The following is a 60,948-nucleotide window of genomic DNA, read 5'->3' on the forward strand; positions in this document are numbered from 1 at the left end:
CACTTTAAACATTTTTTTTTTGTAATTGTGTGTCATTTAAGTCATGTTTGTCTCTTAATCTGTGAAAGTTTCAGTGTTTTATGTTTGTGTGTGTAATTTGAAGTTGTTAGTAAAAATCAATAACTCTTGTGCATAAATTGGCAAAGAAAATAGCAAGTTAGTCATGTTCTTAATTTTGCTGAAATTCTGTGAAGTTTTTGCTGCAGCAAACAGGTTAGTGGCTGATGTTTTTTATTTTCTTAGAAAAAGGGTAAGTTGGAATTTCATTAAAAGAGGTGGCATTTGTGGAGATGACGTGGCAATATAAGAGTGGTGGCTGGAGCTATTACATGGAGAGGCTATCAACATGCCATGTGTAGGGTTTATTTGGGGCAAAAAGGTACTAAACCTAAGGAGATTGGAAGAAAAAGGAACCCTCCATTTAGAGAAAAGAAAGGAGGCTGGAACGAAAAGAGAAGCTTTGGCTGCCATTTTTCTACAGAAAAAAAGAAGATTGAAAGAAGAGGAAGAAGAAGGAGGAAAGAGGAGAAGCACAACAAGAGTCAACATCCATCCTTTTGGAAAACTCCTCTATTATTGTTTGCTATTTCTTTCTTCTCTCTTTTATTTTCTTTAACTTAACATTCAAACTCCATGTCTAAATTATCTTGTAATGGTGGTTCTCAAGTTAGCTATGAGCTAAACTTTTTAATGGTTTGAATTGTTGAAGAACCCTATGTTTAGTTGAGTCATTTTCTTATGCAAATATTTAGTAAAAATTCTCATGTTCATTCAAGTGTGTGTATTGCTAGTTTCTTGATATTGTTTGGCCACCAATAGCTTAATTATTGAGTTATATTTAATTCTAGAAAGGTTAAATGTAATGGACTTAGCTTGAATGACACAAGTTCTTAATCTTCTTTTTTTTTAGATTATATTTGAAATAACATAAGAATATGTTATATCCTTGTGTAACAATTGAGAACTATGCTTGAAATGGTATTCTTGAGCTTGCTTGACATAGGAATATGTTTGAACAGGTCCAATGATTGATTGCATAAAATTTGGAAGAGTTTTGTGCACTTTAATGGAGTTCTTATTAACCTGGGATTTTTGCTAAAGATTTGCTAACTTTTTGCTGCAGCAAAACGCACAGTTTTTGCTAAACATAGGGGGATTCAATAATTCGAACCTTTCACACTTCAAAAGCTTACAACTCATTTTTATTTCCATCTTGCATCTACTTTTGAGTTAATTTACTTATTTTCTTGCTCATTTAGTTGATTCATTAATCATTTCATTTTGGGTTTTAGGCATTTTGCTTGGTAATTAACTTTTGCAATAGAAATTTTAGTTTTACAGTCCTTGTGGAGACGATACTCATTACTTATCACTGTATTACTTGTTTGTGACTGCGTACACTTGCGTATCTAATTTTTACACAACAGCCCATTTGCCTGATTTGAATAACTGTACTAGGTTAATTAAACTAGTTTAACCTAATAAAATTGATTAGCAACATAATTAATTTCATTTATTTTGAAATTAATTTAAGAAAATCATAATTTAAAGAATTTTGAGTTCTAGATTTTTTCTAATACAACTTAAATTAGATATTTTTTCAAATTTTGAGGAAAAGATACTTAGTCAAATAAGATATTTTCTAGATTGTTATTTCTAGACTACTTATTATTTCTAATATTAAATAGGAAAATATTATACATTGTGAAATTAATTATTTAAATAATTAATTTTGGTACAATTTATTTTAAGTATATTTTTTCCTAGTATTAAACTAGAGATTAATAATTAAGCCTTCTCTACACTTAATTATTTATTTCTTGAATTTAATACATTTAATTAAATTGAAAATTAAATATCTAAGTTGATTTTCATCATAATACTTAAATATTTCTTTTTCATGACACTGTTACGAATTTTTATGTTTATTACGCAAGTGTACGCAATCAAGTAGTATCTCACGCAAGTGAGGTCGAACCACAGGGAATTGGATTAAGTACTACTAAACTGTACTTATGATTCTATTTGGTAAAATAATAAGTTTACAATTTGAAAGTAAATAACTCAGAAAATTAAAGAGAAAATAAACGAAGATTAATCAAGATGAGAGATTAGGGAGGTGAATCCTGTTGATAAGCTACCAATGTTAATACCTAATTGCTATCTTTATCTCTATGTGAATGACAGATTATGAATTAACCTAACTCTTTTCAGATCTTTTAGGTTCTAAATAATATGTTCTCTAATTAACTTCTTAATTAAATCAACACAAAATCAGCATTAAGCAATAATCTTTTCGTCACTGAGGCTATGTAAATACTTTCGTTTCACATCAAAACCTAGACTATCCAAATTTTAGCATTCTCAATTCTCACTTTTCAGATTTCGAATTGAGATCATTAAACATGTAAAAGGTGATCAAGCTTGCACATGGAATTAAACACAAATATAGATAATATTCACACATAAGATGAATGAATGGCAATTATTTATTAACTAGGCATAAACTTAAACAATATTCATCATCCTCCCTTATTGGGAAATTTAGTTCATAATAACTCTAAAAACATCCATGATTAATTCAGAAACAAAAACAAACATAAAGAAGAATTTAAGGGTAAAAGAAAGAAACTAGAAGGTGATATCGCTCCGGGTCTTCAAGATAGCTTCCTCTCCACTTGCATCCACTATTTAGGTCTATTTCTGCTTGCCTTGACCTTCAGTGTCATATTCCTTATATAGGGATGAGAAGTGTGCCTCCAATTTGAGAAAACCAAAATTAGGTCAAATCTGCGATTTTCCGTACCAAGTCGCGACTAGCATTAAAGCTGGTCGCGACTACAGGCAAAACTCGAAAATCCGAGTTTCTGCCAATTCTCGAAGTCGCGACCAGGGTCGCGACCTGGCTCTCTGGAGGTCGCGACTACTGATGCGTCTGGAGCCGAATTTTCCAATTTTTTCCAAGTTTGTCCCAGTTTTTCGCCATTTGACTGAATTCGAACTTTAACACCCCGAGAACCTGAAATAATGAAAATCAAGCGTAAAACTGCTCTAAAAGACACCAATAGACGAGATAGTGCTAACTTTAAAGACCCGAAACATAGGCTAATTATAACCTAACAGACACTTAATTAAAAGAAAATTATTTTTAGTAGAAATTTATTTTTTCAACTAAATTTAAATAATTTTCAAAATATATTTTTTCTTTATTTTATTAATCAATTTTTGAAATTGCATTTCATAATGCAAGATGATTTTGAATTTATCTTGAAAAATAGATTAAGTTGTAAATTAATTATTTATTTTAATTAATTCTTGGACCAACTTAAATCAATGATTTTTTCATTTATTGATTAATTTAAAATAAATGAATTAAAGTATATTATTAGAAATTGAATTAATTAGTCCATGAAAATCTAGATAGATATTATCTGTTTTTACTTGAAGTATTTTTTTAGTGCATTTAATTAGATAGAAATTAATATTTAAGTTGATTTTCATCATCATACTTAAATATTTGAAATTTTTCTTATATATTTAATTAAATAGGAAAATTATATTTTTTGTTGTAAATTAATTTTATTAATTAATTTTGGGCCAACATTAAATTAGAATAATTTTTTCAGGATTTATTTTTATTTTAACAAGCGATTTCGAAAATTGTATTATTAAATACTTCAATTTTTCGAAATACAATATATATTTATAGAAAATTAAATTTGAGGTGTAAATTAATTTAAATTAATTTTGTAACAACTTAAATTGAATATTTTTCTAAATATTTATTGGAAATTATTACTAAGATGGAAATAATTTATGTTATTTTCATATCCATCTAAGTAAAATTTATAAATATTAAATTAAAATTTATATTTAGAATTTTTCATTCTAAATTGGAAATTTTAATTAAATAAATATATATTTAAAATAAATAGATTAAAATAAGTATCAAAGAAAGTACAACTCTCCTTAAATAATGAGCTTTATTATTATTAGGACATTCGATCTCCATTGTTGGTCTTACAATAGTTAAATATTTTCAATATAACCTCGAGACGCTAGATTTCGTCCCCCTATGGATGGTTATTCGTTGAACGCATTTAACACCATAAGATCTCATTTGATAAGTGTTTTGTAAGTTTTCGTCTCTATTAGACTCTCCCCCACAGTGACTACTTAGAGATAAACTTATAAAACATGAAACAATGGTGGAAGCTCATAAAATGAGAATAACCTTGACTCTCGCCTACCGAGACAATGTTGGATTCTTATTTTGATCGAATAAAAGGTTGCTAGAATGGTTTGCATTTTAGATGAGCTGACAACTCTATTCAATGAATGATACTTTGACTCTCGCCTACCGGGACACTGTATCAGTTTGTTGGAAACCTTGAAAATTATTTAGGATTGTATGTTTTAGTATTTTCACTGGTCATTCCTACTTGCTATATGTTTAATAATTTTTAAATTGTGTATGAATTTATATTGAACCATGTTATTTTCTGTTATTAAATTGTAGTTTAATTTCGAATCTTCATTGTTGGTCTAACTTGGTTTATTTATCTAATGAGATAAATCCCTAATGGATTTTCACCATTAGACATACATAATAGTGTTAGATCTCGAAAGATAAATATTGTATATGCAACATCTAGCTGTTCATCAATTGATGACACCTTAGACTAGTATTTTTACAATATGAAACAAGAAGATTATATAAATAAGATTACTTTGACTCTCGCTAATCGAAGCATTGTTGGATTCTTATTTATAAACGAAATTATCCTAATTCCTCTTAGCTTATTCATTGCGAATTAGCTCAATAACATATCATTGGATGAATGGTCTATAAATCATTTAATGTCATTCTATTTTCTCTCTTCAGAAATTAATTGACACATATGATTATAATCCTGAAATTCTATTCCACAATGATATAAGTCCTCAATCTTAAAAATCTCCTACTTGTATGGGCAAATCTGACTTAGAGTTTAAATTAGTAGTGGTGGTCCAAGAAAGAATTACTCATTATATTTGGTATAAATTTAAGTCTTTGACTTTAATTTTAGATTCCAAACAGAAATTTTCTTATATTTCTAATTCCAGAATACTATACAGTTACACTTTCACAAGTGTTTAATACCATTTTCTATCATTAGTTTCAAACTGTATGGAATATGAGTTTAATATTCTGTGACCAGGATCCACTTGCACTATTCTATGAACTCATTGAAGTAACTAAACCTAAGTCATCAAAAAGACACAACCACATTTTTATTAATCTATGGCATTTGTATCTTGTTCATAGTGGTTTTGACAAGATCAATCTCTGCAAAGAGTTAATATGCCTATATTCACTGAAAGTTGTTCATCTCATTCGTAGATGGATGTACATTCAGGGGTGGATATGAGTTTTTCGTTGTATTCTTAAAACGATAACTCTAGATTATACCTTATGCAATGAAATTTGAAATGTTTGAAAAATTTCTTATTTCTAGCAATGGTGGAAAACCATTAAGGTAAGTGGTTAAAGATCTTGCGAACTGATAAGGGTGGAGAAATAGTTAGTAGATATGCAGTTCAAAGATCATTAAATTGATTTTTGAATTATATCCAAACTTACCTCCCCAAAAATTTCGATTTACATATTGATGATTAGTTACAAGTCGTTGCCTAAATCCTTCTATGGTAATACAATTTCAGAATGATGTAATGGTTGTATACTTAATGTAAATCATTACTAGATTCATGGATGACCTAATCAAAATCTTAAGAAAAGCTAGAACTGTTAACCATGGTTTATTAGCTATTCTCAGTGATTAGGGGCGGACCATCCCATAGTCAATAGATACGAAAGTGTTTGTTTAAACAAATACTACTTTTCTAAGAAAATGACTAAGTCTGAAAATAAAGTAGCAAATAAAGGAGATATTTTTCTTCATTCCAAAAGTGTTCTATCATCTTATATGACATATGATGATTCCACTGGCTCTGTTGTCTTGTCACAATCGAAGAGGTCAATACCATTTAGTTTTCATAGACATAATTCACGGTACCTTGTGGTAGTGGGAGAGTTTCTAGGAACCCACCTTCTTATGACTTGAAAGACACTAGTGATTAAAATCCATTGTGAGTTTAAACAAGTAATGGATTGTCAAGATAAGAAACTAAGAAGAAAAGCCAATAGAACTATGGTTTAATCCATTCACATGGAATAACTTAAAATTTTCTATTACAAGGACATAAAAGGAAATTTTCGTTCATAAGTCTATTCAATGGACTTAACAAAACTTCCTGTTCCTAGTATTATAGGTTTGAGTTTATCTAAACCTATGGCTTGTGGTATACCTGGTAATTACTTACTCTAATGCAAGCAACTTACTTTAGTAAGATGCTGAAGCATTTTCTTTCTAATGGCAATCTATAGAAGCTTCACAACTTCTTAGGCATAGATTTTATTTATCTAAGGAAAAGTCTCAACTGTTCCAGAAAAGATAAAGCCATGAAAGAATTTTTTAAATCAACAGTGAGAGGTCTTAGATATGCTTTTGTATGCCTTAGACCAGACACCTGCTGTTGAGTGGGAGTAATGAGTAGGTATCAGATTAATCCAGGAGAAGAACATTGGAAGACAATCAAGTAAATCTTAAGATTAAGAAGAAGAACTATATGTTAGTCAATAAGGGTGTATTTAAAACTCTTAGACTACACCACATCAGATTTCGAAATTTGCCTTTGTGCTAGAAAATCTTTCTGATAAGATGGTGATTACTCTGGGGGTGGAATAGTGATTTTGGAGAAGTGTAAAAACCCATCTGAAGTCTCTAGGTCTACCAGAAACGGACTGAATGTTAAAGTTGCAGGAAAGGTACTTATTTAGTCTAAGGAAAGTTCTATACATTTTTGGCACCATTCCAAATTGCCTAAACTACTAGTGTTAATTTTCTGATTAACCAAAAGTAGTTGCCAAAGGTATAGAATCCAGTATCCCAAAAGAGTAGACATACAGAGAGGAATTTCGCATTATCAATGATTTTGTGATTAAGGAAGAGTAATGGTGGAGAAAAGGTTGTGTTTAATTCAACCTTTCAGATCCTATTACGAGGAGTTTACTACTACTACACTTGATTTGTATATCAAGGTGTTGAGATTATTTGAAATGCACATTTTGTTTTATATTAGTGAAAGTGGGAGTTTGTTGGGTTTTATGCCCTAAATAAAACTCATTTCAATATAATCAGATTTACTTATTAATATAGATCAGAAATAACATTTAATGTTGCATGGCTCACATGATTTATTTCATGATTATATGTACATAATGTATGAATTCATCTGAAACCCTTTTCACATACTTGATCCAGTTTATTGTGTTGTCAACATATTGGAAAGTAAACATGACTATGTGAATAAAGTTTCCTAGATTTATCAGACACAGGGTTTTACTGATATGATAATCTACAACATAGTTTACTTGCATTTGGAGAAATGTTATGTTCTTTCCAGAGCATTGGTTAAAGTAAAGCTCAGGGTGGATGCATGGAGTATGCATCGGAAGGGACCGATATTGAACTTTGACTTAGATTTATTAAACTTACCGTAATATCTATTCAAGTCAATATCGCCTAATTGATCCTAGATCAAATGATCTTAATCCTGTTATGATTAGGCTCACTCTCAAGAGGCTATTCATGTTCTTTGATTTGTTAGTTAAGCCTACTTTTGGGTCAGGGTGATACGTACATTTTGGGAACACGGTAGTGCAATTGAGTGGGAGCGCTAACATAAACATGGAATCTATAGCTTCTATCTGGCGAATAGTAAGTAAAGGATGATCTCCTTCAAGCTTGACGAAACGAAAATAAATGGTGGAGATCTCATTTCACATAAGCTGAAATATCATTTATACGGGGTTAAGTGTTTTAAGGATAAAATACATTGTAGGGTGTAACGGTAATCTAATCCCTTTACAGTGTAGATCATTCATATAAAGGATCATTGATCAAATTAGGATTATAACAATGGATAACTAATGATGTGTCTATATGGTGGAACATATAGAGCATTCTATATACTGAGAGTGCAATTCTAAGTTCTATGCGTGGATTCAACGAAGAATTAATAAGTCAGTGAATTTAGGTTATCAATTCTTAATCTGCTTATTGGAAGCTCGGTTATATAGACCCATGGTCCCCCCACTAGTTGAGATAATATTGCTTGTAAGACTCATATAATTGGTTTTGATTAATCAATTATAATTCTCAAATTAGACTATGTCTATTTGTGAATTTTTCACTAAGTAAGGGCGAAATTGTAAAGAAAGAGTTTTAGAGGCATATTTGTTAATTATGATACTTTGTATGGTTCAATTAATAAATATGATAAATGACAATATTATTTATAGTTATTAAATAATTAGAATTGGCATTTAAATGGTTGAATTTGAAAAATTGGCGTTTCTGAGAAAATAGAAGTAAAATTTGTGAAAACTGCAAAATCCAAGTAAGGCCCATTACATATCATGGCCGGCCACTTGGGATGTTTTTTCAAACTGATATTTTCATTATTTTAATGCCAAATAATTCAAACCTAACCCTAGTGGAATGCTATAAATAGATAGTGAAGGCTTCAGGAAAATTACACTTCTCATTCAGAAAAACCTGAGCCTTCTCTCTCTACCTTGGCCGCCCACTCTCTCTCTCTCTCTCTCTCTCTCTCTCTCTCTCTCTCTCTCTCTCTCTCTCTCTCTCTCTCTCTCTCTCTCTCTCTCTTCTTCCTTAAGATTTCGAAATACATTGTGAGGAAGATCGTGAAGAAAGACTTTCAGCAAGAAGGAGTTTCAGCACTAAAGAAGGAGAGAAAGAGATCCAGGTTCAGATATTGATAATGCTCTGCTACAGAATGGAATCAAGGGCTAGATATCTGAACGGAAGGAGTCATTATATTCCGCTGCACCCAATGTAAGGTTTACTAAACTTTATATGTGCTTATTTCATCGTTTTAGAAGTTCATATTTAGGGTGTTAATCAACATACTTGTGAGTAGATCTAAGATCCTGGTAAAATAATTTCCAATAAATATTAGAAAAATATAAAATATTCTAGGAATATTCCATCTAGAGTGATTTTGACCATAGATTGAGATTCAATGGCATAGATGCTTAATCATGACTTCAGATTATGATTGTCAATTTTCAAAGATTGGATTGTAGTCATTGGATCGTTTTTTAGATTATTTGCGAAAAAAATTTCACTTTGTCTTGGGGGCAATTTTTTGACTTGAAAACTTTGGAATTGAGATATGAGTGTAAGATAGGCATTGAAAGAGCTTGAAAATAAATTTCCAATGCACTAGGAATTTTGTCAATCAAAGTAATATTAAGCGAGTTATTTTACTACAGGCTATTCAACACCCTATAGCCAGGTTGACAATCATGCGATTAAGAAGTTGTCTGATGTCACCTAGGTGCTAGTTACTTTAAAAAAATGTCAAAATCATATTTTATGAAGTCTAAGTGATATAATTACATCACTTACCTAATTTCTTTGCTCTGCTAAAGTCGTTCACAAGTTCTCATAGGTTTTGCTCTTTCCCAGAATTGGGTGATTCGTTACTGCCAGATTTGTAAGTAAATTTTCAATATTTTACTTTACCAAAAATGTGAAACATCAAAGTGTGAATTTGACTTGACACATGTTGTAGATCTCATTTATTATGAGAAAATAGCCAGATGCTCAAAACGAAACTTGTATCGGATAAGCAGAAGCTAGCATACCAGGCCATATGTTAACCAAGGTGTTGGGGCCCTATTCTCGAGCCTTTTCAATGTCCTTTTGGTACTTCCATGATATTTGAATATGAAAATGAGGCCTCCTCCCCCATTTTGGATCAAGATAAGAAGAATTCTCAAAATGGATTTTTCATCTGAGTAACAGAACCATGCGCACCAGGTTGATTGTCAACCTGGGTGCTAAGACCAATGCCTAGGTCAACATGGGCGCTGGTCAGGTATTTCGGTCGCCAAGTGGCCTTGTTTGTTTCCTAAGAACACTTTATTTTATTGTTATTGAAAACAGAGAAAATACAGAAGAATTCCTGGGAAAATTCCTTTGAAGTGGCCTAGGTTAACAAAGTGTTTACCTGGGCGCTGATGCCTAGTCCTAATGCCAACCTGGGCCTAGGTAGGCTTTTTGGTCATCAGAAGGCTCTTTTTGTTTCCCGAAATCACTTGTAGCTTCATTTTGGATTAGATGGAGAAATTTCTCATAAAACATCTCCAAAAATAAAGTTGGAGGTGCCCTAGTCGACTTCATGTCAACCTGGGTGCTAGGGACAACACTAGGTCGACCTGGGCATCGAGTGCCTAAGTGCTCTAAACATGTTATGTTTTGATGTTGATTCTAATACCTATAACATGCTTGTGGCAGGTCTGATTCATGTCTAAGTAAAAATTTTGAGTAGTTTGCACTAATACAGGACCAGAAATAAAATCTTGGGCCAGGTGTCAACTTGGGCGCTGGATGAAACATTAGGCACCCGAGTTGGCTTTCCACATGTTAAATCATCTTCTTTCAGCTTCCATGCTTATGACTCAGAGTCTTCTTGACTTGTTAGCTTGGAACATTAAAGGATGGTGATTTAGAAATGATTTTGCAGGATCCAAATACCCATTTGGAGCCCCCAACGTCAACCTCAGTGCAAGGGTAAGGACCCTTCCTAAGTTTGACTATTATGACTAGGGATACCTTACTCCAAGAATATTTTTCTTCTGGCCACATGTAGGATGTCCAAGTCTTCAGGGCCAATCTCTTGGTAAACACTTACCCCCCAAGTGAGCTTTCCACTTATGTGAGGATGACTTCATGACGCGAATTAAGCCCATTCCATATGAAATTACAAGTTGTGCATCAATTTTTGACTTCAAGAAATTGTTCTGGCCTTCTTGAGTGATTTCCATTACTCCATGAGATTCTGAAAAATTTCAAAGAATCAAGAAAATGATTGATTTTTGATCATTTTTTGAATTTAAATGAAGTCCTAGTGGGCTTCGAAGTATGGGAGATTTTTGATCATTTTTTGAATTTAAATGAAGTCCTAAATGGATTGGAAGTAAGGGAGACTATCTTATAAATAGAGTTATATTCTCACTCTCCCTTCACTTATTCCACACACCCAGAGATAGAGATAGAGATAGAGAGTATGTGTGTGTATAACACCATAACCCTTAGGGACACCACATGTATGCCATTATAAACTAGTTTATGCTAATAAACTAGCAGTTTAAATAAAATATAATTTGATAAAAAATTTCCCAACTAATTGAAATTATAAAATCATGGCATAGTCGCTTTTTATGATTGAGTATCCACTATTTAAAAGATTACAAGATATGCTATTATAGTATTATTATAAAATACATTTAAAAGTGTAGAACATTTGAAATACAGTTCTTGACAACTTAGCACCACTTACTGGATAAGCTAATCTGTACATTTGCTAGATAAGATTGCTAACTCATGGCTATCTAAACGTCTCTACGTATTACCTGCACTACATAGCACCTGTGAGTCACAAGGACTCAACAAGAAAAGTAATAACAACAATCATATAATTTATTATTCAAATATTATCGTTTATAGTCAGACAATTAGGATCAAATGATTACACATTACTCATAAGATGAAATCTAATTCACTACTAATATCAGTCGCAAATAAAAGTTAGTATAAAGATATTTGGTAATACAAAATCATTACGCTAATAATATAAGTTATCTTCATTTCCTGATACAGTGTTTATAATCAATGTTCGTACATTACTTGCATGCACAAGCCAAGTCAATACAGACTTTCATTCAAAATCAACATCAATATATATATTTAATGATATACCAATACTTCTAATAATATCAATTATGTTTGTTACCTCATAAAGTAACCATTTTATGTGGTTGGCTAATCAGACAACCCTGATGCTCTTACCCTGCATCCACATGTCTCATTGCCTAATCAGGCAACCCCGATGCCCTAACTTGATATCTATATATCTTTGTCATTGTCTAATCAGACAATCAACATGTACGAAACCTAACATTAGTTCCTGTTTATAGTCATGACTTTTGATACCTAACTCTTTAGTATCAAAATATCGTTGCCTAATCAGATAACATTTTCATCATTACCTAATCAAAAAATCTTTACATCATTTCCTAATAAGACAATTTTTTTTATCATTGCTTAATCATACAATCTTCACAACATTGCCTAATAAGACAATCTTTTCATCATTTCCTAATCAAACAATCTTTTCATTACATAACGGTAATAACTGTATTTTAATCTCAATATCAATCAATCCTAAATAATAATAATTATATTATAACATAACGTACTATGTAGTACAATGCACTTTTCTTACCTTTAATCTGAATTCATGCATATCAGCCAACCTAAGTGGAGAAATATTTCCAATGATCTCGACCCTATGTCGCAACAACGGTAAACCGATAAGTATTTATTCCAAAACACTGTTTAATATTCACATTAGACAACTTGGGTTTTCTACCAAACTTTGTGGTATATACATCCTAAGATAAAACTTATATTTTGGCTCTAAATAATATACCATATTGTAGAGCTCCTCCGCAACTTTCAAAATGGTATATACAATGCCTGAAATGGACATCTGAGTGAAAATTTATGATCAAAATACAATTTTCGATCTCCTCAAAAATACTGAAAATGGCAGACCTTTTTATTCTGCTCCAAAAATAGCCTATCATTTTTCACAAGAACAAAATAACTTAATTTTATACTTCTCAAAACCCCACAAAAACCTAACCAATTAATTCTAAACTTCACAAAACAATTATACAACATCCATACAACATTCTCTACGTAACAGAAATCAAAATAATGCCCTAACAAGAAAAGTACCATGAGAGCTCAAGCTTTGAGCTTAAAGCTCAAACTTGAATCTCACCCTAAAAAAGTAGCACAAATGAGCATCAAAATGTACTTCTAATCCAGCACAAAAACAAAACTAAAGCTTACATAAACCTCAGCAACTACAAAACCAAAAATCCATCTTTCAAAACCTAAGCTTTCCAAGAAATAAAAGTGACTAAACTCTTCCCTCAAGCTTGGGAACCCCTAGCTACTACCACCAATGGATTGAAGAGCTAATTTTGGACAAAAAAAATATCAAAGAAAATGGTATGGTGCTGGTGGTTCTTGGCTTACTCGAGAGAGAAGGAAAAGAGGAGAGAGTTTTGCTTCTTTGTTTTCATGTTCATTAACTTATAAAAATCTATATATATACAATAAACATTCAGTTTAATAATAATAATAATAATAATAATAATAATAATAATAATAATAATAATAATAAAAACGAATTATTTTATCATTTCTTAGCTATTAAAAAATTTCTAAACCTCAAGTATTTGGTCAACCCCGAGTACCCCAAAATATCTCAGTAATTCTATATCTGTCTTATCTCAATAATCTCATTAACATTACTAACTAAATTCGTTGTGATATTTTTGGCCCCCGATCGAGTCTTTAGGGTCGCCGAACCTGAAAAATATTTTTATTTCACAAATAACTCACATTAATCCCACATAATCTAAATAGATCTCCGTAATTGATAAATTATGTATATTTATCCACTTATAGCAAAATTTATAATTTATTTAACTTAGATAAAGCTTTGAGTTTTATGGAGATAGACTGATCTAGGCAACAAATAGATGAAGCATATAATTGTTAGGTTTTATGCCCTAAATAAAACTCCGTTTCAATGTAATCTATTTTATTCAACATCAATAAAGAAACAGAAGTATTTTTCATTCATTTGTGTATGTTTTGGCTCACTTTATCAATTGCTTGTCTAATTGATTTATAAATTCATCTTAAACCCTTTTCACATACTTGATCATGTTTATTGTGCTGTCATCACATTGGAAAGTAAACATGACTATGTGAATAAAGTTTCCTAGATTTATCAGACACAGGGTTTTACTGATATGATAATCTACAACAAGAGTTTACTTGTATTTGGAGAAATACTATGTTCTTTCCAGAACATTGGTTAAAGTAAAGTTTCGAGGTTGGATGCATGGAGTATGCATCGGAAGGGACCGATATTGAACTTTGAATTAGATTTAATTAAAGTTACCGTAAAATCTATTCAAGTCAATATCGCCAAGTTGATCCTAGATCAAATGATCTTAATCCTGTTATGATTAGGCTCAATCTTGAAAGGCTATTCGTGTTCTTTGATTTGTTAGTTAAGCCTACTTTTAGGTCAGGGTGATACGTACATTTTGGGAACACGGTAGTGCAATTGAGTGGGAGCGCTAGCATAAACATGGAATCTATAGCTTCTATCTGGCAAATAGTAAGCAAAGGATGATTTCCTTCGAGCTTGGCCAAACGAAAATAAATGGTGGAGATCTCATTTCACATAAGCTGAAATATCATTTATACGGGGTCAAGTGTTTTAAGGATAAAATACATGGTAGGGTGTTACGGTAATTTAATCCCTTTACTATGTAGATCATTCATATAGAGGATCATTGGTCAAATTAGGATTATAACAATGGATAACTAATGATGTGTCTATATGGTGGAACATATAGAGCATTCTATATGCGAGTGCAATTCTAAGTTCTATGCGTGGATTCAACGAAGAATTAATAAGTTAGTGAATTTTAGTGCTAAATTCTTGATCTACTTATTGGAAGCTCGGTTATATAGACCCATGGTCCCCCCACTAGTTGAGATAATATTGCTTGTAAGACTCATGTAATTGGTTTTGATTAATCAATTATAATTCACAAATTAGACTATGTCTATTTGTGAAATTTTCACTAAGTAAGGGCGAAATTGTAAAGAAAGAGTTAACAGGGGCATATTTGTTAATTGTGATACTTTGTATGGTGCAATTAATAAATATGATAAATGACAATATTATTTAATAATTATTTATAGTTATTAAATAGTTAGAATTGGCATTTAAATGATTGAATTAGGAAATTGGCATTTTTGAGAAAATCGATACAAAAGTGGTAAAATTGCAAAATTGCAAAAATCAAGGCCCACCACCTAGCCTAGGGCCGGCCACTTATGTTATCTTTTTAAATGATTTTTTCATTATTTTAATGCCATATAATTCAAGTCAAACCCTAGAAGGAATGCTATAAATAGATAGTGAAGGCTTCAGGAAAATTACACTTTCTGAATCAGAAAAACCTGAGCCTCCACTCTCTTCTCTAGCCGCCACTCTCTCTCTCTTTTCTTCCTCAAAATTTCGAACCTCTCTTAGTGATTAGAGTAGTGCCCACACACATCAAGCCATACCTCAATCATAGTGAGGAAGATTGTGAAGAAAGATCGAAATAGAAAGGAGATTCAAAGATCGAAATTCGAGAGAAGAAGATCCGGGTTCGCATCTTGATAATACTCGCTACGAAAGGAATCAAGGGTTAGAGATCTGAACGGAAGGAGTCATTATAATTCCGCTGCACCCAATGTAAGGTTTCTTAAACTTTATATGTGTTTAATTTATCGTTTTAGAAAGTTCATATTTAGGATGTTAATAAACATACTTGTGAGTAGATCTAAGATCCCCGGTAAAATAATATCCAAATAACCGGCCTCGCAGCCATGGTAATTGATTTACTTACATGAAATTTGGACTTTAAAACGATTGTTTGTATGTTCTTTGGATGGTATCATGTTGTATTGAGTGTTATTTGATGAATGATTGATGTTTGTTAAATTTTCGTGATAAATAATTCTGATTTCGATTCTGTAATTATTTTTATTGGATAGTATGGAAAAATTAAGCAAGTTAGCCTTTATGAACTCAATTTGGATTTTATTTGAATTAGTTATGATTTTTTGAAGATTTGACAAAATCGAAATTTGTCTTTGAAATTTTCTCATGATCGCAGAACTGTCCGTACAGTTTCGGTTTTTTTCCCTTTTTCTTCAATTTTTCATACCTTTTCATGGAATTAACTTCCAAATTTTTGTATGGTTTTGTATATATACTAATACTATTCCTAATTCAATTCTAATTATCATTTTGAATTAATTTTATTTTTTTTAAATTAATTCAAGATATTAGTGTAATTTGAATTCGAATAGGATTAGTATTTATCTTTTGCTTAAAAACCTATCTTATTTTTAAATTTGATTATATTTTATTTTTTTTAATTTAAGGTCAGTTTTTTATAAATATTTTAAAAGATATTTTGACCTTATTTAAAATAAGATAATTATAATCATGTAATTTTAAATAGATATAAGATAAAAAGTAGGTTTAATTTTTTTTAATTTTTTTAAATTTTCGAAATTTATTTTTTAATTAGAAATTTTTTTTTAATATTAAATTTTTATTTAATTATTTATTTATTCGAAATTTATTAAAAAAAAAAAAAAAAAAAAAAAAAAAAAAAAAAAAAAAAAAACCTACTTCCAACTATCCAAATAACCCTTGCGGGAGTATGTGTTTTAACTTATGTGTAAGTTTTCAAAACCTATTATTACTTGATTGCAAATAGCCATGGTTACCTTTTGCCAGATCTAATGATCTGATGGCTCCCTTGGTCAAGATAATAATTTGTAACAGGTATAATTTACAATCTTCTTTCATCTGTGTATGACCTAGCAACATGATAGGACCCATCCAAAGTGTGCCTGTGTGAGCCTATGTGTTTAATTTTATTATAGATGCATATAGGTTAATGTTGCTAAAATAAATTATCATAATTATTGATAGGATTTATTTAGGCCCATTTAGTTTTTGGGCTATTCAATTAATAACGTTGTTCTTATTGTGTTAAATTCCTCTCTTTTGGGCCTTGTGTGAGAGTTGGGAGCCATAGAAGTGGGTACGACATACCGAACACCCCCCTCACACAAACTACCCCAATTGTGAAGGCCCATTTGCCTGATTTGAATGACTGTACTAGGGTTAATTACACTAGTTTAACCTAATTAAAATTGAATTAGCAACATAATTAATTTCATTTATTTTGAAATTAATTTAGAAAATCATAGTTTAAAGAATTTAATATTCTAAGCTAAACTATATGTATTTTCTTGTATTTAATTAAATATAGAATTATAACCATCTAGATTCTTTCTGGAACTTATTTTAAATTTTTTATTAAATATTCCTATTTAAGTTGATATTTAGTTATACATAACTAACCAACTTAAATCTGAATATCTTTTGAATTCAAAATTTTAAATTAAGTTGAGGAATTTTAGGAATTGGTTATTAAGATTCTTTAGATATTTTTTAAGTTGATATTTTTCAAATATTAACTTAAAATGGAATATCTTAGATATTTTTAAGTTAATATCTTTTTTGAATATTTAACTTAAAATATCTACAAAATTAAGTGGTTACAACTTAATTTTGAATTTAATTAAATCTGATTTGAAAGATATTTAAGTTGATTTTTAGATTCTTTCTAAAACAACTTAAACAAGATATTTTCAAATTTGTTCCATTTAAAATTCAAATTTTTGAATTTAATTAATAATTGAAAATTAATTAAAGTTGATTTTTTATTTAAATCAATTTTGATTTTTAATTTTTCATTATTATATTATGGAACTTATTCGATATTTATTTGAATTTATTTTTCAAATTTAAATAATAATTGAAAATTAATTAAAGTTGATTTTAATTAAACCAACTTTAATTTGTAATTTTTCATTATTATAATATCGAATATTATGATTATACAAAATACATATATATATTTTTTTTAAATAATGAGCTTTTAATCAAGAGACATTCGATCTCCATTGTGGGTTTTACACGGGTGTTTGTTTTAGTGAGTAATCCTCCTAATGGAGGAACGTTCATTAGCAATTTCGCACCGTTTAACCTCGCATGATAAGTAGTTTGTAAGTGTTTTGTATGGTATAGATCACCCTAATGGTGGCGACCATACTTGACTTGCAAGTTATGAAACAATGGTGGAAGCTCATAAGATAGAATTGCCTTGACTCTCGCCTAAACGGGACAACGCTGAATTCAAATCTTGATCGAATAAAAGGTTGCTAGAATGTTTATCATTTTAGATGAGCTGACAACTCTATTCAATGAATGATGCTTTGACTCTCGCCTAAACGAGACACTGTGTCAGTTTGTTGAAATACCTTGGAAAATAAACTATGTTAGATTTAGTATTTCTATAACATATGTAATTACTTGTTATTTTCTAAATTGTGTATGAATTTATGAGCCAAAACCTTACTTCTGTTTTATTGATGTGTTGTAGTGTCATTATGAATAACCCACACCCCGATCCTCTCTTAGTTACTATCTTAGCAAAAGAACTCTATAGTGTGAAAATGCATCCTGGTAGTTGCATTAACTCGCACTCGTTGATGATGAACTGGAAATTCCAAAAGGCAAATCTCCATCGGGAATTGATTTATCAAGAGAACAATGGGTCCAACTTATCCTTAATAGTCTTCCTCCGAGTATAATGAATTTGTTATCTCTTATATGATCAACAATTCTAACTCCTCCGAGGCATGGACAAGCTCGAAAACGTAATTACGAGCCCATGAATCCCGGAACTTGATTGCAATGGGTCCCCCCGGGTTTGCAATCAACAATCAAAGGAAAAGGACTAGGTATGAAGGATCTAGCAACCGGCTTCTTCAAGTACAATTATCGGACATAATCTTCTATGTTCGAATTGTAATGGAAAGGGTCATCATGAAGAACGATGTCCCAGTTTCTAAACAATTCAAACGAAGGTAATGCTTTTGTCTTTGAATCATGTGTTTTAGAGAACGACAAATCCATCTCGGATTGTTGATTCCGGGTCTACTTGACCATGTATGTTCTTCATCGGAGTTGCTTGAAACCTGGGAAAATCTACTTCCAGGAGAGTTACAGCTTAAAGTTGGCAATGGTGAATTAGTATCGGTCAAAGCTAGAGGAAAAGCCCGCATCAAGTTTCAACAAAGATTTTTAATTTTAGAAAATGTTTTATTTATTCCAAACTTTAGTAGAAACCTGATTAGTGTCTCATGTTTGCAAACACAATCTTATATATTGAATTTTTCGAGTACAAATTGTTCAATTTCTCGTAATGGATTTCAAATATGTGTTGCTATAATGGAACAAGGGCTTTATGTTTTAAGACCGAGTACTCAAATCTCACTAAATAGTGAACTTTTCAAAGGTGTAGCTAGACCCTAGAAACCTAAAAAGAAAAGAGATTGATAATGATGATCAAACTTATCTATGGCATTTACGTTTAGGTCATATAGGCTTTGATAGACTCAATAGGCTCACCAAAGACGGTCCATTAAAAAATGTCGTCCTAGGTGAACTCGCATGCGAGTCCCGCCTAGAAGGAAAAATGACTAAACGTTCTTTCTCCGCAAAGGGAGAGCGTGCCAAAATCCCTACTAGGGTTAGTGCATTCGATGTCCGGACCTTTGAATGTCAAAGCCCGAGGTGGTTATGAGTATTTTGTCACTTTCATTGACGATTTCTCTAGATATAGTTTTCTTTACCTAATGCAAAAGAAATCTGAAACGTTTGAAAAGTTTCAAGAATTTCATGCTTTGGCCCAAAACCAATTAGGTAAATCATTAAAGATCTTGCGAACTGATAGGGGTGGAGAATATATGGATATGCAAATTCAAAGATCATTTAATTGAACTTGGAATTGAATCCCAATACATCGCCCGGTTTACTCCACAACAAAATGGAGTTGCGAAAGAAGAAATCGCACTCTTTTGGAAATGGTTAGGTCTATGCCGAGTTATTCAACTCCGTCTACGTCCTTCCTAGGGATATGCTATACGGATGGCAAATGACATTTTAAATGTTGTTCCATCTAAAGCGATCCCTAAGACACCGTCGAACTTTGGAATGGTCGAACACCTAGTTTGCGCCATTACGAATTTGGGGGGTGCCCCGCTCATGTCTTAAGAAAGAAAGAAGGCAAACTTGAATCACGTACCGAAGTATGCATGTTTGTTGGAAATTCTAAAGAGACTAGGGGTGGACTATTTTATAGTCACAAGGATAATAAAGTGTTTGTTTCTACAAATGCTACTTTCCTTGAAGAGAACTATATTAAAGACTACAAACCGAAAAGTAAAGTTGTTCTAGAGGAATTGCTATCAGATATAAGTCCTTCCAATGTTCCGTCCTCTTCCACTCGTGAAGAAGACGATCCCACTCCCTCGGTTGAACAACCGAGAGATCTACTACTAAAGTTTACGTTCGAGAAGACAACCATACCTCGTCGTAGTGGGAGAGTTTCAACAAAACTGCTCGTTATGGCTTGGATGGTGAAATCAATATGGTCGTTGGTGACGGTATTGAAGACGATCCATTAACCTATAAACGACAATGGCTAGTCCGCAACGGAAACGATGGTCGGCGGAATGGATTCGAAATGGATTCCATGAAAAAGAACAAAGTCTCGGGAATATGTAGACGCACTCGACGACTATCATCCGATAGGATGCAAGTGGGTTTACAAGAAGAAAAGAGGAGCCGGAGGCGAAGTCGAAACTTTCAAAGCTAGACTTGTAGCCAAGGGTTATACCCAAAGAGAAGGCGTGGACTATGAGGAAACTTTTAGTCCCGTTGCCATGCTCAAATCCATCCGAATTCTTCTCTCCATAGCTGCTGCTTTCGATTATGAAATCTGGCAAATGGATGTCAAGACCTTCCTTAATGGGGTACTTGAAGAAACCATCTATATGGAGCAACCAAGGTTATGTTCTTCCCGGGCAAGAAAAGAAAGTTTGCAAGTTAAACGAGGTCTATCTATGGACTTAAGCAAGCTTCGCTCATGGAACAAGAGGTTTGATGAAATCATCAAAACCTACGGCTTTCTTCGGGAATGAAGATGAACCTTGTGTTTACCAACTCAAGGAAGACCAAATAGTAGTATTCCCGATCCTTTATGTTGATGACATTTTGATCATTGGAAACAATGTCAAGAAAATGACTCACATTAAGGAATGGCTCAACACTCAATTCGATATGAAAGATTTGGAGTGAACGACTATGTTCTTGGTATTCGCATTATAAGAAACCGGAAGAACGATCTCTTGCTCTCTCTCAAACGACCTACATAGACAAAGTCTTAGAGAGATTCTCCATGAGCAACACCAATGGGGCAAACATGCCTTCTAGATATGGTATTCGTCTATCTAAGGAACAAATACCGATCGATCCTCGAGATAGAGGACATGGCGAAAATTCCCTATGCCTCTCAGCTTGGAAGTCTAATGTATGCAATGTTATGCACTAGACTCCGACATCCGTTATGCCGTTGGAATCGTGAGCGGTATCGATCTAATCCAGACAAGAACATTGGAATGCGGTTAAGTATATTCGAAATACTTAAAGAGTACAAGGAATCTTGTGTTAGTCTACAAGGGTGGTGCTTTAAATCCCATAGGCTGCACCGATTCGATTTCCGGGCAAGTCTTGAAGACGGGAAATCAACATCAGGATGGTGTTTACTCTTGGGGGTGGAGCAAGTGGTTTGGAGAAGTGCTAAACAAACCACAATATCGGACTCAACTATGGAAGTGAATACATAGCGACGTGAAGCCGCAAAAGAACTTGTCTGCTAAGAAAGTTCTTCACGGCAAGATAGGAGTTGTTCCCTGGAATGGAAAAGCCTGCGAGTACTACTCCGTGATAACAATGGAGCAATAGAACAACGGTAAAGAACCTCGAAGCCACAAGAGAAGCAAACACATTGAAAGGAAGTATCACATTATCGAGAATACGTGGCAAGAGGGGACGTACTAGTTGAGAAAGTTGACACAGAGGACAACCTAGCCGATCCATTTACCAAAGTTCTTGGCCGTGACGGCCTTTGAAAAGCACCGGGATTTAGGATTAATTGATATGTACTAATTAGTTTTATATTAGTGCAAGTGGGAGTTTGTTAGGTTTTATGCCACTAAATAAAACTCCGTTTCAATGTAATCTATTTTATTCAACATCAATAAAGAAACAGAAGTATTTTTCATTCATTTGTGTATGTTTTGGCTCACTTTATCAATAGCTTGTCTAATTGATTTATAAATTCATCTTAAACCCTTTTCACATACTTGATCATGTTTATTGTCTTGTCATCACATTGGAAAGTAAACATGACTATGTGAATAAAGTTTCCTAGATTTATCGGACACGGGGTTTTTGCGATATGATAATCTACAACAAGAGTTTACTTGTATTTGGAGAAATACTATGTTCTTTCCGAACATTGGTTAAAGTAAAGCTTTCGGAGTTGGATGCATGGAGATATGCATCGGAAGGGACCGATATTGAACTTTGAATTAGATTTAATTAAAGTTACGTAAAATCTATTCAAGTCAATATCGCCAAGTTGATCCTAGATCAAATGATCTTAATCCCGTTATGATTAGGCTCAATCTTGAAAGGCTATTCGTGTTCTTTGATTTGTTAGTTAAGCCTACTTTTAGGTCAGGGTGATACGTACATTTTGGGAACACGGTAGTGCGATTGAGTGGGAGCGCTAGCATAAACATGGAATCTATAGCTTCTATCTGGCGAATAGTAAGCAAAGGATGATTTCCTTCGAGCTTGGCCAAACGAAAATAAATGGTGTAGATCTCATTTCACATAATAAATATCATTTATACGGGGTCAAGTGTTTTAAGGATAAAATACATGGTAGGGTGTTACGTAATTTAATCCCTTTACTATGTAGATCATTCATATAGAGGATCATTGGTCAAATTAGGATTATAACAATGGATAACTAATGATGTGTCTATATGGTGGAACATATAGAGCATTCTATATACTGAGAGTGCAATTCTAAGTTCTATGCGTGGATTCAACGAAGAATTAATAAGTTAGTGAATTTTAGTGCTAAATTCTTGATCTACTTATTGGAAGCTCGGTTATATAGACCCATGGTCCCCCCACTAGTTGAGATAATATTGCTTGTAAGACTCATGTAATTGGTTTTGATTAATCAATTATAATTCACAAATTAGACTATGTCTATTTGTGAAATTTTCACTAAGTAAGGGCGAAATTGTAAAGAAAGAGTTAACAGGGGCATATTTGTTAATTGTGATACTTTGTATGGTGCAATTAATAAATATGATAAATGACAATATTATTTAATAATTATTTATAGTTATTAAATAGTTAGAATTGGCATTTAAATGATTGAATTAGGAAATTGGCATTTTTGAGAAAATCAGATACAAAAGTGGTAAAATTGCAAAATTGCAAAAATCAAGGCCCAGTCCACCTAGCCTAGGGCCGGCCACTTATGTTATCTTTTTTAAATGATTTTTTCATTATTTTAATGCCATATAATTCAAGTCAAACCCTAGAAGGAATGCTATAAATAGATAGTGAAGGCTTCAGGAAAATTACACTTTCTGAATCAGAAAAACCTGAGCCTCCACTCTCTTCTCTAGCCGCCACTCTCTCTCTCTTTTCTTCCTCAAAATTTCGAACCTCTCTTAGTGATTAGAGTAGTGCCCACACACATCAAGCCATACCTCAATCATAGTGAGGAAGATTGTGAAGAAAGATCAACAGCAAAGGAGATTCAGCATCAAGAATTCAGAGAAGAAGATCCAGGTTCAGATCTTGATAATACTCTGCTACAGAAAGGAATCAAGGGTTAGAGATCTGAACGGAAGGAGTCATTATAATTCCGCTGCACCCAATGTAAGGTTTCTTAAACTTTATATGTGTTTAATTTATCGTTTTAGAAAGTTCATATTTAGGATGTTAATAAACATACTTGTGAGTAGATCTAAGATCCTGGTAAAATAATATCCAACAATAATTTATTTAACCTATGTTCTATTCTTCATCATAAATAAAAATTGTAATTGGTCTTAAACATTTAGAATCCTAGACTATTAGGTGAATAGTAATCCTAAGATGGTAGATTAAAGTAAAACTTAATTTAGCGACCGTCTAAACAAGATTAAAACAATAATCATAACATTGAATATAGAGAATAGAAGCAATTTGATATAATGGAAATTAGAAATTAGCATTTAATAATGAAACTAAGAATTCATGTTTCAGGTTTTGAAATAACCTTTAACTAAAAGAAAACTACTCAGAACTAGACATCATAACCAAAATCATAATATTTAGTAAAAGTAGAAGGAGAAGAAAAGAACTAGAATGAAGCCGATCTTCGTCTCTTCCTTGCTCGCTCTCTGAGTTTCTCTCTCTAATTTGTAGTTTTAGAATGAATAAATTCGTAGCCTAAGAGGTCCTATTTATATAGTGCTTGAAAAGATAGATGAATTCCCTTAGAATTAGAATTCTATTTATAGTATTAGGAAGTATCTCACTAAAAGAAAAGATAACTCGTCTTTAAAAAAAATAAAAAAAAATCGCAACTCTACTTGAAAAACTATCTTTTTTTTTTCTTTTGTTTTTTTAGAAATTTTCTGCTATGACGACTGATAGTATTTTGGCCATAACTCTCTCGATATTGCTTGAAATTAGACGATTCAAGATGTTCTGGAAAGCTAACAACGAGATCTAAAATTTTCATGTAGAGCTCCAAATCCAATTCTGCTTCTAAGATCGTCCAAATTTATAATTAAGTTCCGCCTTGTAAAACTGAGCTCGCCGGCTTCCACTATTTTCCACCAAAATATGCTAAAATCTCTCCAAATGCAGGATTAGTCTTCAAAATATCCTAAGCAATTAAAATCACACTAATCAATAATTTAAAGAATTATTTTAAAAATATTAATACATAAATTAGCTATATTTATAAGACAAAATAACAACTTATCATGATCTTTCAACTTGGACTGAACATTCACAATTTCAAAATAAAATCTTACACTCCTTTTGATTCACCATACTTAATGGTTGTCACTTCATCTATAAAATGTCCAACTTCAGTGTTTTCACCAGTATCATATGGTTTTCTATATCATTAATTTTTTTTTTTGGCATTTGTAGTGTCTAGCAAACCACTCAATAGATGTTCATGAATTGAACTATTCAAGACAATTTTACTTTTTCCGTTGTTCATGAAAAGTTTTCTGGGCAACAGTGCTGATATTAGTAAGATCAACAGATTTTTTTCTCGCAGGCATAAGTTCAAATCTATTATGTCTAAAGTAATTTTCACATCTCGTTTTCATGCCTTAAAGTTGGACACATTCAGAATTTGGATGGAAGTATTATTGTTGTTCACAGAAAGGAGACAACAAACTCAAAAAATTAAAACTTGATCAAGATATATGAGTGTTATACCCAATTTTCGCAAAAAAATAAAAATAAAATGGCTACTCTTGCACAAAGGTCCACATGCCAACAGTACATTGAAGACACTAAAGTCAACCTTGTGACTTTGACCAAGGCTCATAAATATCAAATAAATTAAGACATCCGTCTTGAGGGTCCCATGGAACCTATAGAGGGCTTGAAAACATCAACCAACCATTTGGCGCCGGTACTCACACACCCAAGTGTGCCCAAACTAGGGTTCATGGGCCCATGCAAGCGTTTTTGCTTTACAAATCTCAATCCGCCAAGAAAACTAATAAGGACTTGACTTATTTAGGCATGAGAATGACTTGGGTTTGTGCATAAACTCAAAATGGCATTAAAACCACAAGAAAAGAGGGATACGTGACCACTGCCACAAGGAAATGGCAGTGCTCTCCAGTTTTGGTGACCACTGCCACAAGCAGATGGTAGTGGTCTCTCCCTGCAAACCATGGAAGGAAAATTGTTCAAATGGGTTCCCTCGACACCAAGGAGTTATTAATAAGTGAAAAAAAAATTATTTCTCACCTAGGAATCACCCTAGATGACTACGACATAAGGAAATAGCAGTGCTCTCCAATTTCGGGGAGTACTGCCACAAGGAGATAGTAGTGGTCAACCAAGAAGAAGGGTAGTGAGATTATTTACCAACAATACATTTTCATCAATAATAATTCAAAACCAATGAAAGAAGCCACCAAGTGATAAAAAAACCACTTGGCTAACCACTGGCATAAGGAAATGGCAGTGCTCCCCAATTGGGGAGCACTGCCACAATGGAGTGACAATGGTCAGCCCCTACACAAGAAGTTGGCCAAGTTACATTTCCAACATATATGTATCAAATAAAAATGAGAAAATTCATGACCCAAGGCTTTACAAGGTCCTTATCCGACCATAAGGAAATGGTAATGCTCCCCAAAATTGGAGACCACTGCCATAGTGGAGTGATAGTGGTCAAGTACTACACAAGGAAAATGAATTTATTGGTCAAATTGTATTTTCAAAATACATGTATTAAATACAATTGAGAAACACCACCCATGACTTCTCACAAGCCATGTCCGACCAATACCATTGTTCGACTCTAACTAGTGGCAGTGGTCTCCCGTTAGGGTTTCAGACATCGAAATGAGGTTTTTGGGTCCCAGGATCTCCAAAATATGACTCAACATCAAAAAATAAGTCAAAACACACCTCGAGGGGTCTGAGAGCATGCATGGCCGACCACTGCCATTTGCCCATGTTAGTGCTCGTAACTGGTACAAGACATCATAAACTATCTTCAGTAAAATAGTCATAACTCTCTCAATTTTTATCAAAATAACCTGATTAAATTGCATAGGAAATATAATTTGAAGACGGATCAAAGAGTCTCACACCCATGGCTCAATTCTGAAGTTATCAGGTCCAAAATCAGCTCACAAGGCCGGCTGGTATATTTTACTTGGAAATTGAGTAGTGCGGCTAAGCGAGGATTGTTGGAGGACACCACCACAGCCCATGTGGCGTTGTATGCGATCATTGACACTCCAAAATACATATTTTCAGCACTCATCACCAATGTCATGCATTTCTAGGAGAGAGGTGACATCTCATCACTCCGTTTCAAATTGGTGCATCCTAAACCGAACATAACAACTTTCCCAACATTTGTGGGATATTTGCCTAGAAACAAGGATATTTTTATAGATATTTATTTTCTTGTAATATTTTATTAATTAAACAGAGTAGTATATGGAATTTGTTAGTGAGATACCCCGACATGTGGGGGATCACTAACAAATTGTATAGCCTATATATAGATCAAGTATAGGCTGAGAAAGGGACTTCCTTTGGGATCTGACTTTTGCACTTCGAACTTTTGGATCCTCTTATCTCTTTAGACTCTCTCTTTAAAACCTTCCCCTAAAAAATCACTTGACGGCAGCCAAGAACACCACCTTGATTTCTTCATCTTTCCTTGAGTCCACCATACTCAGACGACACCAGTCCTCAAAACACCATTGATACACACCTTTCTTTACAAGTTATTAGTTTATTGTCCCAAGAACTTTATAATCTTTAATTTAGATCAAATTTATGAATATCAAGCTTCCCATGAGCCTTGTATTCATAGATCTTGATTAAGATTTTACCAAGAAATCTCATGTTGTATTTTTATCCACAAACTCTTGAAAATATAACTCTGGTGTGTCGAATCTAATCAATAAAATTAAAATTAGACGTAGCCACATTACCATCGCGACATGGGAGGTGAACTACTATAAATCTCTGGTGTCCAATTTATTTATTGCGGTTTTATTAGTCAAATTAATTCACCGTGATCCTTTTTATTTTTTACGATCTTCTTAGACCAGTTGACGAAAAACCGCATCAACAATGAGCAATGCAATAAGAAAATAATATAGAGTCAACTGGTCATTATAAACTTCCCTTTGAGGTGAGAATATAACACACATAATTTATCTTCATAAAGTTAACAATAAAGAAAAATACATATCAATTAAAAATTTATTACCTTTAGAAAAATAAATTTCTTAAAGAATATACATTAATTCAAGCCAAAAAATATTAAATAATATATATTTAAATTATTACTCTCGGGCAAATAATTAAAATATAGACATTTAATATTAACTTACTTCATGGAATGTGAACTATTATATATATAACTTATACCTTCGGGTAAGTAATTACACATATAGCCAACCAAAATAAATAATATTTTCTACAACATATAAAATTCAGTGATAAAATAATCATTGAAAATTAATAATTTTCAGTCAAATTTTTAAAAGAGATATATTAATTGCTTATAATATATCGTTAATCAAAAAATAAAGTGTACACCATAAAATATTATTTTTGCATTAAACAATCTTGTTTCGCAATTTTAGAACAACAAATAATGTAAATATGTGAAAGAAAAAATATTTGTAGAAACTACATAGTCAAAATAAGAGAGTGACTATGTCAAACAGAACGAGAAGAAATCAAAAAAAAAAAATTCTATAATTTATAGATTTCAAAAAATAATCAAAAATTAATTTCAGTAATTTTTAACTGCATAATTATCATTAAATTGATATAATTATTAATCAAGGTTAAAAAAATAGAAAAATTAAAAATTAAATTCTAATCATGTTGAAAAAAAATTGTTGAAAAATGATGTCAGACGACAGCGCACGTACCCCCACGCATCGCTGTCAAGAGTGGGCGTTGCTAGGAGAAGGTTGTCTTTAACCTTGAAGTGGGTCACGTGACCCGATCTGTGCGCAGGCACGCCGAAGCTATTTTCTGACTAAAAATGACTCAAAACGGATGAGAAAAAATGGAGTTTAGTTTTGGATGCTATTTATAAGAGATATATGGTATCAATTTAGAGTAAAAATAACTAAAGATTGGTAGATCAAATAAAAATCATCCGAAAACTAAAGAACCAAACAAAAAACTTCAATTTTGGTATATTTCTCAAGCATTTCAAATAATAAATTGTGTGAAAATACTATAAATAAGTCGTTAATGAGTTTTGTACAATAAATTTTAATCAATAGTCAATAGAATCTAAAAACTCAAAATCAATTTCATAATATAGTTATATAAACCCTAAAATTTTAATCTTATAATTCTCTCAATTTCTCAAAAATTTTAGTCATACCAGATATCAATAGAAAAATAATTTCATAATGAATAAAATGCCTAAACTTTTAAGATCGAAAAATTAAAATTTCAACATAAAATAATAATGAAATTAATATATATATATAATTGAAGAAAATTAACGTATACATTTATTATATACATATAAATGGTTGAATTAATTATAAGTCTTAAATCATATACAATACACAATCTGATACCACATGTTAGAAAAATCAAATAACCCAAGATATTAATTTGTATATAATCTGCAACACAATAAGAATAAATAACAATTAGGTATACATATCTATAACAATTATAATAATTTGATAGTGCAATACTATCAACTAAGTTTTATTTCCTAGATTTTTAAATCAAAAGCAGTTTAATTTATCTAATTATCAAAAGTATACAATTATGATGAGGCAATATGTATTCATAGAATTAGGGAGTGAATTTAGCTAAATAATTCTAGTTAGACTAGACTTGCTCATCAAATGTTTCTGCTAACTAGAAAAGCTCACAATTCTATTTTAACTAGACTTTACATAAATAGATACTAAGTCTATTAACTATTGATCACTAATAATATAGATTAACACACTAAAGAACTATTTAAGCAATTTAAATTTTAATAAAATCAATAAAAATTAATATAAGTTGAAATAAAAATTTAGCAAAAAAAAAAAAAAAGACGGGTTACATACATATAATTACACTTATGAGTATGATGCCACAATGGATACATGGCAACATTTCTTAATAAGAAATTTGTGGTGTGCTTGTTCGTACGTACTTTCACATTCAGTGGGTTTATTATTATTTTTATTAATTAACTAATAAATCTTGATTGGTGATATGTCTCTATTTATCGAAGAAAAAACTCCAACATATAGAAATAAAAGCCTTCAATTTCAAAATTAATGAGCAATTTATTAATTACAAGTTTTTTTTTAGTGAAAAGCTTTTAATTAAATTGTGGCTTCAACATGGTTTTGGTTAATACGAGTCAATTATACACTCCCAAGTCAAGATTTCCCACTTGTTTCTAAGTACTCCATTGTCCCCATTTTATATCATAGTGAGATGGTCCCATTATATACTCATATATGAGTACATACATACCATATATATGCATATAGGACCATATCATTTTTATGATAATACTATTCTGTTGACTTTTTAAACCCATTATTTGGACTTCCTTTGCTTATTAAACATTACAAAGTACGCATCTATATATATTTTCGTACTCTTTTGTTTTTTTGTTTGTTTTTCATGCTTTGGTTTTCAAATTATTTGGACATATATTTCAAATTCAAATAAAGGCATACTTTGAAGTTTGAAGTATATAGTTGCATATTTGGGATTTGATTTTGATGTATATATATATTTTGTTAATATGTGGAAGAAATGTTTATAAAAAAAAATATATGTGGAAGTGGAAGAAATTATTTGGGCTATGGAAAATTGAAAAGGATATATAGTCGATCAAGTTACCAAATTATTTATTACATATAATTTGATTATAATAATGAAGATGGGCAGTTAATTAACGCGGCTGCTTCTGCGGCCACACTACGTTACACACGAGTTTACACATCATCAATTACTTTTTTTATTTTTCTTATTTTTTATTAATGTATTATATTTAATCTAACTTGGGAAATTTTATTTACATCCCAAAAAGTTTTAAAGGCACCCCATTTTGATATTTTTTTTATTTTATATAAAATTTATATTTTTAATTGTACTAATTTCTTTTAACTTTTTTCTTTCAATTCATATTCTTAAAAAATATACCTATCCAACAAAAATAAAGTGTATTTTAAATATTATGACAAAAAAATTAAAATAAAAAATTATGTGAAATTTTTTAAGAAAAAAAAAAAAAAAATACACAGGAGTTAGAAAAAATTATAAAAATGAAATCAAAATAAGTATTGAAATTAACATAAAATAATGTGAAGAAAAAATTTTAAAAAAATATTAAAATTAATTTTAAAAAATTATTTAAGTTTATATTTTTTTTAATAATGGAGTGTATTTATAAGTTTAAGGGGTGCAAATATCAGTCCCCTCTAACTTTTTGCTGATTAATTATGCTTTCCCCATTTTATCCTTAACTAAACGTCATCCGTGACATTTTATATCATATTCTACATTTATATGTTCTTCTTATTGTTTTTCTCTTCCTACTTTAATTTTAATTTTATTGCTAGTAATTAAATTTTTTATTTTTATTTTTTCAAAACAAGCTACAAATATGTTAATTAATTTTTTTAACATAAAATTGCAATTATATTAACTCCAATCAACTAATAATATAGGAGAAGTTTGAATATTTATGTATTTATTGGACTAAAATTGGTCCACTAAACCAAAACTATCAACATTTGTAGAATAGGTCAATTTTTACTAAAACTTCATTTTACTCATCTCATTCGAGAAAGTGGCTTGCTCTCTCTCCCTTCCCTCTCTCTCTTTCTCTTGAAGTCTCTCCAACCCACCGAACCCACGACCATTGTAGGACAATTGGCTTCAAAAGTCATATCCCATTTGATTTTAACCCAGCTAAGTACTTCTTTCAAGGAAACGAATTCAACGATATGAGGATCCAACTGGTCAAACTTCTTCATAGAAAAGGCTTCAATGAAACGCCCATGACCATCTTGAGCAATCCAGCAGTACTTCTCAATTGGAAAAATAGCAATGTCACAATTAACCTTAATTTCTTCAATTCCTTGTTTCGTCTATTGCTCAATTGTGTTTTCATCTTGAACAGGTACGACCGAGACTAAAGTCTCTTTTTATTGGGCAGTCATCTAGTGATTCAGGTAAGTAATTGCAGCAAAAACCACTCCTTCTGTAGTTGTGATCTTATTATTTCATACCACATCATTCTGGGATCGCCAAACACCCCAATAAATCATAGCTAATTTAGATAATATAACCATAGAATATATATTGCAGAACCTTTCAAATCAGCAGCCAAAATTATCTCTATAAAAAAAATCCAACCCACAATCCAATTCCTTAAGCAAAATAGCAACTCACCATATTATGGAAAATCGTTTCATCTTCAACCTTATAAATTGAACAAATGTCATTTACATTGATATTTTTAGATTGTAATAAAGTAAGAGTTAGAAGCCAATTAGAAAGGACTCTCCATAAAAAAAAATTCTTCACTTTCGGAAGCATTTTCAGATTCCAAAATCTTCTCCACAAACCAAAATTACCCTCCGAATTTCACCTATCATTATAGCAAAAGTATATATGCATTCTTGATTGTATAACCACCAAAGGATTCATGAGCCTAGAATCATATATCTCTATCCATGAAAGAACCTAGCAAAATAGTTTGAATAACTTCCACATCTCACTTAGCAAAAAAAAAATCTTCTAAAATCTCTTTATCCCGCTCCATTGAATGAACTTTGAATAAATTATTCACTGTACAACCCTGAAGAGCCTCATGTGAAGAAATAACCTGAGGATTATCCTTGGAAGGCAACCAAGGTTAATTAAGAACAACTATAGTGACTCTTGATCCAACTCTTCACTGAGCTCCCATCTTAACCACATTTGGAACTTTGCATACAATTCTCCACACATAACTAGAATTCGCTCCCAACTGAGCATCAAAAAAAGAACTTTGTGGATAACATCTAACCTTAAAAATACGACCAACAAAAAAATAGACTTTGTCAATAACCTCCCCCCTTATTTTCTTAGCATGGCCAAATTAATATCTCTCAAGTGTCAAAAACCCAAGCCACCCTTATTTTTGTGCAAGCAATGTTCATCCCAACTCTTCAAATGAATCCTTTTACCATGGGAAGAATTAGTATGACACTAAAACTTTCCTATGAGTGTATCCACATCCTTACAAATTTTTAAGGAATAAAAAAAACACTCATATCATAAGAAATGAGGGATTAGATATATAATTGATTTTAATAAAACCTCTTTTCCTGTTGTAGACAACAACTTGCTATCCCAACTTTGAATTATTTTCCTCACTTTGATCTTTAAGACACCAAATGCTAATGACTTGTTCCTTCCCACAACATTCGACAAACCAAGATAAGTGCTATGATCATCAAAAATTCACATATGAAACATAGACAGAATAGTACCACAAACCCCTTCCTCTCTTTTAGAGCGAAAGAAAATTGAGAATTTATTAAAATTAACTTATTTCCTCAAAGGCGCCCTTTCAAACTTATTTCGAAATTTCAAGACTTAGTCACTATGACAAATTAAGATTTTTGAGCCAAACAAGGTAAGTGACAAAAGTTGGGGAGTTCCTCACAGAGTATTTTTCCACCCCGAAGTTAACGTTGAGTTTTCTTTTTTCCAACGGGTAGGCTCGTTCAATCGGCCCCATCACACAATTTTCATGTGGCGAAGGGCCCAAACTTTGGCCAATCTTCCTTTAGAGTTGAAGGAGCTTAAGACTTACACCACCCTTTCTATTCTCACTATGGGGGGTATTTTTGATTATATTACAGGGAGGAAATCATTGGAGTGAAAGACCAAATCCGTGACACAACAAGAAAAAACTTTTAACCCTGGTGGAAAGGATATAAGAAACTTCTAAGGCTCCACATTGGTTTTTGTACTGCATAACATGGGTGAGATTCGTATTCCTAGAGGAAACATATACCTTTCCCTCAAAGATGAAAAGCAACCCCGATAGAGGGCAATGGAAAAGGCATTACAGATGAAGGCTCTATTTCTGATAGCGACTCTTTTGATGATGGCGTGGCCCCCAAGTATCCATCGGGGGGACAAGATGAGGGTTAATACCCTTCTTTTACTTTTGTTTGCATATACTATGCAATGACATGCTTTATTTATTTATTTAAATTTTTTGCAACTCACTTTGCCTTCATGTTTTAGGGATATCTTTTGAAGTTGATAGATTTCTCATTAGGAGCATGGGTGCTTCATTGGTCCTTTATAAGAGCTCTGAAGGTTAAAAAACTACCTCATAAATCTCCACAAGAAGAAATCCTTGTACCCACCCAAGAGAAGGGTGGTCAAGGGTGCGGAGTGACACACTCTCCTCTGCCTCCACCGAAGAAGGCTAAGGTAACACCCGACACAAAGAAGATTGGTACTGGGACAACCATCAACACTATTTAGATGCCAGATGAACATGTGAATCTTAATTCTAGCCAAATTTTTGAGATTCTGAGGAAGACAATTTATAGCCATGAGGAACACATCAATTCGATGGCTTCAACTTGGCAATCGACCATAGATGCCCTAAAGAAGGAGGGGAATGAGAAATCATTGGACCAGGCTTGTCAAGATTTGTCCACAGTAAGTATCTATTTTCTTGAGTTTGTTTTTGAATTTCATTGTTCTTCTTTTGACTAATCACCACCATTTCTTGCAGGCTTCTCTTTTCGTCTCATACCATCACCAATGCACAAAGCGCATGACATCTCTGACGACGTTTGTACTTAAACAGAAGAATGTTGAGTTGAAGGTTGCAAAGAAGAATGAAGAAGATGTGAAGGCATCTTTTCTTCTCAAATAAGTAGACTCGGTTGGGCTATGTAGGGAGGCGAAAAAGCATGAGAAGTCTGCCAGGGACTCCTATGAGGAGGTTATTAAGCTTCAGGCTGAGCTGCAAGATGTCCACTACAAAAATAAGAATGGGAAAAAGAAGTCATCCTGGTATGCTTTTCAAGTCTTCCATAACTTCTGGAAATAAAACCCCAGGAAAAACTTCAACTACCTCCACCCTGATGATCATAAAGAATTCATTGCTTACTATCGTTCCATGGAGAACTTGCCAATCGATAGTTCCACTGAAGATGTGATCTGTCTTGAAAACTTGGATGACACTAATTTTGTTGAAGAGCCTACTACCCAGTTTGGCAACAAGGCTTGAGGAGTCCAAGTAGTGCACTTTGTTAGTTCTATTATTGTCTTGTTTTTTTCTTTTTCCAAGTGTCTAGCAATCCTTATAATATTTTTTTATGGTTTGTAAGGACATGGCTTATTGAGTATCTTTTGACCTTAGGGTAACTACTTGACCTTTGAATAAGGCTTTCTTCATTTTTTATTACCTTTCTACTTTGCCATTGTCCCTTTACCTTGATTTTCCTAAGTAATCACGAACACTTTATAAAATTTTAAAAATTCTATGTATTTTTATCACATGTTTGAGCATGTATATGTCTGTTTGCCCCTCAAGTAACTTAGTGAGCTTTTTCTAATCCTTAGTCACTTTTTTAATTAAACGGGCTTTCTATAATCACTCACTGGGCATATTCTTGAGGGGGCAAGGGTTTATACACACTGCAATCTGTGGGATCGATCAGTTCCATTAATTTAGCAAGTACACATATTTAATCATTCGTAAGAAGTATGAACATATGTGGACGTTTTACTTTGGGACAAAGTAGGTTTGTAGTAATAAATCTTACAAATGGGTAAAATATTCCTGTAAGTGTCACCACCAAGGTGACTTACTTTTACTAGTATTTTGGAATAATTACTTTAAAGTGGTAAAAATGTGACTTGGTAAATTTTTTGCAATCTCAAAGTGGGCATAAGCATGCCTTAAATAACATGACTATGCCTAGAGGGGAGTGTATGCTACCCAGCATAGCATGCCCTACTGAAGAGTAAGTTTTGATTATGCAACATGACAATGCCTGAGGGGTGGGTTATTCCACCTAGCATAGCATGCCCTGCTAAAGAGAAGGTATTGATTGTCCCTTGACACAATTACATTTTAAGGACAAAGTGAACTTGTGTAATTGTCATTGGACTTTTATCTTCGAACAATTAAATTGTAGGGGCAAAGTGTTCCTGTGTAATTGTTCCTTGACTTTTTATTAAGCAACATGACTATGCCTGGGGTGGGGCATGCCGCCCAGCATAGCACGCCCTTCTGAAGAGAAGGTCTTGATTGTCTTTGGATCAATTGCATTGTAGGGGCATAGCATGCCTATGTAATTGTCATTGGACTTTTTATCAAGCAACATGACAATGACATGGGTTGGGATATGTTACCCAACATATCATGCCCTATTTAAGAGCAGTTGTTGATTATCCCTTTAGATCAATTACATTGTAGGGGCAAAGCATGCCTTTGTAATTGTTCTTTGACTTTTTATTAAGCATGCGTAGGAGGTTGGGTATGTTCCACAATATAACATGCCCTGCTAAACATCAATTACATTATAGTAGCATAACGTGCCTGTGTAATTGTCCTTAGACTTTTATCTTGGAACAATTACATTGTAGGGGCAAAGCGTGTTTGTGTAATTGTTCCTTAATATTATTTGCTAGAATTGAAGAACATGCCCCCAAGTGGTACTAGTAGGCTGCCCAGGGGAAATCATGCCCCCTAGGTTATCATCTCTCTTCATTTGAGCCCTATTGGTAGTATTCTTAAGGTGTTCTTCATTCTAATATATCGGTACTAGAACCAACTGTAGGTTCTCATCAAATCTTCCAAGTTCATACATGCTAGGTTCATTGACTTTTGTAACTTGGATCCTTCCTAGTTTGGTCCTAGTACTCTGGGATCTCTAGTTGTAGGAAAGGTTCTTCTCAGAACTAAGAATCCCACATCGAACTTTATTTCCTTGACTCTTGAATTAAAGTACCTAGCCACCTTTTGTTGATATGCTTTTAATCTAATCTCATATTGTTTTCATTTCTCTTCGAATCCAAGGATTTTACCAACAAATGGTGGTTAGTCTCTTGATCGTATTAGAGTCTTCTATGAGATGGGGTAATATCCAAGGATTAGTAACTCTAATTAAAATGGATATTTATTATAATTGAGTAATTATATTATTAGATAATTAATTATATGAAATTTTTGAGAATTGTTGCATTAAGTTAGGGGCAATTTTGTAATTTTGACCCAAGAAGGGTAAAAATTATAATTAGACTATATTATTATATAGTATGTTCATATTGTCTTACTGCAAGTGAATTCTGACAAGTTGGTACTGTATAGTCACAATCGAATATTTTGGCTCGAACCCAATTCGAAATCTAGCTAAAATTATTTTATTGTGTAATTATTTTATAACATAATATATATGAGAGTATCCGAATAAATATGTGTGACAATTGAAAGGACACAAATGCCCTTATTTTCTATTATATGATTTTTATGCCATAAGAAAAAATGGTCTTTTGATCAATTATTACTAAAATGAGTTAAATCTTTTTTTTTCTTTTTGGCTAAGTGCAAAATAAGAAAATAAATCTATCTTTTTTTTTTTTTTTTACCAATTATTATCATCTATTCTTTTCTTTAATTAATTATCTTCTTAGATTAAGTTGAAGAAAAATTGCGTCAACCAATATATGTCTCTTAAGTCACATTAGTTAGTTGTTAAGCGTATTTTGAGGTATCTTGCAAGCACCTTAGATTCTGGCATTCACATCGGTAAAGCTTCTCAAATTTATATCAAAGCCTTTTGTGATATCGATTGGGCTTCCGATCTGGATGACCAAATATCCACTACAGGCTTTTGTATTTACTATGGTCCCAGCATAGTATCCTAGTAGTATAACACACAAACAAAAATTTCTCGATCATCTACTGAAGCTGAATTTCACAGTCTTGCTAGTATAGTTACTGAACTCACTTAAATTCAAACACTTCTTAACAAGCTATATTTTCATGTGCATACTCCTCCTACTGTTTGGTGTGATATTAGAGTACTGTGATGTTTGTTGCCAATCCTGTATTACATACTTGCACTAAACATATTGAGATTAACCTCTATTTCGTTTGAGATAAAGTTCTACAATGTTAACTTTGGGTTTAACAAGTCACTACAAAAAATTTTACTTTTAGTCACAATAAAATTTGTAACTAAAAGTGAAAAAGTTGTGACTAATTATAAATTAGTATTCTTATGTTGTGACTAAAAAATATGTAGCTAAAAGTATTACTCACAAAAATCACAATTTGTTGTGACTAAATACTATGTTTGGTCAAATAACTTTTTTGTTGTGACTAAAAGTCACATTTAGTAAAAAAAAAAAAAATTGTTGTGACTAATCATTAAAAGTGGTATTTTTTTATTTTTTTGTAGTGTCTTCCTGCAATTAATTAAGTGGTTGATTGCCTTACCAAACAAATTTCTCCCTTCATCTTCTCCTTTTTGAGTGACAAACTAAGTGTGACTTTTTTAAGCACTCTTAGTTTGAGGGGGCAACCCATATGTAATCATTTAGGAGTTGGTTAAGGAGTTAGTTTTCACTTTCTATTAGGACTGATTTTATTTTCTTGGTCTTTATTCAGCTCTGTATATAAACAATCACTCTAATCATTTTAGTAATAATATACTGAGCACATTTCAATCTTTCTTTCTTTCTATCTATACTGAACATATTCAATTCTTTCTTTCTTCCTATCTTAATAATAATAATTGAAGGGCATACTATATATTTATTCTAAATAAGATATCGATCACCTTGATATTGATACATATAATATTAATTTACACATACACACAGGTTATACTAGGAGAAGTTAACATGTACATATAAACTATATCAAATCTAAGTTACATATACAGATAGGCGGTGTGTACATACTATAATAGATATGTATTATAATTAAATACATACTATGATTATAATATATAACTGATGATCTCATATACAAGCAAAAGACTACTAATTTATAAATTAGATACATAAATGTTTTTTATTTTTTAGTTGAAAGATATATATAAAAGTGTTGTAGTATATGATCCTGATCTCATTCACATAAGCACTATTCTAAACTGCTTACCTAATGCATAGATGGTGCTATTTATTTTTTTAAAATTGGAGCTAGACTTATAATCTAATAATATAATACATAAATGTAGTAGAAACGTCCAAATACATGTAGATTCTCCAAAGCTTCTGGCACTGATATATTTATATAAATATATAATATTCTATTATATTATAGGAAAGTTTTGTTAGAAACTAATTTACACAAGCAATTGTGTTCGTGTGTTCTGTATTAACTCAAATATAATATAATAACTTAGCTGTATATAATATATATGTATATCTATCCAATACCGAGTTGATAAACACAGTATCATTATCAAAAGTAGAAAGGATATATATATATTTATAGTACTAATTTAGTTGATAATTCTTGTAAATTATATTGTATATAATAAGGTAGCTATATGATCAACTGGCTATATCAAGTTGTAGACCTTTTGACATTGATCCGAGCTTAGAGTAGACTACAAGTAACTCGCAAGTTAATTTGATTGATTGATCCTTATATTATATGCCTATAATATTATCATAATATATCAATAAATAAATATGCAACATGACCATGACAACATACTAAAGCTACTTATTACAGTCTCGATCTCAAGAATTAATTAATACCCAAAGTCAATAGTACTAATATATATATACTAGTAATTTTTAATTTAATTATTTTAGAACTAGAACTGATTTTTAATTTATTTAATTCAAAGAAATATTGGTTATTTATTTATTTATTTATTTTTGATTGGTTTCTGTGTGGAACAAATTTTATTTTAATTTATGTGTTAATTTTTTTGTCTTAAATTTTTAACTATTTGATAAATATAACTAATTTTTTCATATGATATTTTGAGTTATTGTGTATTATTTATTTTGTTATGAAAGTACTGGTTTAGGTTTATGCTTCAGTATTTTCGGAATTGTTGCTCGCCTTTTGTTTTATAATTATAGCCGATTTATGAGGTATTATGTGTTATTCGTTTTTAGTCAATTTATTGTGGAAGTAGTTTTGTTTTTAATTTATGTTTCAGTGTTTTAGGAACCAATTTTCTTTTTGTTTTTTAATTATAACCGGTTGAGTTATTCTGTGTTATTTGTTTGTATTTATTATGTTATAGAATTAGAACCGATTTTATTTTAATTATAACCTATTTGAGTTATTCTGTATTATTTATTTTTATTCATTATATTATAAAACTAGTTCTATTTTAATTATAACTTGTGTGAGTTCTTGCGTGTTACTTGTTTTTATTCATTATATGTTATAGAACTAGTTCTATTTTAATTGATATATAAGACATCCTCCGGTGATTTTTCCAACGATGACACAACTCTGTTGACTTTTTTCGGTGACTTTTCCGTCAACGGCGACTTTTATCGACTTTTCTGTCAACGACGACTTTCCATCGATTTTTCCGGTGACTTTTCCAGTGGCAATAACTTTTCTAATTATTTTTAATAGTCACCGGTGATTTTTTTGACTACAATTATTATTAGAAGTTTTATCAAATTTATTTATTTTCTTTTTTTATTTCCTATATTTTAAACTTTGATTATTTTGTAAGAAAAAATGCGGCAAAACTCCCAAAAATTTCGCTCTAGTTGCAACTAACCCCCAAAACCTATTTTTTGGATGTAAAATCCTCCAAACTCGTATTCTGTTAGCATTTAGCCATTTCTATCTTATTTTTGTTGTTAAGTGTCATGTGGGCATGTCCATGTGTACACAGGTATTTGTTCACATGAACATAGTGTATGTTGGATATATTTTACCAGGATCAAGATTTACTAACAAGTATGTTTTATTAACATCCTAATATGAATTCTAAAACAATGAAATAAACACATATAAAGTTTAGGAAACCTTACATTGGGTGCAGCGGAATATAATGACTCCTTCCGTTCAGATATCTAGCCCTTGATTCCTTTCTGTAGCAGAGCATTATCAATATCTGAACCTGGATCTTTTTCTCTCCTTCCTTTGATGCTGATTCTCTTTCTTGTTGGTTGATTTTCCATAGTCTTACACACTATGATTGAGATACCACTTGATGTGTGTGGGCACTCACTCATTCACTCAAGGATTTCGAAATTTAGAGAAGAAGAAAAGAGAAGAAGAGGTTTCGGCTATAGAGAATAGATAGAGGCTCAGTTTTCATCTGACAGAAGTTCACAAAGTTAAGTTTGAATGAGAGCCATCACTATTTATCTATAGGTAACCACCTAGGTTTAAGTTAGAATTATTTGGCATTAAAATAATGAAAAAATAAATGATAAAACCCATAAAGTGTGGCCGGCCATGGGCTTGGATAATGGGCCTCACTTATGCAATTTTGCTGTTTTATCATTCCTGCATCTGATTTTCTCAAAAATGCCAATTTTCAAATTCAACCATTTAAATGCCAATTCTAATTATTTAATAACTAAAATAAATTATTAAATAATATTGTCATTTAATTTAATTATTAATTATACATATAAAGTCTCTTAATTAATAAATAAACCTAGAATCTTTTTTCTTTACAATTTCGCCCTTGCTTAGTGAAAATTCACAAAGTAGACATAGTCTAACTTTAGAATTATAATTGATTAATCAAAATCAATTAACTGAGTCTTACAAGCAGTATGGTCTCAACTAGTGTGGGGACCATGGGTCTATATATCCGAGCTTCCAATAAGTAGATTAAGAATTTATATCTTAAATTCACTGACTTATTAATTCTTCGTTGAATCCACGCATAGAACTTAGAATTGCACTCTCAGTATATAGAACGCTCTATATGTTCCACGATATAGACACGTCATTAGTTATCCATTGTTATAACCCTAATGTGATCAATGATCCTCTATATAGATGATTTATACTGTAAAGGGATTAAATTACCGTAACACCCTACAATGTATTTTATCCTTAAAACACTTAACCCTGTATAAATGATATTTTAACTAAGTGAAATGAGATCTCCACCATTTATTTTTCGTTTGGTTAAGCTCGAAGGAAATCATCCTTTACTTTCTATTCGCCAGATAGAAGCTATAGATTCCATATTTATGTTAGCGCTCCCACTCAATTGCACTACCGTGTTCCCAAAATGTACGTATCACCCTGACCCAAAAGTAGGCTTAACTAACAAATCAAAGAACACGAATAACACTCTTGAGATTGAACCTAATCATATCAGGATTAAGATCATTTGATCTAGGATCAACAGGTGATATTGAATTGAATAGATATTACGGTAAATTCTAATATATCTAATCAAAGTTCAATATCGGTCCCTTCCGATGTATACTCCATACATCCGATGCTGGTAAACTTTGCCAATGTCCTGGAAAGGACATAACACTTATCCAAGGTGTAAGAATACCTATCGCTGATTATACCATGTCAGTCTAAATCCAGTGTTCTGACAAATCAGGGAATAAACTTTCGAACATATAATTAAGATTATATTCCACTGTGTTGACAACACTATAATCATTAACAAATTGATATGTTCTGGACTTAAATAGAATTCATACATTATGTACATATAATCATGAAATAAATCATGTGAACCGTGCAACATTAAATGTTATTTCTGATCTATATTATTAAGTAAATCTGATTATATTGAAATGAGTTTTATTTAGGGCATAAAACCCAACAGTGTACACATAGCACAATTTTATTGGCCACTTAAATAAATATTTAAAATAAATGAATTTTAAAAATAAAGTAATCTAAAATAAAAAATAAAAATTAAAAACCCTAATTCCCTAAAAGTTATTTCTCTTCTTCTCATGCTTACTCTCATTGCTCTAAACCAAGCTGTCATCCACCACTATTCTCTTCTGCCCCAGACATCGCCACCATCTTACGACCCAAACCTCACCACCTAAGCATCGCTCCCTCCCTTCCAGACCCTTCACCGTGGAGTTGAATCCAAGCCATCGCGAGACCAGAACGATCCATCCTAGTCGAAACCCAAATCGATACATCCCCGTTAAAGTCGCCAACATTTCCTCCTTCGAGTAGCGAGCTAGGTGCGAAACCACTTAGGGTGTCATCCTCATCGTCGGTGGTGCCCGTGATCGGAGAAGCACATGTGAGTGTGGCGTAGATATGTTGTTCATTGACAAAGTGGGTTTAAATCTGATCTCTCCCGATTTCCCATCTCATTCTCTCTCAGATCTCCTAGCTCTCTCTCTCTCTCTCTCTCACCAAATCTGTGTCAGAGATGCGTCGTTCTTTGATAAAGTTTAGCTCGTTGACGTCGATGAACAACTAGGCTGGCTTAGGGTATAGGCGATTTCTCTTCTCGTTAAGTGTCTCTTCTGATCTAATTCCCATATTATTTTTTAATTATTTTTTTGTGTGTTTGAATCTAATTTTGAGATTGATATGAGTTTTGTTGTTGTTTTTGGTTTTTTTAATTGAAACGTGTGGAATATTTCATATATAGATTTGTTGTTTTAGATATGGGTTTGTTGTTTCAAATTTGAGATAAAGGAGGCATTGGTGGTTCTTTGTAAGGGTTTCGAGGTAGACGTGAGCGAGACAGGAGAGTGAGTGAAGGAGGAGAAAGGGTTTTGGGGCCAATGGGTTCCGTCAGTAGCAACTGGTGGCCGGCCATTTAGTTGGCTTGGCAAAGATGAGAGAGAGAGGAGAGAGAGGGAGGCATATTTTGTTAGGGCAGTTTCTTTTTCTTTTTGTTTAATTTTAAAGTTAATTGCGGCAAAACCCCCAATAGTTTCATTTTACTTGCAATTAACTCCCAAAACCCAAATTTTAGCGGTAAAAACCCCAAAACCAGCATTTTTTTAGCAAGAACACACTTCCATTCCCTTGACTCCGTTATTTGCCAACATGGCTCACTTTAGTTCAGCCAACGTGGACACAGTGTACACGTGGCACAATATAATTGGCCCACGTAAATATTTTTTTAAAAAAAATTAAAATCTAAATACAAAATTAATTTACAATTAAAAATAAATTAAAAGGAAAATAATTTTTTTATTCTACTCTTTTTTTTTTCCAGCTCTCATTTCTTCTTCTTCATTCCTTCAACCAACGGAACTGCCACCACCAAAATAACCACTACCCTACCATCGCAACCACTGCAACCAACACCACAACCAAACCATTGTGTTTATTAGATCCAAATCAACGTAAAAACACAAAAGAAAAATTAAATCCATAAGCAATCTCAAATCCAGAAAACAATTTTGATTTAACATGATTCTCTCTCCTCAATTCTCAGATCCAGAAAAAAAATCCCCAAGAAAATCAATAAGCAAAAAAAGAAAAAGAAAGAAATGATAAATATCTTACCAAAGCCAAATAAAATACCAAAACGAGATCTAGGAGATCCGCATCGGGGTTGGTTTTTGTAGTTCGGTGGCTTCGGATAAACGGGATTTGAGATTTTGAATCTCCTTCCAGTGCCGGTGTGTGCGCAGACAAGAGAGAAAGAGATAAAAAAGAGTGAGGATGGGGTTTTTGGGCCAAGTTCTCATCGTGGCGAGCAAACGGCGCAGGCGCAGGCGATGGGAGGGAGATGGTACCGGTTCGAGAATGGCGCAGGCGAGAGAGAATAGAGTGAGGGGTGGGTGGGGTTTTTGTTAGTAAGGATCTCCATCGTGGTGCTACTTTGAGAACACGATGGCCGGAGATGGGAGGGAGAGGAATACCAGGAAAGATGGTTATGGTGCGTAGGCGACAGAGAGAGAAATGGGAAAAGATATGGTTAGTGAAATTAGGGTTTCAAAATGAAGAAGAAGGTAATGGGTGGTGGTAGTGTGGTCTGGAGAAAGAAACAGGGAGGGAGAGTGTAGAGAGAGTGAGCGTGAAGAAAGGGAAAAAAAGGCTGGAAAAAAAAAAAGAAAAAAAAATTATTTAATGATTTTTTTTTATGTTTTTTTTTTGTGTTTAAAAAAAATTAATTAATGTTTTTTAAATACTTATTTATGTGGGCCAATTATATTGTGCCACGTGTACATTGTGTCCACGTTGGCTGAACTGAACTGAGCCAAGTTGGCAAATAACGGAGTCGAGGGAACGGAAGTGTGTTTTTGCTAACAGAATGCTTGTTTTGGGGGGTTTTCCTGGCAAAATTTGAGTTTTGGAGGTTAATTGCAAGTAAAATGAAACTATTGGGGGTTTTGCCGCAATTAACCCTTAATTTTATTATTTTATTTATTTAGTAAATATATACATTTTAAAAAAATTAAAAATGATCTTTAATTTTTTTTTTTAAATAATTAAATTATGTGAACTCATAATAAAAATTATGACATGTGTATACTGTGTCCACATGGATATATGCTCACATGGCATTTAAGCAAAAATTTGATAGAAATGGCTAAATGCTAACAAAATACGAGTTTATGGGTTTTACTACTATAAAATAGATTTTGGGTTGCAACTAGAGCGAAACTTTTGAAGATTTCGCTGCAATTTACTCTATTTTTTAATCACATATCTTTTTACATTATTTATTTATACAATATAAAAGTAAACTCTACTAAAGTATTCCATATTTATGAAAAGACCCCAAGATAATAAAGAGAGATTGCAAACTTTGTTCAAAATGGTGTTTCTGCCAAAATATATACTTTTTATGGCAAAAGATAAACGCATGGTTATTAAAAAGGGGAATTTGCGGCTAAATTTCTTATACTTTTATGTTTGTTATGGTTAAACCCCCTTACTCGAAAAATTATGGCTCGCACCCAACAATCGTTTTGCTCTATAGTCTTTTCGTCCACTTTAGTCTGTTAAGTACTAAAGTGGACTACCACAGTAGTGTACATAAGTGTACACTTGGTAGAATTTTATTAGTCTACTTAATATTAATAATATAATAATTTTAAAAAATTCAAAATTAGAAAAAAAAAATGATTATTTAAATATAATAATTATAAATTTAAAAATTTTAAAAATAAAAATAAATTACAATTTTTTTTCTTTTATTTTCATTTCCTTTTTTTTTTCCAAAACGAGATTCCTCCTCCTCCTCCTCCTCATTCTTCTTCTTCTTCTTCTTCTCCTTTTCTCTCTCCCTCCCAGCCTCCTTCTAAACTGAACCCGAGACCTTTGTGTTCTCGTCGACCAATCCCACACCGGTGATCGAGAACCCCGAGACCCCAATGTTGTCACCATCACCGAAAACCCAAGACCCCAAGATCAACCTTCGTCACCATCGCCAAGAACTTTGAGGACTGATATCCGAACCCCGAGATCCCAACGTCGTTCTCCAGTGCCATTGCCATCTCTCCAGTTTGTCTGGTTGTGTTTGGGAGGGATTTAGGTGTTTAGGATGGGTTGTTTGGATGTCGGATCGAATATGGGTTGGGTTTAGATGGCTTGGGATTCAATTTCTGGGTTGGGGTAAGAGTTTTTTGGGTTGGGGTAATTTATATGTGGATTATTTGGGTTGGGATTAGATTTTCTGGGTTCGATTTTTGGGTTGGAGTTTGATTTTTGGTTGGGGTTCATGGGGTTGGGGGGTTTGATTTCTAGGAAGAACGAACGAACGAAGAAGAAAGATGAAGAAGAAAAAAAAACTATTAAATTTTTTTCTAACTTTTAAATATATTAAATTATTTTTTAATATATATATAAATATTAATATTAGGTGAATTAATGAAAATTTACCATATGTACACCGTGTGGCAGTCAACTTTTGCATTTAATAACAAATTAAAATGGACGAAAGGACTACATAACAAAACTATTATCGAGTCCACAGAGTATAGCCATATTTTTTTGAGTTAAACTGTAACAAATATAAAAATATAGAGAGTTTGGCCGCAAATTACCCAATTAAAAAAAATAATGAGTCAATATTTATTATATAAATATTATGTGAAGTGTTATTATAGAGTAGTGGTGTTTTTTTGTTGGACCTTTTTTAAAAGTCACAGACGTCTGTTAATAGAGTTTCTAAAAATAATAGACTTTCTAAAAATAATCTGTTAAATCATAACAAATATCGTTATATATAATATAGATATTTATATATTAAGTTATGTTATAAAATAATATAAAATAATATAAAGTAGATGAGAAGAAAAAAGAAGAAGATGAAAAGAGAAAGAGAAAGTGAATGAGAATTTCTGAGTTGTTTATTCCAATGGGGTGAACCCCTATTTATACAAATACAAGAGTAAGATATTAAGAAACTAAGAAAAAGGGAAACTAAGGAAAAGAGGAATGTTGATTACAATTATGGTAATAAATAAAAGATTTGGACATCCACATAATTATTAATATTTATAACACTCCCCCTTGGAAGTCCATAATAGCTGCCTTATTAAAAATCTTGCTGAAAACTTGGTCAAAGGAAAAAGAGTATAGTGTAAACTAACTCCCTCCCCCTCATTTAGGCATTTGTGGAGATCTTCTAATCGACGAATTTCGATCTTGTCTGCCGTCTTCTCAAATGTTGATGTTGGTAATAACTTTGTGAATAAGTTTGTAAGATTGACACTTGATTGAATATGTTGAACACCAATATGCATTTTCTTGAAGCGTATAAAGAAGAATTTCGTGAAATGTGTTCTAACTCTATCTCCTTCAATGTACCTCCTTTTAGTTGAACGATGCAAGCAGTATTATCCATATAGAATTGCTTGGGTTGATACTTCTTTATTGAGTGCAATCCATATGTTTCCCGAATATGCTATGCTAATGATCTCACTCACACACATTCTCTACTTGCTTCATAAAATGCAAGTATGTTAACATGATTTATAGTTGCCTCGTTAAAAACCTTGCCAGAAAAACCCAGTGGGACAAAATCTGAGCTAGGGAAAAGAGTACAATATATATTTCATATTCATAATTATTTGCAAGTTGCCTCGTTAAAAACCTTGCCAGGAAAACCCATTAGGACAAAACCTGAACTAAGGGAAAAAGAGTGCAACATGAATATGTCTCCCCCTCATGCACATATGATTCATAATTCTTTTGGTGATAATATATCTCATAAGATTATTGTTATCACTTTTAAAATATCACCATATATAATCTTTGATCATATATTTTCTATAACTCTTCCAGAGTATGTATGGACTTCTAAATTATAGATGAGGGGTTCGTGGAACATTAGTCTTTATCCAACTAATTGTATCATTCATGTGTGTACACAACTTTGTTCATACGGAAATTTAAAATTTCAAGTAGATATGAACATAACACATTAATGGTACTACAAATTTTCATTTGTGACAATGATGGTACTCCAAGACCATATATTTATTCCATCTTGTTTTATGATCTTAATTTCCATATCAAATGATCATATATCTATAATTCTTGATACATATGAAGTACTTCAGGACTTCAATACTAATGAACAAACTTTATATATTAATATTTCTCTAAATACAAAAGAAATAAAAGTTTGTTCTTCAATTAATCAAAAACTCTTTAAGAGTCTATCACAACGTATAATTTACGTATTTATATTGCATAGACAACCATAGGTATTTTTCAAATAATAATTTACTTACATGTTTTTATTTCATACAAAGATCTTTGTCATATAGTGCGCGCGACTTTGAATTTATATCACTTAAGACATGTATTAAATTCTTCTAGAATTTTTAGATAAGGCTTATTTCAAATTCTCACTATATTAGGAGCTCCAAATAAATAACCTTTTGTTGCAACATTTATGTGACGCTTATAAATCCTCATAAAATATATTCCAGGCTATAATCAAATCATGATTATATTTTCTCAATATTTAAGCCTTACTTCAATCAATCTCATGTCTATGCAAACTTTGTACAACAATTCATTATGTACAAATACATATATGCAAATTTCTCATTAGAAATATTTATTTGCACACCCTACAGGTCTTACTTCACTTTATGTGAGTAAATTTGCCTGGATTGCATCATAATATTTTGGCCAAAAATCAAAATGTATGTCGATGATTCTCGACAAATCTAATACCATGATCCTTGTTATCTCATGTTAGTTTATTGCATATGCAAACATTCAATATTTATTGTCGACAAAAATTTCAATGATAATTTCCTCCCATATTGACATAACTTATAGAGATCTCTTTAAATTACATATTTTTCAAATATGTTTATCATTTATAGGTACCTATATAGAATCACTTCAGGGATTCAATTATGATCAAATGTGTTATGTCTAACTTCTCTTGGGAGTCTTTTCGAGTACCGTTTTCATCACGGTTATCATTTTAATACTTTATAACATTAAGGTATCTCCATGAGTACCTCTAGATTTAACAACTTCAGGGCAAATCAAATGAACATTTATTAATAATTTCTACATTGTTCATTTACGCTTCAGGCGTTTTCAACTCATTCTATCTCAACTTTGAATAATATTGATTTGCAGTTGGTATATATCATTTTGAACTATATTGTTCTTATATACTTTGTGCAAGGATCATTTTTCAAAAATTATCATCGATCCCAACTGCTTCTCTCCCCCTGATCGAGAGAATTTTTAAAAATTGTGATATCTAATAATATTAATATACCTGTAGGGATTTCAGTATATCACAATGAATCAATATTTGTTTAAACTCATATATACTATATGACATTGAACTTCAGTTTCAAGTTCAATCCTTATGAACTTAATTCATTTCTAAGAATGAGTCATACGTGTATAATTAGAAATACATAAATTTACACATTTTGTAAATGCATGATTATATAATCTTATCACATTGATAAGAAACTATGCAATAAAAATCTAACAATGGCTCAAGATTGTTAAGAAAATATAATTTAAATATTTTCTATGTGCAAATATATGCACATTCTTCTTTTGAGCCTTATAAATAACAATGAGAAGAATCTTCTGGTTCTTCAACAAAATTTAGTCAAATTCTTTGACAATTTATTGCATATGATTGATCATGTCAAAATAATTCAATTCATGAACTTCAGGTTCACTATAATTTGTATTTCAATGAAACTTTCAAAATGTAATGTAAATTCATTACAACATAATCATTACAAGTTTCATTTTTATATACACGAATAATATAATTATATTATTCTCCAAAACATATACATTCTTCAAAAATCACTATCATCAATTCAATGATGTGTATAATTTAAAAGATACATGACAACTTCATCATGTTATTGTAATGGTCAAATAGATATAACCATAACATATCATTCATTTTTCCTGATATCTTTTTAACAAGTCGTCTAATTTATTAATAGACTATTCATCAGTCTAATTATCATGACTTGATATATTATATATTTAAATGTACAGCAAGTACATATAATAAGTTATTTATTATCACTTTCATAACTAGATAAAAGTTACACATCTAGGTGCATACAAAGACATTTTACTACTCAAAGTAGCAATTGTATGTAAGACTTCTTCAGGAAGCTTTTCAACTAATCATTTTGTGATTCTTTATCACTTTGATTATATTGGATCACTAACAAATATTAGTAAATTATATATCCACTTTTGGGAATATGCAAACTGAATTATATGGTAACTATATATTTACATATCATGTACCAACAATAGTTTGAAACTATTGATTTCAAGAAATAATAAAATATGTATATATTAATTTGCTTCTGGCATTATCAATATATGTGAAATCTATATTCTTTGAAATAGAATTTCATGCCTATTCATTCTCTTTAGGTAATGATATTTAAATATTCTAAATGTACAATTCACATTCTATTAAATAATCAAGTATACTTTTATCTTGATTATAAGTGTGTCCGTACTACAAGTACGCGACCACTATTATTTAATTCCACACATGATATATAGATTTCATGCACTTTGATTGTGTGTGGTATCTCATCTTTTGGTTGTTTCCACTTTTTTCTGGAAATATTTGAGTAGTAAATAATGTCATTGATTATTTAAAATCATTACATTCACTTCGGGGAATGACGTTGAACAAGTAGAACATTATTATAAATTTCTTAAAAATTTATTACTTGTTCATCCATAAAAATATAAGAAATTATTCAACAATTTCTTTTACGATATTTCAAAGAATATGTGAATGCAATTTTTGCATAGTCTCCAAGATGTATGTAAAATTTAATCTTTAATATATGTCAGATTCAATAATTTCCAACATTGCAAGTAATAACAATGTATATTAACATGACTAATACGAGGAATCTTTAAAAGTAATTGACTTCAATTCGTATCATTCTCTGCAGGGAATGATGAACAATAAATACATGCCTCATGTATTTAAATAACATTAGTCATGCTCATTGTTATTCTTATACTTTGATGTTTCAATGCAATTTTCTTAATATTCTTTTTGGATATTCAAAACCCACTATAAAATTGCATCAATAATAATCATTTTTAATGATTCTTTAGTTGTATTCACATAAATACAATCATTTTTTTTTTTGACAAATATAAAACATTTACTTCAAGAAATGTTTGTCAAAATCTATATCGATATTAGATTACTTTTCATTGTCCTCAAAGAATACAAGAACATATATATAAATATGTATTCATCTCTTTCATTATATATCCATCAACTATATAATGAATATTACGTTTGCATAATCTTCAGGATATATGCAAGATTTTATTAAGGACGCATAATCATCAGGATATATGCAATATTTTATCGAGGATGCATAATCTTCGGGATATATACAATTTTTTTTATCGATGATGCATAATCTTCAGGATATATGCAATATTTTATCGATGATGCATAATCTTCAGGATATATATGCAATATTTTATCGATGATGCATAATCTTTAGGATATATGCAATATTTTATCGATAATACATAATCTTTTGGATATATGTACAATTTATATAGATTTTCTCTATCATATCATAGGCACACATATATTGTAAATATTATGAATGATAAGAACATAATATATATATGAAATTAATAATAAATATATAAAAACATATACATACATATATAATATATAGATATATAGATAAAAAGAAAAAAGAAACCAAATGATTCTTGAAATTGTTTCAGTCAGATGAGTATATATATAAATATATATTTAGTGTATCGTGACTTTGAAACAATTCAAGAACTTTAACAAAATACTTACATTGGGTCTTAGGCAGAGATTCATGCTTGAAGCTTGGGCAGAGACTCGTGCTGATAACGTGTTATAAAATAATATAAAATAATATAAAGTAGATGAGAAGAAAGAAGAAGAAGATGAAAAGAGAAAGAGAAAGTGAATGAGAATTTCTGAGTTGTTTATTCCAATGGGGTGAACCCTTATTTATACAAATAAAAGAGTGAGATATTAAGAAACTAAGAAAAAGGGAAACTAAGGAAAAGAGCAATGTTGATTACAATTATGGTAATAAATAAAAGATTTGGACATCCACATAATTATTAATATTTATAACAAGTTATAATATATACACAATTTGTTTCTCTATCGATTTTATGTTTTATCGTTTTATTATTGCGCAAGTAGTTACTACAAGTTATTATATGGGAAAACCACACCCCATTAATAGATCCTCACCGTGGATTGATCATCATTATTTTTGCAATGATATTAGTCGACAGTTATATTAATTACAATTAATTATTATATATTATTATAGTAGTGTGTGAGATATATACATTATTAATAAAATTAACTTCCGGACTCATTACTAAGAAATTGGCATGTAATATTAGCTAGGCATAATAATTTCTACCAATTCATGTACGTTTTGCTGACTCTCATTACGTACGACTTTTTGTACCAACAAAAACTTCAGAATAATTAAATTATATAAATCAATGAAATGTCAGCTTCAATGGGTGACCTGTGGGACTACGATTAACCCACCACCCCATTAGAAATTCCAAGTACCCCTTTTGAAATCTCAACGTTCCAAAAAACTAAAATAAATTATGGTGATAAGTGTGCATTAAATGGAGAAAGAATAATAAGCATTTACATATATACACAAACTCATCAATTAACTTGTACGGCATGCAGCGTGACAAGTACAACTAATTCCAAATTAATATACATTCCTGTAAGGTTCTCTATCTTTGTCACGTATATATATCAAGAATATATTGTACTCGAAAAACCGTGTACAGGCAACAAGTACTGACTTTACAAGACTTTGGAGAGACAACAACCCTTTACATTTTTCAAAAAATATATATATGGCCTTTACACGCCACTGTTATTATATATGCATGACTTGAACTTTTTTTATATTATAATATAATTTATATAATAGTCTTTCCATTATGAAAAATAATAAATTAATTAAAAATAACTAATGAATTAGTGTATATTAATATAATGTGATCTATCTGGCTATATTAAGAGGAAATAAAAGAAATAATATATTGCTGTTCAATATTGTACATGTACAGCTATTTTTAATGTGTTAATAATAACATTTCACTGATTTCTCATTTATCACGTTAAATAAATAAATTTAAGAACATAATCACCGATCCACCGTCCACGTTATATAAGGATATTATATATAATTTGAGGAAGTATTCCTATATAACTTTTTAGTCAATACTCACTATATATATTACCATATTGTTAAATCATCAGTTCTCCTTCTAATAAGTTAATATACAGATATTCCTTGTAAAATAGCTCAATAAAACCTTGATTACTTGTATTTAATTAATTAGGCTGATGACGAAAAAAATATAAAGCAGATAAGAATTAATTCATTAATTAATTAAAATATATGGAAATTACACATGCTTTTAGGTTAAAGTATATGAAGTGGTTTAACTAATTCTAAACTTTCAACACTAATGAATTATTTTGTTGACTTCACTTATTGTTCTCAATATTATCCTGTGTATTTTTTTCTTCAGTACTGATGATCATATGTATCTATGTGATATGTAATTCATATATATTTTAAACAATAAATAAAATAAACAATTAAATTAAAGCCATGATATATATGAGGATCATGATGATAAACTTATTGTATTAATGAACAAATGTACAAATGTGATCAAATGCATACATGAGAATATATATAGCCTAAGAAAGGCCATATACAAAACAAAACTTAAATACATATAATAAACGAATAAATCCCAAAGCGCCCTAGCTATAATAAAAAGAAATAATAAATGAAAAGATGAAGAAAAGAGAAGAGAGAAGTATAAAAACTCTCCTCCATATATGATAGGCTCCTATACCATTACTATAACTAACTAACTAACTAGCTATATATATATTATAATATAAAAATATTATATGTATGTGAATGTGATGAACATAATATAAATCATATATATGTAACCAAAGAAACTGATTTCCCAAGCTGAAGAATCTTGATATCATTTTCCAAGGGTGTGAGGTTCAAATCCAAACACAAAACCCTATTGTTCTTCTTATTCACCATCGCGGCCGGCCGCCGTACTTGCAAAGAACCGGCGATATCAATAGGCGGTGGCCGGGTGGCGGCCGAGGCCGCTGACAAAGCATGATGATGAGTCTGGTCGGTCAAGGCGGCTCTATGGCGCCTCATGTGGCCCCCCAAGGCTTGGCCGATGGCGAATTCAAGCCCACATATGGTGCACTCGTGTGTCTTGGGCTTGGATGGTGAGCCTGACTGTGAATCAGAGCTGTTACCGCCTTCTCCGGTCATTAGCCTCGGCTTTTTGTGACTGGCTCGGTGGCCGCCGAGGGCTTGAAACGAAGGGAACTGCCGGTTACAGGTCTTGCACTCGAAAACTCGGTTAGGTGATGAAGATTGAGATGGAGATGGCGATAATGATAGAGTTGAAGATGAATTATTAGAGTACTGATCGAACTGATGAAGATGAAGATTGTGATTATGATTATGATGATGATGATGATGACTGCCGTTGTTTGTTGTGATAACTGATCCTGCTCCACGAGACAGGAACATAAGACAGTTGGCCATGGTTAGGTTTTCAAGCTCTCTGTCTGTTATGGATCTCTTCATGATTGAGCAAAAAAAAAAAATAACAAACAAAATTGGGTAATTGGAACAAAAAAAAAAGGTGTGTTTGGATGTTTTCAATATGTGAATTTTTTTTTTTTTTGAAACAAAAAGAAATAATATTGGAAGATTTATTGAAACGTTTGGTGTATTTATATAGGGGCCAAGAAAGAAGTAATGTTAGAGTTTGTTTTTTAGTCAAATAATGACTTTGTCATGGTTGACTTTTTAGATATTTTTGACCTTTCCTTTAAATAAAAAAAATTATTACAATAAATAGCTGGGTTTAATGGTTTTATTGTTATTATATATTATTAACGCATAGGATTAAGAATCACGTAAGCATGACACTGAATAAGTGGGTGAGGAGAATAAGCTATAAAATTTGAGTTATCTAGAAGATTCATACGATTCATATGAGTATTTTAAAATTTGGACTACTAGTTTGATAGTATATAAACTTGCTTTTTTGTTGATATGTTTTTCTTTGGTAAATGAAGCTACGTACACTTGATGATCATGAGGTGCACACAGGAAAAGTATGTACCATAGCCATATATATAAATAGGACTTAGACTTATAATATACGACTATTCCTCTATATGTATAAGTTACAGAATACGTGGCACATATACATTTTATAGAATAAAATTCCTTACAAAGGAATTTTATTACTTGAAATAGTAGTAAAGAGATAATTATTCAACTATTGATCGAACTTTCCATGTGAAAGTAGTAAAATGTATATGTAACTTTTCAATAATTATATGTCATGCGGTACGTATTACTAATCAAATACATGTGAACTCTATGTCTCTATATTTATAACAGTAAAACCCATATAATCAAACAATATGGGTCACGCGTGTTTCTATACTTTAGGACAAATGAAAAACATGTAATTCATGCATTAAATTATATATTAATTTTATTACAATCGTACTATTTTAATTGTTAAGTTTCACCTCAAAAATACGTTAAGACATATTATTGAACCATGCATTTAAAAATAAGAAATTAAGAAACTTTATATTTTTCCTTTAAAAAAATACTTTTATTTGTTTAATTAAAAAAATAATTTGGTTTTTTTATTCAAATTTGTATAGTATTAATTAAAAAATAAAATAAATAATAATTATTTAATATGTAGTTTAATAATATATCATTACATGTTTTTGAGTTGCTATTTCATATGGCTAAAATAAAATTGTAAGATAAATACTTTTGCTGTTATTTTTTTTAGTAAGATCAATGTATAATAATTACTAATATTAATGGGGTTTTGCTCGCAATTATTCTTAAAATGTTGTACAAGTCTAAGTAAAGTTGTAAGCAATTTGGTATAGCTAGCTAGAACATAAAAATTAGTATTAGAATAATGAGGTTTTTTTTTTTTCTTTTTCAATGAAAACTAGTGTAATTAGCTGTACTCACTTCCCGTATTAACCAAAATGATCGATCCCTTATTAGCACTTCATATTAATATGCCCCTTATTAACATTTCTCAAACTAATTGGGTCTAGTCATGTATATATAGACGCCCATCGCCCATTAATATCACTAATTAAGACTTTGCTAATATGTACTATATAGTCTAACTATGTTTAATTAGTTTATATAATCACAACATTATTTATATAGAATAATTTACGGCGTAAATACTTATTAGCAGTAAAATTCTGGAACTTCCCTAAGTACCTAACTGTTAAGTGTCAGGTCAATAGCTACTTGGAAATATCTTATTGATCCTCATCATTAATTTTTATTTTTTATTTAAAAGTTTTGTAAAATTATTTAAAAATTAAATGAATAAAATATATGAAAATTTAAATTTGAATTAAACATAATTTATTAAAAAATATTACAAGTAAAAAAAAAATAAACATGAAAAAAACATAAATGTGAAACAAAATAATGGATTATGTACGTATTGTTGTATATATTAATTTTATTTGGTAAAAATACTCTATTCAAAAATAATGTTTAAAAATGTGAAACAAAATACTAGATTGTGTATTGCTGTATAAATTGATTTTATTTGGTAAGAATACTTTATTCAAGAATAATTTTTAATTTGTTAAAAATAAGAATAGCCTAAATATAATTAGTTTTACATTTTTCAAATCTCATTTTTTTTTATGAATCCGAATTTCATTGCATCACAATCTCATTTATACAACCTATAGCACTCCAAAAGAGCCTGTGTGTTATCTATATAAGTATTACAATATTATAATAAACTAAATCATTTTATATCTTTTTGTTTTATGCATTTTGGCATTACACAAGAAATTTTATTTTTAACTAGCCATTTTGCATCTTAGACAAGAACATTCGAGTTGGTAGTTTCTTGGCTCCAAAAATTATTTTTCCTTGCCTGCCAAAGCTTGTAAACCAAGGCTGCAATCGCTGTTGTATAACAACTCTTCCTGAACTTGGTTCTTTTAGCCCTTTCGATCCATCTCAATATAGTTTGAAGGTTTTGTGATCTAGCATTCCACTTCAACCACACCTTCATCTGAGCTAAGCAATCTTGTGAGAAAGCACACTCAAAGAACAAGTGTTGTACAAACTCTTCAGCATTTTTACAAAGAAGGCAAGTTGCCTCATCTGTAACATGAAAACGCAACAGTCTTTCTCTAGTTTTCAATTTGTTCTGCACTGCAATCTAAAGCAAAAAACTATGCTTTAGAACATTAAGCCTGCACCACACCTGTTTGCCAACATAAAAGTTTCCTTGTTCCTGTGTTAGCAGCTTATAAACTGAGGAAAGTTTAAAGTTATTTGAAGAAAACAGATCAAGTTCCATGATCTATTTTACTATCTCTTTGATGCTCACTAATTTCCTCTAATACCAGCTGCTTTGAAGTGGGGCCTTGTAACTCCACTAGTCTTCATGAGCTATGTAAACACTATGCACCCACTTCACCCATAAATTGTCCTTCTTTGTGGCAATTGACCAAACATGCTTCATCACAGCAGCTTGGTTTCATTTTGTGTCGAGGAAGTCTATTCCTCCTACTTTTTTAGGCTTACAAAGCTTATCCCAAGCAATACTACCAAGGCCATTCATGTTACTTTGACCTTTCCATAGGAAACTTTTACATATGCCCTCTATTTCTTTTATTACTGAGGATTTGACTCTAATAAAGGTGGATAGTCATTAGTACAGAGTTAATCAAAATTGTCTTCGAGCAAAGGACAAATTTCTTGTGCTCCATACTCTGATTCTAGCTGTCATCTTCTCCACTAGGGTAATACACTTAGATCCAACTGTCATTCGAGTGACCTGCGGGAGTCCTCCTAGCCTAATTGACGGAGTCACTGGGAGGATTCCTCCGTCTTCTAGGCTTGGGTACTGGCGTGGTTGGTCCTCTCAGCACGGTTTCGCATCGAGGGTTAGAAGGGCGTCAGGCTCGAAAGCACTAGTGGCCTTCTGTGTCCTCGAGGGCTGACCAACCAAGGTCGCGTCTTTGCGAGGAGGCTTAGGAGTGGATTTTTATGGGAGCTCATCCATCTTGCGTTTACCTTTTCCTTGTGAGAGTTTGAGGTTTCAGCTTCATTTTAGTTTTGAGTTTTCCCCTCGACTATAGCTTCCACCAAGGGTTCCTCATCTAACTCAGCCAAGTCGTCAAACTTGCTGTGAAGTTGTTCCATCATGTTCTTCATTTTTGTAGTAAGTTCTCTTTGTTATACTAACTCCTCCTGAGTAGCTTCCAATTCTTTCACTACTTGTAACAGAATAGGGTCATGGTTGTATTGATAACCATCCTTATAATACCCATCTTTTACATATTCCTCATTGTCACCTTCTCCTTCTTCTTCACCACCAAGGTTTTGGCTATCACCAAGATTATCGCCAACTTACTCAGTATCCCCTTCTCAATTGCCTATCCATCGTTTCCTGCTCGGGGGTCGGCGACATGGGAGTCAGTTTCCTCCATAACTGTATCTAGGATAACTTTCTTACTATAGCCTTTTTAGGTATACACCATGGTTGAATCATGATGAGGATTACTAAACTTTTCTCATCTCTCAATGAAAGCACTAAAATATTTACCGAGATTTATAGAAACTGATTAAAGAGAGCTTAAGAAATTAAAAGATATTAAACAATAAGCAATTGAATTTTTTACGTCATTCAAGCGTTAATGATTTTAGTCCACGAGTCCATATTATTAGCCTCCTTGGGCAAGTGTTTACAATAATGAACTTTGTATTCCTCTTGTTTCTCTTTTTAGAAGAAAGCTCTCTAAGAATTTCAAAAGAGTGTCTGCAAATAAAATTTGTTCCCCTTGCTCGTAGAAAATAGGAGTATTTATAGGCACACATGGGGTAAAGGGCATACCCTTTATTCACCTAGAGTTTCGTACTCTACCCACTGCCAAGCCAGTATTACAATAGGACGATCTAACCATTGGTTGATAAGAACCTTCTTCATTGTGTGGCGTACAGTGAAGAATTTTGTACGAACCAGGACACGTGTCTTCCAAAGGTCTCTCCTCTGCAAAATACTCTCTAACCAAGTTGTTGGGCAAAAAACATGTCTAGAGGTGCGTATGCGCACTACCATGGCCCGACATGGGGGACAAGATTTGATCTTGTGTCAGAAAAATGTGTAACCATCTATAGAGTGATTTTTATATGGCGCTGACGTGGTCATTACCTGTGAGACTGCTATCACACTTAAGGTCCATCACTTAAAGGATTTCCATCTGGGCGTAGCCTACCTCAACTACTCTCCAGGTCCAGGAGATGCTACCTATCCGCAAATAACTCATTTTGTTGGGTGTCTAGTGCACACTTACAAGATTGCCTAGATATCCCCTCCGGGATGTCTTGTGAGTTATTTTGATTAATCCTTTCTGCTAATACACTTTGTCTTTTAATCATGCCACATATCTCATGTGTGAAAGCATGGATAATAATACCAATTTAGTCAAACTTTTCAAAAAAAAACTGAATTCTTACTCTTTTATTCAAAGTTTCCTAAAAGAAAATTACAGTCATGAAAACAAGATTAACACAAGAAACATAATATTTCAGTCACATAAAATATTCATAATAATTTAGAAATATTTTAACAACTTAAATTGTCAAAAAATAACCTAATAAGATATGAGTTGTGGAATTGTGTTTGGATCTATTTTCTCGGGTTGTGTTTGAGTTGGGGTGGAGGTGACAATAGATGTGGTTGTTTTGGATCTAGAAAAGAGTTTAAGGTGGTGGTGGGCATCTATGGTGTTGGTGGTGATGATAGTTTTGAAGAAGAATAATGATGAAGAAAAAAATGGAAAAAAGAAAAAAGTCGAATAGAAAAAGAAAGTTCAGAGAAAGACAAAAGATTTAATTTTTCTTTTATGATTTATTTTTAAATTTTTCCTTTTTAATGATAATTATCTATCGGGAAAAATAAAATTGTATCACGTGTACATTTTGTCTACATTGACACTCCAACATGACACTTAACACAAAAAATAGATGGAAATGGTAATCTGCTAACAAAATATGGGTGTTTGGGAGTTTTTCCACCAAAATTTAAGTTTGGGGATTAATTGCTAGTGAAGTGAAAGTATTAGGAGTTTTGTGGTAATTTACTCAAAATAATATACAAATAATAAAAAACCAATAACAAAATAACAAGAATATAATATCAGAATAACATGAAAATATCAAAAAACTATATTTTTTGTAAATAAAATCTTAAAAACCACAAAATATTAAAACTCTATACAACCGTATTTTTATAAAATTTTTTGTTATTTTTATGTATTTGTGAAATAATTCCTTACTAAATACATTAAATAAAAAAAGTTCATTTCATTGTGGTGACTGAATGCCATTACATCACTAGAAAACAGATAAAGAAAAAGTTGTAGCTTTTTTCTAAATAGCGTTCATAGATTAGACAAAAAAACAGTTAGACCTCGCGGTCCTTACAAAAAAGGTATTCAGGGATAGAAGAAACCGGAATACAACCAAACCTTTGGTGGGTAAACGCCCACTTAGCCATATTATGGGAAACAAAATTACAGTTTTTACTATTATTAGAGAAAACACAACTAACAAAATAAGTAGAGGATCTAATACAAAATGAGACATAGTTCTCAATGTAACACCCTAACTATTTTAGGCGTATTACGTGATTTTTAAACGTACTGTGCAGCTCGTTGCTAGTCAACGAGGTTTATGGAAAAACGTGATTAATTAAAATTTTGCTTTTTCATTAAACTTATAAGCCAT

The 60,948-nt window shown here is 31.7% G+C and overlaps 1 protein-coding gene across 1 annotated transcript; it reads right to left on the reverse strand.

The window, feature by feature from the left end:
* Positions 1 to 53,701: 53,701 nt before the first annotated feature.
* Positions 53,702 to 54,829, reverse strand: LOC115704992 (zinc finger protein ZAT12). The gene has a single exon (XM_030632217.2). The coding sequence runs from the start codon at positions 54,706 to 54,708 to the stop codon at positions 54,025 to 54,027; it is 684 nt and encodes a 227-aa protein (XP_030488077.2). The 5' UTR covers positions 54,709 to 54,829; the 3' UTR covers positions 53,702 to 54,024.
* Between the last annotated feature and the right edge of the window lie 6,119 nt (positions 54,830 to 60,948).

The sequence above is a fragment of the Cannabis sativa genome, chromosome 1 (assembly GCF_029168945.1).
Source record: "Cannabis sativa cultivar Pink pepper isolate KNU-18-1 chromosome 1, ASM2916894v1, whole genome shotgun sequence".
NCBI lineage: Eukaryota > Viridiplantae > Streptophyta > Magnoliopsida > Rosales > Cannabaceae > Cannabis > Cannabis sativa.

Excerpts from the sequence above, each read along its gene's own strand:
- LOC115704992 (XM_030632217.2), bottom strand. The coding sequence starts at position 54,708 with ATGAAGAGATCCATAACAGACAGAGAGCTTGAAAACCTAACCATGGCC.